This window comes from Sciurus vulgaris (genome assembly GCF_902686455.1).
Source record: "Sciurus vulgaris genome assembly, chromosome: 10".
Lineage (NCBI taxonomy): Eukaryota > Metazoa > Chordata > Mammalia > Rodentia > Sciuridae > Sciurus > Sciurus vulgaris.
In genome coordinates, this window is record NC_136470.1 from 17,047,034 (window position 1) to 17,119,122 (window position 72,089).

The window sequence follows — 72,089 nt, forward strand, 5'->3', positions numbered from 1 at the left end:
ATAGCATACATTTATTATTATTCAGCTTAGATCACTTTCTATTCTTCTCTATTGCAGTCCCAACAATCACACACCTTCTGCTGCCTTGTGTAAATGGAGGTGGTAGTTTTCTGCTTCTTCCCACTTCCTGATAGAACACGCTGTGGTGGGCAAGTCTTGGTATATTCTGAAAATGTTCTACTTTTACAACCCCGAAGAGTGCCTGCATTTGTGCATGTGTGTGCGTGTGTTTGCATGTGTACACATGCTTGTGATTGAATATATAGTGATAAAAGTATCGGAATGAGTGTGCTTGAGTTGTTTCAGTGCTCACCAGATAGAGAAATAGAGCTTTTCTGCACCCTGAAGAGTACTTACCTTCCTGCTGAACCCATTTACCTAGATTTGAGCTAGGAAGAAGCTAAGTAGGCTAATTCAGGAGATACAAATGCACGATTGGCCCTCATTACATCTAACCAATTACCAGAGTCACTGAATCCACTCCACACTCAAAAGGCATGGACACTTGTCTCCCAGAAATAATGATCATAGTGAACTCTCTCACAAGGTGTCTACCTCATAAACCATGTAGTTACTCATGAACTCTGTGTCCACAGATTTCAACAGACTCCTTGCATGCCTCTCCTTTGCAAGATGACTCTCTCAGGAGATGGATTCAAAGCCATCTCTCCTGAAGAAGGGAAACAGTATAACTGATCTGATAGAGCGAAGGCACCCTGAATCCCCTTGCTGTGACCTTCAAAATGGACTACTGAAGAGTTTATCAGGGGAGCTTTACAGGTCAGCTAGTAGTTTCTGTATCATGTGGCTATTTAAACACAAAAAGGAAAGGAGATGTCTGGGAAGGAAAATGCTATGTCCTCACTAAACATAATTGGAAGATCAACTTGATTGACATTCACTCTACAGAGACAATGAAAGTAAGACACACCGTCTGGTGGAAGGTTCGTGGCGTGGTCTTCTTCAGTTCCTATCCTCCTGAAGTCAGTCTCCCTTCACCATTTTTGTCAAGGTAATTTATTTTCTTTGGTGCTGGTACTACATGTAGTAGGATGATTTCATGAAAATGAGATTTTAATCCATGATGTTTTGTGTTTAGGCTTCAGGATCTTTCACTGGTTTCTCAATATACTCAGCATGAATTTATGTTGCCCCAGCCCAGAGACCCTGATCTGACCCCTGGCTCCTTTTCCTATGGTTATGCATGTCATGCTTCTTGCCACAAGGCCACCTAACCATACTTCCCATCACTTTATCTGCTACTGCCTCCATGATGATTTGCTGATCTCTTTCTGTGTGGCAATATCTACTGTAAGGGAAGTTCCTTGAAAACTTTTATATATTTTGGCTTCTTGTGTCTAATACACAGTAGTATGTATTTTATAGGAGATTGTTAGTAAATACACATGTATCAAGTCACATGAATAAAGTAAATAGACTAATGAGACTTCTAATTAATCATCTTCTGGAGATATATATATATATATATATATATATATATATATATGTATGTATGTAAATGCATAATTGTATATATAATCCCGTACTTATAGAATCCAAATAGCCAAATGCAGTAAATATTGCTTGCTTAAGTGATAAATATGTCTCTAAAATTTTTTCCATGAGTGAATACTTGGTGTTAGAGTTTAGATATGAGGATGAATTCAAACTAAAAAGCTTTTTCTCAGACAAGGAAACAATCAATAATATGAAAAGAGAGCCTACAGAGTGGGAGAAAATCTTTTCCACACGCACTTCAGATAGAGCACTAATCTTCAAAATTTAGAAAGAGCTCACAAAATTTTACATCACAAATACAAAGAACCCAATCAATAAGTGGGTCAAGGAACTAGACGGATACTTTACAGAAGAAAATATATAGGCGATTAATAAATATACAACATCTCTAGTAATTAGAGAAATGCAAATTAAAACAACTATAAGATTTCATCTTCAATTAGAATGGCTATTATCAAGAACACAAACAATAATAGATGTTGGTGTGGATGTGGGGAAAAAGGCAGACTTTTACATTGCTGGTGGGGCTGCAAATTGTTGCATCCACTCTGGAACGCAGTGTAGAGACTCCTCAGAAAACTTGGAATGGATCCACCTTTCGACCTAGTTATCCCACTCCTCCATTTATACCCAAAGGACTTAACATTAGCATACTACAGAAATGCAGCCACATCAATGTTTATAGCAGTTCAATTCACGACAGTTAGATTGTGAAACCAACCTAGATGCCCTTCAACAAATGAATGGATAAAGAAACTGTGGTGTCTATACACAATGGAATATTATTCAGTCATAAAGAAGAATAATATTATGGCATTTGCAGAATGGATGGCATTGGAGAATATCATGCTAAGTGAAATAAACCAATCCCCCAAAACCAAAGACTGAATGTTTTCCCTGATAAGTGAATGATAATATATAATGGGGGAGGGAGGAGGGGGTGAGAGAAGAACAGAATTTTAGATTACGTAGAGGAAAATGAGAGGGGGGAGGATGCAGGGATATGAAAGATGGTGGAATGAGACAGACATCATTATCCTATGTACATGTATGATCACACAAATGGTATGACTCTACATTGTGCACAACCATAGAAACAAAAAGATGTACTCCATTTGTGTATGATGAATCAAAATGTAGTCTGTAAAAATAAAAAAGTAATTTAAAAAATCGCAATAAAAAAAGCTCAAATGTGAAACAATGCAAGAAAGTTCAGCAGTGAAATAACTGGGTTATAAGTATTTCAACCTAGTCAGTGCATTTCTCCCCTGGTATGAATTAACTGGGTGGTAACTATGGGCAGGTAGGGTGTGGCTGGAGAAGGTGTGTCACTGTAAGCATGTCTTTGGAATTTATGCTTTGTCACTGGTTAGGGGAGCTCTCTACTTCCTGATTGCCATGTTCTGAGCTGCTTTCCTCCAACATGACATTCCACCATGATGTCTATCTCACCCAGGGTCCAGAGCTTTAGAGTTGGCCTGCTGTGAGACAAATAAACTTTTCTTCCTCTAAATTGTTCATGTCAGATATTTTGGTCAAGGTAACAAAAAACTAACTAAAATATTTGACTTTTGACTAGTATATTTTGAATATAAGCAAAACTAACAGTATTTTCCATCTTAAGTAACCCTTATGCTGTAATTTATCTTAGAGGATTCATATCTGTTACAGATAGAAATAGAACATAACAAATAGAACCAGTGTATTAAATTCTCTAGTTGATGGCTTCTTGAGTCATTTAAAATAATTTTAAGAGACTTTTCATTTTATTGTTTTGTTATGTTTGGCTTTCACACATTAAAAATAATTTTGAAAAACATGCTGGCTAAAAATAAAACAAACTATTGTATTAACACTTTAGAACAAATATAAATTAATAGGATAAGCAATTTTATTTCATATGTTTTAACTCTATTAAAATAAAATGTGTTATTTTTCTTAAAGAGAATATTTGCCAATGAGTTCAGTGCTACATACTGTTAATTAATAAAAGCTGTTAAAAGTGCTTAATAATTCAATAAAATACCACTGCCAACTTTTCTAAAACCTCTCCAGTTCACAGAGATATTTGTCCAAAAGTAGAATAAACTGTGCATGATTTTACTTCTATATGTGTATGAAAGTAGCAGCATTACAATTTAAAAACTGCCTTTTTAAACAATTCTCGAATTTTCTGCTTTCAAATACATACTCAGAGTTTTTGTTGTTGTTTGTTTGTTTTTTCTGCCTGGACAACAAGAACATTTGCCATGGGAATAGACCTTGAATTTAAACTTAAATGGTTGAGGTAAAAAGTACACAATGGATTATCTACAGCTACAAAGCCTTTTCCTTTTTCTGAAAAATAGCTAAGTCTCAAGTTTGCTTCACTTTCCACATGTGATTTCTTCTGTACCTTCCCATTTCTAAATGTCCTTTTTAATACCCCAAGTCTCAGTCTCTTTGTCTTCAAAAAATGAGTACATTTCCAACAACCACTAGTAAAAGTTTCACCTTTTATTAAATAGAGATATTCAAAAGGAATTTAAGAATTCCAATTTGTTATTCTATAGGTAAATTAGAAACATCAGTTATAGTAATGAATTATACAATAAATTAAAACGTTGGACCATACTATTTTTTAGTCTTTTATTAGTTTCTTGAGGTTACTAGAGCAAATTACCAGAAACCAGGTGTTGTAAAACAACAGAAATTTATTCCCTCACAGTTCTGCAATCCAAAAGTCTAAAAATAATGTTTTGACAGGGACTGATCAGTTTGGAAGCTCCAGGGCAGTTGCTTTCAGTTTCTTGTGCTGGAGGACACGGCTGGACTTGTAGAACACCCTAAGCCTCTACTTCTGTCATCACGTCACCTTCCTCCCTGCTGTGTGTCTTCTTTATATGCCTCTTAAATGGTCCATTCTGTTAAGCCAGGATGATCTCATATCAAAATCCTTAACTCCATTGCATCTGCATGACCCTTTTTTTTTGGAGGTACCATTATTTGATTCTTGGGATTAGTATGTGGACATGCCTATTCTCAGGACCACCATCCAATCCCCGATGGCCTAGATGGGATTATAAGGGTGATAGCTGTAATTACAACATGCATATATATCTTGCCAGCGCTGCCATCCTCAACTTGCTTATATCCTCTCATTTTATAACTTATTACAACCCCTTTTTACAATGAGACAACCTATGCTAAAAAAAATTCCTGTAGAGTCCCAAGCTAATTAATGGCAAAACAGCTTTATGACACAGGTACTCCAAACATTTTTTTTTCAAAATGTCTGTTAAGCTATAACAAAATAAACTTATTTTCACATCTGCACATCAATAGTAATATCCTAAAAGAGTTTTCTCTTAGCATTTTGGGAAGAGCTATTTGCCCAACTCTTGACCTTTGTTCGGAAATAAGAGTCATGCCATTTATTCAGAGGCGTGATCATGGCCAGTGGGCTAATAAGCTGTGACCATGTGCCAGTCATGATATTTTGCATGAATTACTTCATTAAGTGCAGAATAGTTAGTGCTTTAAAAACTGGCTCAGCGATCCAATAGCCCTGAGTTTGAATTCAGCTACAGCATTCACTCTTAGGAAAAGTCAATTAAACTTCACTCTAGTCAAGTCAATTAAACTCTCTAATCTCCTTTTTGCTAATCTGAATTAGGAGATTAGAACTAGGAATGATCTTGCTGATAAGTGGATGATGACACATAAAGGGGGGGCTAGAATGGAGGAAGAAATGACTGTATAGAGGGATAAGAGGGGTGGGAGGGAAGAAAAAAAATAACAGAATGAATCAAAAAATATTACCCTAGGTAAATGTATGATTACAGAAACGGCATGCCTCTACATGCAGAGAAACAAGATGTATCCCATTTGTTTACAATAAAAATGAATTAAAAAAAAAACCCAACCCAAAACCTTGAAGAAAATACCCATTGAGATCTGATGCTTTATGATTAAAGAAAGAATACATTTAAGTGTTTTTGTGCACAGTGGGGAAAAAAAAAAAAAAAGAATTAGGAGTGATTCTCGACCTGCTCTCACTGAGTTGTCCCAAGAAATGAGAAAATGGATCCACGTAGCCTTTAGAAGTGTGTGGGTCTTCAATATGCTTTCCACTAATTGTATATGGACTACATCTTTGGGTCAGGAGACACTCTATTTAATACAATTGCTGATACATTAGGTTGTTATTTCCCTAGAAGGAATTCTTCTTCAAAATCAAAAGTAGCCAGACATATACAACAAACTTCCTCCGAAATCTCCAGCTTCATCTCTAACACAATACCCCGAGCCCTGGGGAAAGTTGAATCTCTGGTAACATTTCTCCACCATTAACAAAAGCTTCCAGGACTCAGTCTTGATAGTTCTGCTGAGCCTGCAATTGTCATGAAGTTTTTGTCTCTTTTGGAAAGATCTTTGGGGATTATAAATCATGAATACAAGACTCTGTAATGTCCACATAAAAAGCAGTTTGACTGGTATGTTTTTTATTGAATACTGTACTTCACAAGCACACATTGGATATTTTTTCAGTAGATTTGCATGTTTTGCTGTTAGTATATTTTGAAAACTGGAAGAAAGGGAAAAAGTAACTCATGATAATGACAGAGTGCATAGCTGAAAGGAATTGTCCCAGAGGACCCAGTAAAGATCAGCAGGGGGAAAGCTGTACTTTACAGAACATCTTTATTCATGGCTGTGAAAGAGGAACAAAGAGCTCACTAATTACCCTCATCAGGGATGTGATGCAAACATCACTGGGGAAGGCAATAATAAAAATGAGGATATAAATGTTTAGGGGCCAGATGAAAAATAGATTGAAATGGATCTAAAGTATGTGAGCTAATAAATCTGAATGGGGGGAGCAAAAAGCAACCTCAGTCTCAATGCATGTAAAAAAATCAAAGTCTGGAAAGTGAAAGGGATGGAAAAGACAAAAACTGATCTTACCATTAAGTGATTGTGTGACCATTCAACAGGAAAAAAGACTGTTCAAGTAATTTTAAATCAGAACTAAAAGTAATAGGATAAAATTATGGAAAGAAAATTTGGTAAGACTATCAGAAAAACGTTTCCTAGCAGCAAAATCTATTAAAGAAGGGAATAATTTCCCTAAGGACTTGAAGTTTTTTCATTTGATTATTTTAAAATTAGACTAGACAAACCACTGGGAAATGGCTGGTCTAGAGTTTAATCCATCTTGAATTGGCAGGGAAAGACATGCAAGATGATCTAATGAGTTGATAAACCGCGTATTCCTAAACTTGTACTAAACATGACTAACCACTTGTTTTGTTCATATCCCCATTTGCCTCCCAAAAATTGAAACTGGCACATATAAATCTGTAATGCATTCAATGTGTTAAGTGGTATTCACATCTAATGCATTAAATATGTGCTCAAAGAAAAAGATACCACACAGATACCTTCATCCCTTGATTTGAATATGATTTGTCCCTCAAAGGTTCCTATGTTGGAAACTTGGTCCTCAGTGTGGCAGTGTTGAGAGGGTGGAAACTTTAAGAAACAGGGCCCGGTGGAAGGTAATTAGGACACAGGGGCTCCACCTTCTTGAATAGATTAATGCTGTCTTGCAAGAGTGTGTTAGGTTCCGGCAGAACTGGGTTAATTCTCTTGACAGTGGCTTGATATTAAAGAGAAAGCAGACTCCTCCCCAGCCTCTTGATTCCCTGTTCCCACAGCACCCCATCTATACGCAGCTGATTCCCTTCCTGCTTCTCCACCATGTTGTGATGCAGCCAGGCGCCCTCCCCAGAGCCAGCACCATGCTGTTTGAATTTCCCAGCAACTAGAATCAGGAGACCAATAAATCTCTATTTTGCACCATTGCCAAATGTCAGGTATTCTGTTATAGCAACACAATACAGACTAAGATACTCACCTTCCTATGGAAAAAACAAAAACAAAAACCTAAATAACATGAACTGCTGTAAAGGAAGACTACCCTTCCTTCCCACACCACCTTTGCTGTATCTCTTTGAGTCAAGTCCAAACACCTTGACACAGTTTAAAATGTGCAACATTTTAAACTCACATGCATCATAAGTCTAGCCCACAGTTTCTCTAATGTTCACCATAGTCTCTGTCATCTTCATCTAGCTCATTAAGAATTTAATATCCTCTGATCATTTATAGTGTTAACTCTGCTTGAAGTGACTTCTAGTCAGCCACGAATGGGTGAGCAGAGAAAGATAAACAAAGGGTGACTGGAAACCACAGGGAGTCTTATCTGATGGCCAAACACCTGTAAGAGGGGAGCCTGATTTTTCAAAACCACCCCCAGAAATAATTACAGCTCTTTAAGAAAAACTATCCCTTCAAAATTAGTTCACACCCTACTAAGTGACTTATCACCCTTATCACTGAAACTATCACAAGCCCCAATCACCCAGCAACCAAAACATTAAGACCTTCACACAGAAAACTTGCTGAGGACTGTTCAAAGGGTAATAAACTGATTAAGGAGGCAGGAAATTTACGCAAAAACAGGGGCTCAATTTCCTTCATCTACTCCTCTGTGACTGTCTCACCATCCTCTCTTTGATCAGTCTGTGCAGTTCCTCTGCTGTCAGTCAGAAGTCAAAAAGTGGACCTGGGTGAGACTCTCTGGAAACTTTCCCGGGACCTTCAATAAAAGTGGAGGGAAAGAAGGGTGTATCATCCTTCTCCTCTCTGACAGGACTTACTCTCTCCCTTGAAAGCATTCCCCTTTCCCTTTTCCTACCCCTTCAAATGCTTACCTGCTATACTGATACGTCAGAAGTCTTTCTGGTGCGATCACAAGAATCGGGGAGAAGAGGGGACCTCTGCAGCTACCTCAGTTTCAGTAGACCTTGCGTCCATAACAGTTTCAATATATACTTTGTACAGGAGAAACCTGTGCTGTGAGCATAGTTATTATTCCCATGGAGATTTTACATGAGACAACAGTCTCTTAAGCTCTCATAGTACCCTTCTCTGATCTAAACACTCTCCATACTATACTGTAATTACCCCAAAACCTATTGTTCTCTCAACTGCAGTTTATAAGAATATATATATCTCTGTTCTTTTCTCTGACATTTTATTACCAACTACAGTGTCTGACACATAGAATTTCTAAAGGCATATTTGAATATGGGTAGATAATCCATCTATTTCTGTAGTAATGCAATGTGGAAAACCACCCTAAATGAAAGGCTTAGTCTAATATTTTATATATACTCTTGTGTGGGCAGGTCATCTGGAAGCTGGCTGATGAAGCAGATGGACTTGCGGAAGCTTGGAACCAAGCTGCACATTGATACTTTGTTCCATGTGTCTCTGATCCTTCTTGGATCAATGGGTTTACCAAGACATGTTCTTCTAATTACAGTGGGAGAAATGCAAGAGGGGTAAGTATGAATGGACATGCTGCTACAATTCTAAATTTGGAACTTCCAGAGTCATTTTCCAGAGATCAAAGGGAGTCACGTCACCGTCAATGGGGCCGAGGAATGTACTTCACTACTAGAGAGAGAAAGTATAAAATCACATGGCAAAGATAGTGATATGAGGTAGAATGAAGGATGGGAAATGACGATCCAATCCCCACAATACCAATAAACAATTGTGGTACAATTAAAGCACATGGAAGCCAGAGGAAAGAGAAATGTTTCTCATTAAATCATGCTGTTACTCAAATGGGATAAGGTGAATGCCTCAGAAAACTGTAGATTACCAGTTTGAGCCCTGATGTCAGTCTGATTATAAATTTGGTTGAATATTAATTATTTCTGTGTGACTAATAAATGAGAGAGTTTGTTATAGATACTCAATATGTTTAGTATCTGTATGAAACAGAAAAGAGTGAAGAACTACATGTAGTGTAAGATACTTTTATGTGGTCAACAAAATGCTAAAATCTATTATTAGTTTGCTTTAGTTTTGTGTCACAAAACTTACTTTTTACTTAATTTATACCTCCCTAAAAGTCAGGGCACATTTCAGGATCTGTACTTACATCATCCAAAGAATAGAAAAAGAAACCAATTCAAATAATTGGTTCACACTTTTAGTAAAGTGAACCCTACTCACAAAATTAAATATCCTTTATGTGGATACATAATAGAGTGACATCTTTATTGTGGTTGTCAATGAAACAACTCTAAGAGTTTCAATTAAAAACTGCAATCCTTATAAAACTCTATTTTCAAAATTTCTCTGTAGAAGAGATGAGAGGAGAATATGACTGGTTCTCACTGGTTCCATTCTAGAATAAACTTACCTCTAGATTCAGTTGCTAGAAAAACATGGATATTAATTGTGCAGCATTTGGAGATAAACACTTGAAATCATCTACTTATTAATTTTGTAGCTAAGTCAAGTTGTTCAGCTTTTCTAAACCTCAAAAGATCAGTGCCTTTCTACTTTACATTCACAAAGATTCAATGATAATAGTGAAATAGGAAACTTCACATCTTTTTCATTAGTCTCCTAGTATATGACACAGTTATCTGGCTACTATTACACCCTAAGACATTTTCACTGGATTTCTGAATAACTGGCCATGGAATTAGCAATTTTTCAGACAGAGTTTGTGCTTATTTTCCTCAGATTTATGGTAAAGATCCACTAGTTGCAATTAGGTTGACCATATAATAAACATATTATAAATAGTAATATTTCTGAGAGCAAGAACAGGCACTATTAATGATAATAAGAGAACATTAGTCATAAACAGACTGTTCTAGGTTTTCAAGGTATTTTAGAAACCCTCATTTTAGGATACAGAGTATTGCCTATAAACTGTTGTTGTATCATGCTCCTGTGTCTACTAAAATTAAATACACCTCAAAGTTTGCTACCTCTGCTTCTCATAATGTTTTCTAATCACTTACAAATTATCTTTTCTCATGTCAGTTGTGTTTTCCTGAGATTGAAATATTACAAACTTATCTGGAAATCTACAGATGTGTTTTAATTTTTTGTATACCATGGTTATTAATGGCCTGAATGTGTTCTCCCAAAAGTCATATATTAAAATCTTCACTCCTGGTTCCTCATAATGAGACTGCCTTTTGGAAATAAGACTTTTAAAGAGGTAATTAAGGGTGAGGCCATAGAAGCAGGTCCTGATCCACCATGACTAGAACTCTCCTTAGAAGAACTTAAAGCAAATGCACAGAGGAAAGACAATATGAAGACATGTGGTGTGTGTGGTGATAATATGGCCACATACGGGTCAAGAAGAGGACTCTGAAGAAACCAACCCTTGATCCTAGGCTTCCATCATCCAGAACTCTGATTTTGGCAATCAACCCAAATTGTACCTGCCTTTGTTATGATGCCTATGATCAATGATGCCATTTAGCACAAGCTCTCCCACATGCTCCATGCATGTTCTCTGTCCTGTTCGTATCTTTCACTTTTTCTGCTATATCCACTTAGTGTTTCCCATTTATTCATTTTCTTAAAATATTTTGGTATTCTGTAATACATACTGAGGGAAAATTGCTTGATTGCTTAATACTCAAATTTCATTGCTTTGAGAAGACGCAGGTATATTATGTGTAGTTATCTACAGTAGTTAACAAAGTTTTTAGTGAAAAAAAATATTATATTAGAACCAAAATTTAAGATATGGTAGTTTTAGAAATGCTTGCTGAATGGTGTCCAGTAAACCATTAGTGTCGCTGTACAATTTCCTCTGGAAACCCAAAGTAGATTAAATTACATATAAAACAGTAAGAGATTCTTCATAGCATCAAATCATTATTGAGATAAATATAGGTTGGACTCTAATTTTCTATTTTGTTTTGAGCAGAATTGAATAGTCTGTGATAAAAATGTAAAACATTAGCTGATATTATTGTGTCTTTTTGTGGACTTGTATGTTCAGTTTATTTGCTACCTGGTAGAGTGATTAACATGTTACATTGCATGTTTTCTGAAAAGCTATTAAATTATCCATTTTAAATGCAAGCATTTTTATAAATTTCTTATAATTTTGTATTTTACTTGATGATTCTTTGGATTTATTGTTGATTTAATTAACTACTTGCAATATTTTCGTTGTTTTCAACGTTTCCTCCTTAGAAGTTATCTAAAGTATTTTTTCACAGTGATAGAAAGGTGAAAATATAGTATGAATAAGATGCTTATAATCTGTATTTTTTTAATTTTTAATTTGTTCTAATGAGCTATAAAAGACAGTAGAAAGCATTTATGCATTCTGATAAATCATATAAAAATAGTTCTCATTTTTCTGATTGTACATGTTGTAGGATCATATTGGTCAGGCAGTCATACATGTACATGAGGTAATAATGTCTGTTTCACTCTACTATCCTTCCTACCCCCATACCCCTTCACCTCCCCTCACTCGCCTTTACCTAATATAAAGTAACTCTATTTTTCCCCAGTAATCCCAATATTGTGAATTACCATCCACATATCAGAAAAAACATTTGGACTTTGGTTTCTTAGGATTGGTTTATTTCACTTAGCGTTACAGTGTCCAATTTCATCCATTTACCAGCAAATGCCATAATTTCATTCTTCTTTAAAGTTGAGTAATATTCCACTGTATATATATACACCACATTTTCTTCATGCATTCATCTGTTGCAGGACATGTAAATTGGTTCCAAAGTTTAGCTATTGTGAGTTGAGGTGCTATAAACATTAATGTGGCTGTGTCACTATACTATGCTGATTTTAAGTTTTTTGGGTATAAACGGTGGAGTGGGATAACTGGGTCAAATGGTAATTCCATTACAAATTTTCAAGGAATCTCCATACTGTTTTCCAGGATGATTGCCCCAATTTGCATTCCCACCAGCAATGTATAAGTGTACCTTTTTTTCTCACATCCTTGTCAACTTTTATTGTTGCTTATATTCTTGATAATTGCCATTCTGATTGGAATGAGATGAAATCTTACAGTAGTTTTGATTTGCATTTCTCTAATTGCTAGAGATATTGAACATTTTTCCATATATTTGTTGATGGATTGTATTTCTTTTTTTTCTTTTTTTTATTGCAAACAAATGGGATACATGTTGCTTCTCTGTTTGTACATGGCGTAAAGGCATACCATTTGTGTAATCATAAATTTACATAGAGTAATGTTGTTTGATTCATTCTGTTATTTTTTCCCTTCCCCCCACCCCTCCCACCCCTCTTTACCCTCTATACAGTACTTCCTTCCTCCATACTTGCCCCCCTCCCTAACCCTAACTCTAACCCTAACACTATCCCTTCCCTCCCCCCCATTATGTGTCATCCTCCACTTATTAGCCATATCATTTGTCCTTTGGCTTTTTGAGATTGGCTTATCTCACTTAGCATGATATTCTCCAATTTCATCCATTTGCCTGCAAATGCCATAATTTTATCATTCTTTATGGCTGAGTAATATTCCATTGTATATATATACCACAGTTTCTTTATCCACTCATCAATTGAAGGGCATCTAGGTTGGTTCCACAGTCTGGCTATTGTGAATTGAGCAGCTATGAACATTGATGTGGCTGTATCTCTGTAGTATGCTGATTTTAAGTCCTTTGGGTATAGGCCAAGGAGTGGGATAGCTGGGTCAAATGGAGGGTCCATTCCAAGTTTTCTAAGGAATCTCCACACTGCTTTCCAGAGTGACTGCACTAATTTGCAGCCCCACCAGCAATGTATGAGTGTACCTTTCTCCCCACATCCTCACCAACACCTGTTGTTGCTCGTATTCTTGATAATCGCCATTCTAATTGGGGTGAGATGGAACCTTAGGGTGGTTTTGATTTGCATTTCTCTTATTACTAGAGATGTTGAACATTTTTCCATATGTTTGTTGATTGCTTGTAGATCTTCTTCTGTGAAGTGTCTATTCATTTCCTTAGCCCATTTGTCGACTGGATTATTTGAATTCTTGGAGTAGAGTTTTTTGAGTTCTTTACAGATTCTGGAGATTAGTGCTCTATCTGAAGTATGATTGGCAAAGATATTCTCCCACTCTGTAGGCTCTTTCTTCGCATTGATGATAGTTTCCTTTGCTGAGAGAAAGCTTTTCACTTTGAATCTATCCCAGTGGTTGATTCTAGCTTTTATTTCTTGTGCTATGGGAGTCCTGTTAAGGAAGTCTGATCCTAGACCAACAAGGTGAAGATTTGGACCTACTTTTTCTTCTATAATCTGCAGGGTCTCTGGTCTGATTCTGAGGTCCTTAATCCATTTTGAGTTTAGTTTCGTGCATGGTGAGAGAAATGGGTTTAATTTCATTCTGTTGCATATAGATTTCCAATTCTCCCAGCACCATTTATTGAAGAGGCTATCTTTTCTCCATTGCATATTTTTGGCACCTTTGTCTAGTATGAGAAAATTGTATTTATTTGGGTTTGTGTCCGTGTCCTCTATTCTGTACCATTGATCTACCTTTCTATTTTGGTACCAATACCATGCCATTTTTGTTACTATTGCTTTGTAGTAGAGTTGAAGATCTGGTATTGCAATACCCCCTGTTTCACTCTTCCTGCTAAGGATTGCTTTAGCTATTCTGGGTTTCTTATTCTTCCAGATGAATTTCATAATTGCTTGCTCTATTTCTGTAAGGTACGTCATTGGGATTTTAATTGGAATTGCATTGAATTTGTATAGCACTTTAGGTAGTTTGGCCATTTTGACAATATTAATTCTTCCTATCCAAGAACATGGAAGATCTTTCCATCTTCTAAGGTGTTCTTTAATTTCTTTCTTTAGTGTTGTATAGTTCTCATTGTAGAGGTCTTTCACCTCTTTTGTGAGATTGATTCCCAAGTATTTTATTTTTTTCAAGGCTATTTTGAATGGGGTAGTTTTCCTAATTTCTCTTTCTGAAGATTCATCACTTATGTATAAAAATGCGTTGGATTTATGGGCATTGATCTTGTAACCTGCTACTTTACTGAATTCACTTATGAGTTCTAAGAGTTTTCTGGTGGAATTTCCAGGTTCCTCTAAATATATAATCATGTCATCAGCGAACAGGGATAGTTTGAGTTCTTCTTTTCCAATTCGTATCCCTTTAATTTCTTTGGTTTGTCTAATTGCTCTGGCCAGAGTCTCAAGAACAATGTTGAATAGAAGTGGTGAAAGATATCAGTGTGATATTGGCTTCATAGAATGAGTTTGGGAGGGTTCCCTCCTCTTCTATTTTATGGAATACTTTGAGAAGTATTGGAATGAGCTCTTCCTTAAAGGTTTTGTAGAACTCGGCTGAGAACCCATCTGGTCCCGGACTTTTCTTTGTTGGTAGGCTTTTGATGACTTCTTCTATTTCAGTACTTGAAATTGGTCTATTTAAATTGTTTATGTCCTCCTCATTCAGTTTAGGCAATTCATATGTCTCTAGAAACCTGTTGATGTCTTCGAAATTTTCTATTTTGTTGGAGTATAGATTTTCAAAATAGCTTCTAATTATGTTTTGTATTTCCATCCTGTCTGTAGTGATATTTCCTTGTTCATTCCGAATTTTAGTGATTTGGGTTTTCTCTCGTCTTCTCTTTGTTAGTGTGGCTAAAGGTTTATCAATTTTGTTTATTTTTTCGAAGAACCAACTATTTATTTTGTCAATTTTTTGTATTGTTTCTTTTGTTTCAATTTCATTGATTTCAGCTCTGAGTTTAACAATTTCCTGTCTTCTACTACTTTTGGTGCTGTTCTGTTCTTCTTTTTCTAAGGCTTTGAGCTGTAGTGTTAGGTTGTTTATTTGTTGAGTTTTACTTCTTTTATTAAATGCGCTCCATGAAATAAATTTCCCTCTAAGTACTGCTTTCATAGTGTCCCAGAGGTTTTGATATGATGTGTCATTGTTCTCATTTACCTCTAAGAATTTTTTAATTTCCTTCCTAATATCTTCTGTTATCCATTCATCATATAATAGCATATTGTTTAATCTCCAGATGTTGGAATAGTTTCTGTGTTTTACTCTTTCATTTATTTCTAACTTCAATCCATTATGATCTGATAGAATACATGCTAGTGTCTCTATCTTCTTGTATTTGCTAACATTAAGCCAATATCACACTGATACCTAAACCAGACAGAGACTCATCAAGGAAAGAAAATTTCAGACCAATATCCTTAATGAACATCGACGCAAAAATTCTCAACAAAATTTTAGCAAATCGCATACAAAAACATATTAAAAAGATAGTGCACCATGATCAAGTGGGTTTCATCCCAGGGATGCAAGGTTGGTTCAACATCAGGAAATCAATAAACGTAATTCACCATATTAATAGACTTAAAGTCAAGAATCACATGATTATTTCAATAGATGCAGAAAAAGCATTTGATAAAATACAGCACCCCTTCATGCTCAAAACACTAGAAAAAATAGGGATAGTGGGAACATTCCTTAATATTGTAAAGGCCATTTATGCTAAGCCCATGGCTAATATCATTCTAAATGGTGAAAAACTGAAAGCATTCCCCCTAAAAACTGGAACAAGGCAGGGATGCCCTCTTTCACCACTTCTATTCAACATCGTTCTTGAGACTCTGGCCAGAGCAATTAGACAAACCAAAGAAATTAAAGGGATACGAATTGGAAAAGAAGAACTCAAACTATCCCTGTTCGCTGATGACATGATTATATATTTAGAGGAACCTGGAAATTCCAACAGAAAACTCTTAGAACTCATAAGTGATTTCAGTAAAGTAGCAGGTTACAAGATCAATGCCCATAAATCCAACGCATTTTTATACATAAGTGATGAATCTTCAGAAAGAGAAATTAGGAAAACTACCCCATTCACAATAGCCTCGAAAAAAATAAAATACTTGGGAATCAATCTCACAAAAGAGGTGAAAGACCTCTACAATGAGAACTATACAACACTAAAGAAAGAAATTAAAGAACACCTTAGAAGATGGAAAGATCTTCCATGTTCTTGGATAGGAAGAATTAATATTGTCAAAATGGCCATACTACCTAAAGTGCTATACAAATTCAATGCAATTCCAATTAAAATCCCAATGACGTACCTTACAGAAATAGAGCAGGCAATTATGAAATTCATCTGGAAGAATAAGAAACCCAGAATAGCTAAAGCAATCCTTAGCAGGAAGAGTGAAACAGGGGGTATTGCAATACCAGATCTTCAACTCTACTACAAAGCAATAGTAACAAAAACGGCATGGTATTGGTACCAAAATAGAAAGGTAGATCAATGGTACAGAATAGAGGACACGGACACAAACCCAAATAAATACAAGTTTCTCATACTAGACAAAGGGGCCAAAAATATGCAATGGAGAAAAGATAGCCTCTTCAACAAATGGTGCTGGGAGAATTGGAAATCCATATGCAACAGAATGAAACTAAACCCATATCTCTCACCATGCACGAAACTAAACTCAAAATGGATTAAGGACCTCGGAATCAGACCAGAGACCCTGCAGATTATAGAAGAAAAAGTAGGTCCAAATCTTCATCTTGTTGGTCTAGGACCAGACTTCCTTAACAGGACTCCCATAGCACAAGAAATAAAAGCTAGAATCAACCACTGGGATAGATTCAAACTAAAAAGCTTTCTCTCAGCAAAGGAAACTATCAGCAATGCGAAGAAAGAGCCTACAGAGTGGGAGAATATCTTTGCCAATCATACTTCAGATAGAGCACTAATCTCCAGAATCTATAAAGAACTCAAAAAACTCTACTCCAAGAATTCAAACAGTCCAGTCAACAAATGGGCTAAGGAAATGAATAGACACTTCACAGAAGAAGATCTACAAGCAATCAACAAACATATGGAAAAATGTTCAACATCTCTAGTAATAAGAGAAATGCAAATCAAAACCACCCTAAGGTTCCATCTCACCCCAATTAGAATGGCGATTATCAAGAATACGAGCAACAACAGGTGTTGGCGAGGATGTGGGGAGAAAGGTACACTCATACACTGCTGGTGGGGCTGCAAATTAGTGCAGCCACTATGGAAAGCAGTGTGGAGATTCCTTAGAAAACTTGGAATGGAACCACCATTTGACCCAGCTATCCCACTCCTTGGCCTATACCCAAAGGACTTAAAATCTGCATACTACAGAAATACAGCCACATCAATGTTCATAGCTGCTCAATTCACAATAGCCAGACTGTGGAACCAACCTAGATGCCCTTCAATTGATGAGTGGATAAAGAAACTGTGGTATATATATACTATGGAATATTACTCAGCCATAAAGAATGATAAAATTATGACATTTGCAGGCAAATGGATGAAATTGGAGAATATCATGCTAAGTGAGATAAGCCAATCTCAAAAAGCCAAAGGACGAATGATATCGCTAATAAGTGGAGGTTGACACATAATGGGGGGGAGGGAAGGGTTAGAGTTAGGGTTAGGGAGGGGGGCAAGTATGGAGGAAGGAACTACTGTATAGTGGGTAAAGAGGGGTGGGAGGGGTGGGGGGAAGGGGGAAAAAATAACAGAATGAATCAAACAACATTGCTCTATGTAAATTTATGATTACACAAATGGTATGCCTTTACGCCATGTACAAACAGAGAAACAACATGTATCCCATTTGTTTACAATAAAAAAAAAAAAAAAAAAAAAAAGTGGTGAAAGAGGGCATCCCTGCCTTGTTCCAGTTTTTATGGGGAATGCTTTCAGTTTTTCACCATTTAGAATGATATTAGCCATGGGCTTAGCACAAATGGCCTTTACAATGTTAAGGAATGTTCCCACTGCTTCAGCGGGGGGAGGGGCGTCTCCCCGGCAGCTCTACTTCACAAAGTTCCCTGCGTTCCGGGACCACCGTCCCATCCAGGACGCCTTCCCAATGGGTGAGAGTCACCCGGCTGCTTTGAGTTGGTCCCAAGTGTCTCAATATCTCCTCTTTTGAATCCTGAGTCCTGGAGCAACATGAAATGCAGCCACCCTCTAGGCCGCCATCTTGAAACCTCCTGTATTTCTTTTTCTGTGAGGTGTCTGTTCAGTTCATTTATTGATTCGGTTGTTTGGTTTTTTTTGGTGTTAAGTTTTTGAGTTCTTTATATATCCTAGAAATTAATGCTTTATCTAAGGTACATGTGGTAAAGATTTTCTCACACTCTGTAGGCTTTCTCTTCACATTATTGTTTCTCTTAGTGAGAAGAAGAGTTTTAGTTTGAATCTATCCCATTTATTGATTCTTGATTTTACTTCTAGGGCTTTTGGTGTCTTGTTAAGAAGTCAGATCCTAGGCCAACAAGGTGATGATTTGGGCATACTTTTTTCTTCTAGTAGGTGCAGGATCTTTGTTCTAGTGCCTAAGTCTTTAATCCACTTTGAATTGAGTTTTGTGCAGGGTGAAAGATAGAGGTTTAATTTCATTTTGTTACATATGGATTTCCATTTTCCCCAGCACCATTTGTTAAGGCTATCTTTTCTCCAGTGAATGTTTTTGGTGCCTTTGTCTAGCAATCTTTAACAAGAAAAATGAAGTAGGAGGCATCACAATGCCAGACCTCATACTATACTATAGAGCTATAGTAAGAAAAACATCATGGTGTTGGCACCAAAACAGAAATGCAGACCAATGGTACTAAATAGACAACAGAGTCGAACCCACATAAATACAGTTATCTCATACTAGACAAAGGTGCCATGTTTGTTTTTTTAAGGAAAACACATTTCCACACCATGAATACTCTCTTTTCCCTCTTTTTTCCTTTTCTTTCTTTTTTGTTTTTAAGTTTCACATTTATATCATGTTAATTAAGAAATGTCTCTATTTTTCTAACTTTAGGTTTCACTCACCATTAAATAATTCATGTTCCCATTTAATACATATAGAATCAGTTGTGACAGATGCAAGGTTACATAAGTCATGCCTTATGGTTTGGATTTTAAACATCACCCAAGGGCCCATATGCTAAAGATGAGGTCACCAACTTGTGACATTGTTGAGAAGTGGTAGAAAGTTTAGGAGGCCTAGTGGAAGGAAGTTAGGTCAGCAGAGGTGTGCCCTTGAGGCGGGTATTGAGAACCCACGGTTTTTGATTCCCAGATGCCATGAGGTGAGCAGCTGTGCTTGCATCACAGCTCTCCTTCATGATGTTCTGCTTCACCGTAAGTCCCAAAGCAGTGGGGTTATCTACCCGTGGAAAGAGAACTCTGAAACCATGAAGCAAAATACACTTTTCCTCCTTAAAATTTGCTTATTTGAAGTATTTTTCTCACAAGGAAAGAAAGCTGACCAATACCAGTATGATAAAGGATGCTTGTAACCCATATTTTAGTTTTTAGAAGAAGCAAATTTCCACGCCATGAGTAAATACCCTCTTTTTTCCCCTTTTATTTAACTTGTTTTAAAATCACTTTCAGATTTATATGAGGTTAATTAAAATTTGGTTCTAGTCTTCTGATCTCGGAGATTTTTTTTCCCTCTCACACACATGTACGTGCACACACACACACACACACACACACACACACATTATAAGTGCTTTCATATAATAGTTCAAAATTATATTTATTTAAAAAGAAAAATGTCAAACCACATACTGTCAAATGCACTTTTACTAATACCTAGCAGTAGTGTAAATTTTAAAATTGGGTTTTAAAGCTTCCTTGGAAATTCCCAAAGAGACATCTTTAATGAAGAAATATAACAAATTTTTATAACTATGGTTTGAATTATAAGTTGATATTAAAATATTGGAAATATATATAATAGAAAAATGTTAACCAAAGTTTAGTTTTATTAATATAAAAGGAATGAGCTTTAAAGTCAAATTAATAATAAAGAAATGTTATTATGTAACAATAAACATTTAATTAGGATGAAGTAGCAATTCTAAATGGTTATGCACAGTGCATATTAGGTTATGACCTAATAACACCCAAACGAGTTCAAACCAATTAAATTACGAAAAAAATAGACATATCCACAAAATCTTAATAAAAAATTTAACCCAGCTCTCAGATAATTGGGAAGTAAAGCAAAACAAATCTTAAATATAGAAGACTTAAGCAATACAAATGAAATGCTCGACAGATTTGGTTTACTTATAACTCTGCCTAAATACCATTAAAATATATATGTATATTGTGCTCAGGTACACATAAAATATTACAAAACTACACTAAATAAGAGATAAAATAAGTGCCACAAAATAAGAGATAAAAATGGAAAAGGAAAAGATAATCTGCTATTCTTCCTAGTTAATATTTCTTCATATGCAGAAAATCCACTGAAACAATAGGAAATTGTTAGAATCAATGAGATTATCAAATTTTCAAGATACAGTGTTAATATAACTGTCACAAAGGCCATCCCTACGCTTCAGCAATAGTGTCTAAATGGTACAGTTTTAAAATTTTTGGTTTTATTTCAGTTAGATAGAATTCGCTTCTTTTGGCAATTGCTTTTGTCTATTTTGCATTGCTATGAACAAAAGACCCAACAAGAACAATTAGAGGAGGAACGAGTTTATCTGAATTCACAAATCCCCAAAGTTTCCATCCATGGCCAGCCAACTCCATAGCTCTGGGCACAGATGAGGCAGCACATCGTGGTGTAAGAACATGCAGAGGAAAGCAGCTTAGATCATGCCGGTCAAGAAGCATACAGAACTCTGCTCACCAGGGACAAAATATAAATCTCACAGGCATTTCTTCAGTGACCTAGGTCTTCTAGTCACACACTATCTGACTTAAGTTACCACCCAGTTGCTCTGTATCAGTGGATTAATTCACAGATCGGGTCATACCTTTCATAATCAAATCATCTTACCTGCTAATACTCTTGCATCATCTCATAAGCTTTTAGGGGACACTTCATATCTAAACCATAACAACAACTGAAGTCTATCTTCTGAAACACCCTTATCAAACTGATTTGTGCAGTAGAGAACAACATTAAAGTATAAAACATAATTACATTTATTCTAAATTGTGCAGTCACCATTTTATAATAGTGGTAGGGGCAGTGGGACATTTTATCTTCCTCCTTGTCTCGACCACATTTCTTATGCGCCACATGGAAGCACATAGCACCAGATTGTGGCATATTATTAAAATATAAGTCTATCCATTATTACATTTTAATATTTTTATTATCAACTTTATAAACAACCCTGCCACACTCTATAGTCACATATAGTAGTCACAGATTGATATATTAACAAAAGAACTGCTTTGATGTACAAACTCGTCAGTTATTTGTATTCTGAAGACAACTGCTTTCCACAACTAAACTTTATTTTACCAGCAGTTCTACATATTTTGGGTGTGCAGATCCCCAAAATGGCACTGTTTCCAACCGTTTGCATGCTGAGCGCTATTATGAACATGACGTCTTTTCATGGGATTAGTGTCTGGGTTTGTAAAATATACAGGTGACTTTTTGTTTGTTAGTTTTAGTGGTAGGATAACAACACGAGTACTTCTTATCCCTTCTACATTTATTGGGAAAACGAAAAATAAATCCAGTGAAAATAATGAATTGTCAGTGACTGAATAATAGTTTTGATTCTAGAGAACTGAATAAGTTAACTGTAAAATTATAGTTGATAACACAAATGTTTATATGTAGACAGGCATTTATAATAAGAACATAGTATTTATCCTTTCATAGTGGTTGTTGATTGCCCATTAAAAGCTTTTGTAGAATTTTTTTAAATTTATTTTTATTGTAAACAAATGGGATTCATCTTGTTTCTCTGTTTATATATGAAGTAGAGACATAGCATTTGTGTAATCATATATTTACCTAGGGTAATAGTTTTTGATTTATTCTTTTTTTCCTACCACCCCACCCCTCCCACACCTCCCACCGCTCTTTTCCCTCTATACAGTCCCTCCTTCCTCCATTCTTGCTCCCCTCCCAGCCCCCATTATGTGTCATCATCCGCTTATCAGCCAGATCATTCGTCCTTTGGTTTTTTGAGATTAGCTTATCTCACTTAGCATGATATTCTCCAATTTCATCCGTTTGCCTGCAAATGCCATAATTTTATTATTCTTTATGGCTGAGTAATATTCCATTGTATATATATACCATAGTTTCTTTATCCATTCATCAATTGAAGGGTATCAAGCTATTGTGAATTGAGCAGCTATGAACATTGATGTGGTTGCATCACTGTACTATGCTAATTTTAAGTCCTTTAGGTATAATAGGCTGAGGAGTGTGATAGCTGGTTCAAATGGTGGTTCCATTCCAGGATTTCTAAGGAAACTCCACGCTGCTTTCCAGAGTGGCTGCACTAATTTGCAACTCCACCAGCAATGTATGAGTGTACCTTTTTCCCCACATCCTTGCCAACACCTATTGTTGCTTGTATTCTTGATAATTGCCATTCTAAATGAGTGAGATGGAATCTTAGGGTGGTTTTGATTTGCATTTCTCTTATTACTAGAGATGTGGAACAGTTTTTCATATGTTTGTTGATTGCTTGTAGATCTTCTTCTGTGAAGTGTCTCTTCATTTCCTTAGCCCATTTGTTGATTGGGTTATTTGTATTCTTGGTATAGAGATTTTGAGTTCTTTATAGATTCTGGAAATTAGTGCTGTATCTGAAGTATGAGTGGCAAAGATTTTCTCCCACTCTGTAGGTTCTCTCTTCCCATTGCTGATAGTTTCCTTTGCTGAGAGAAAGCTTTTTAGTTTGAGTCTATTCCAGTTATTGATTTTTGCTTTTATTCCTTGTGCTATGGGAGTCCTGTTAAGGAAGTCTGATCCTACACTAACATTTTGAAGATTTGGACCTACTTTTTTTTCTGTAAGGTGCAGGGTCTCTGGTCTGATTTCAAGGTCCTTGAGTAATTTTGAGTTGATTTTTGTGCAAGGTGAGAGATAGGGATTTAGTTTCATTCTGTTGCATATGGATTTCCAGTTTTCCCAGCACCATTTGTTGAAGAGGCTATCTTTTCTCCACTGCATATTTTTGGCACCTTTGTCTAGTATGAGAAAACTGTATTTATTTGGGTTTGTGTCTGTGCCCTCTATTCTGTACCATTTATCTACCTGTCTATTTTGGTGCCAATATCATGCTGTTTTGTTACTATTGCTTTATAGTATAGTTGAAGTTCTGGTATTGCGATACCCCTGCTTCACTCTTCCTGCTGAGGATTGCTTTAGCTATACTGAGTTTCTTATTCTTCCAGATGAATTTAATGATTGCTTGCTCTATTTCTGTGAGGTATGTCATTGGGATTTGAATTGGAATTGCATTGAATCTCTATAGCATTTTTGGTAGTATGGCCATTTTCACAATATTAATTCTGCCTATCCAAGAACATGGGAGATCTTTCCATTTTCTAGGGTTTTCTTTAAATTCTTTCCTTAGTGTTCGGTAGTTCTCATTGTAGAGGTCTTTCACCTCTTTTGTTAGATTGATTCCCAAGTATTTTATTTTTTTTGACGCTATTGTGAATAAGAAACTTAGTTTTCCTAAGTTCTCTTTCTGAAAATTCATCACTTATGTATAAAAATGCACTAGATTTATGAGCATTGATCTTATATCCTGCTACTTTACTGAATTCACTTATGAGTTCTAAAAGTTTTTTGGTGGAATTATCCGGTTCCTCTAAATATATAATCATGTCATCAGCAAATAGGAATATTTTGAGTTCTTCTTTTCCTATTCCTATCCCTTTAATTTCCTTGGTCTAATTGCTTTGGCTAGAGTTTCAAGGAAAATGTTTAATAGAAGTGATGAAAGAGGGCATCCCTGTCTTGTTCCAGTTTTCAGGGGAAATGCTTCAGTTTTTCACCATTTAGAATGATATTGGCCATGGGCTTAGCATAGATGGCCTTTACAATGTTAAGGAATGTTCCCACTGTCCCTATTTTTCTAGTGTTCGGAGCATGAAGGCGTGCTGTATTTTATCAAATGTCTTTTCTGCATCTATCGCAATAGTCATGTGATTCTTGACGTTAAGTCTGTTGATATGGTGAATTACATTTATTGATTTCTTGATGTTGAATCAACCTTGCATCCCTGGGATGAAACCCACTTGATCATGGTGCACTATCTTTTTAATATATTTTCGTATGCAATTTGCTAAAATTTTGTTGAGAATTTTTGCATCAATGTTCATTAAGGATATTGGTCTGAAATTTTCTTTCCTCGATGTGTCTCTGTCTGGTTTAGGTATCAGGGTGCTATTGGCTTCATAGAATGAGTTTGGGAGGGTTCCCTCCTCTTCTATTTCACGAAATATTTTGAGGAGTATTGGAATGAGCTCTTCTTTAAAGGTTTTGTAGAACTTGGCTGAGAACCCATCTGGTTCCGTACTTTTCCTTGTTGGTAGGCTTTTGATGACTTCTTCTATTTCATTACTTGAAATTGATCTCTTCAAATTGTGTATGTCCTCCTAGTTCAGTTTAGGTAATTCATATGTTTCTAGAAACCTGTTGATGTCTTCAAGATTTTCTATTCTGTTGGAGCATAGATTTTCAAAATAGTTTCTAATTATGTTTTGTATTTCACTCGTGTCAGTTGTGATATTCCTGTGTTCGTTCTGAATTTTAGTAATTTGTGTTTTCTGTCTCCTCTTTGTTAGTGTGGTAAGGGTTTATCAATTTTGTTTATTTTTTCAAAGAACCAACTATTTATTTTGTCAATTTTTCAAATTGTTTCTTTTGTTTCAATTTCATTGATTTTAGCTCTGATTTTAACTATTTCCTGTCTTCTACTACTTTTGATGTTGGTCTGTTCTCCTTTTTCTAGGGCTTTGAGCTGTAGTGTTATATTGTTTATTTGTTGATTTTTTCTCTTTTATTGAATGCGCTCCATGAAATAAATTTTCCTCTAAGTACTGTTTTCATAGTGTCCCAGAGATTTTGATATGATGTATCTTTGTTCTCATTTACCTCTAAGAATTTTTTAATTTCCTTCCTAATATCTTCTGTTATCCATTCATCATATCATAGCATATTATTTAATCTCCAGGTGTTGGAAAAGTTTCTGTTTTTTACTCTGTTATTTATTTCTAATTTCATTCCATTATGATCTGATAGAATACAAGGTAGTATCTCTATCTTCTTGTATTTGCTAACATTACCTTTGTGGCATAAAATTTGGTCTATTTTAGAGAAGGATCTGTGTGCTGCTGAGTAGAAAGTATATTCTCTCTTCGTTGGATGGTATATTCTATATATGTCAGTTAAGTCTAAATTATTGTGTTATCGAGATCTATGGTTTCTTTGTTCAATTTTTGTGTGGAGGATCTGTCCAGTGGTGAGATAGGTGTATTAACATCACCTAGTATTATTGTGTTGTGGTCTATTTGATTTCTGGAATTGAGAAGGATTTGTTTGACTTATATGGATGAGCCACTGTTCGGGACATAGATATCTATGATTGTTATGTCTTGCTGATTTATGCTTTCCTTAAGCAGTATGAAATGACCTTCTTTATCCCTTCTGAGTAACTTTGGCTTGAAGTCCACATTATCTCATATGAGGATAGATACTCCAGCTTTTTGCTGTGTCCATGCACATGGTATGCTTTTTCCCATCCTTTTACCTTTAGTCTGTGGGTATTCTCTTTGTATGAGATGAGTCTCTTGCTGGCAGCAAATTGTTGGATCTTTCTTTTTAATCCAATCTGCCAGTCTATGTCTTTTGATTGATGAGTTCAGGCCATTAACATTCAGGGTTATTATTGTGATATGATTTGTATTCCCAGTCATTTGGCTCATTCTTGTTTTTTGACATGATTTGGTTTCTCCTTTATTTGGCTATTCCTTTAGGCTAGTTCCTCCTGTTGCTGATTTGCATTGTTGTTTTTCATCTCTTCCTCATGGAATATTTTGCTGAGAATGTTCTGTAATGCCAGTTTTCTTTTTATAAATTCCTTTATCTTTTCTTTATCATGGAAGGATCTTATTTCATCGTCAAATCTAAAAGTAAGTTTTGCTGTATATAAGATTCTTGGTTGGCATCCGTTTTCTTTCAGGGCTTGGTAAATGTTGTTCCAGGCCCTTCTAGCTTTTAGGGTCTGGATTGAAAAATCTGCTGATAACCATATTGGTTTCCCCCTGAATGTAATTTGGTTCTTTTCTCTCACAGCCTTTAAAATTCTGTCTTTTTTTGTATGTTAGGTATTTTCATTATAATGTGAATTGGTGTGGGTCTATTGTAATTTTTTTTATATTTGGAGTCCTATAAGACTCTTGTATTTGATTTTCCATTTCATTCTTCAGATTTGGGAAATTTTCTGATGTAATTTCATTGAATAGATTGTTAATTCCTTTGATTTCTTACTCTGTACCTTCCTCTATCCCAATAATTCTTAAATTTTGCCTTTTCATGATATCCCATAATTCTTGTAGATTCTGTTCATGATTTCTTACCATCTTCTTTGGTCAACTTTATTTTCAAGGTTAAGTATTTTGTCTTCAATGTCTGAGTTTCTGTCTTCCAGGTGTTCTATCCTATTGGTTATGCTTTCTATGGAGTTCTTAATTTATTTTATTGTTTTCTTAATTTCAAAGATTTCTGTCTGTTTTTTTTTTTTTTTCTGTATCTCTAACTCTTTATTGAAATGATCTTTTTCTTCCCACATTTGCTCTTTTAACTGTTGAGTGGTGCAATCATTCAAAGCCTGCATTTGCTCTTTCATCTCATCATTTGCTTCTTTGATCATTTAAATTATGTACATTCTGAACTCCCTTCCTGACATTTCTTCTGCCATGCTGTCATTGGATTTTATTGCTGTAGCAGCTAGGTTTGTTTGGGACATTTTCTTCCCTTGTTTTCTCATATTGTTCAGGTATCTACCCCACTAGTAGTGAAACTCTGAGATAGTGCAGATTTCCTCTATTGACTAATATTGTCTCTGTAGATTTCCAATAACTCACCTCTTAGCCTTCAGTAGCCTGAAGTCCTGGAGGAACTTGATAATGCAGTGCTCCACAAAGAAGCTGCCCCTCTAAGGGTGGTGGCCTTCAGGTGGGGTATATTCCCTGTTACTAGGCAGATGTGCCTCCACTTGTTGACTGATGAACAGTCAAAGGGGGACTAGACTGCAGACTGGGGCACGTGTGATCTGGGCCTGTGTCTCTGGTTCTACTGCCCTGGTGGGAAAGCTGGACAGTTCTCCTCCGAGAAGTTCCCTTCGCTCCAGAACTACCAGTGGCCTGGGCAGCCCTCCTCTGCGACATTCCCAAGGGTCCCGACCTACCACCTGGGCTGGGGAGCCTGGCCCTGGGAGGGACTCCCTGACTGAGCAGCCCTCCTCTGCTATGTTCCCTGTGGACCGGAGATACCGCCTAGGCCTTGTCCCTCACTCTGCGTTGAATCTTCTTGCTGTGTGACCCTCCTCTGCAATGCTCCTGGTTGACTGGGTTCATGGCTCCAGTGGGGGAGTCTCACTGGGCCACTCTACTCCACGAATTTCCCTGAGTTTCGGGACTATTGCCCCATCCAGGGAGCTCAACCAGTGGGAGAGACTCACCCGGTGGCTCTGAGTTGGTCCCAAGTCTCTTGATACCTCCTCTTCACGATTCCTGAGTCTTGTCAAAGGTCCTCTAGCCTCCTGTAGGAGTCTCAGAAAGGGAGCTGCCCTTCCAATGATGATGGCCACACCCTCAGGAATAATTCAAAATGCCTACGCCAGCCTATAAAGAAGCTGGGGAGCCCCAGAGAGGGTGCGCTGAGTCAGCACAGAGGCAATTGCAGTGTCCCTCAGCAGTAGGAGTGACAGGAAGGCAGTCTCAGCAATGGTGCCCAACCTTGCAGATGGCAACTGACCCTGGCATGGTGGTCCGGCTGGGTCGCTCAGTGATGGTGTCTGACTTTAGCCTGGTGGTTAGGCGGGTTGGCTGCCCACTGGGTAGCTTTGCAATGTGGGTGGGTTGGGCGGCCACAGGCTAGCTCCAAGATGCAGGCAGCCTGACTCGCTCGCCAGCTCACTCCGCGACTGCAACCGACCAGTGATGGTGCCTGATCTCGGTGCAGGGGTCAGGCGGGGTCCTGTAGAACGTTTTAAGCAATGTGTTTGGAAGTGAAGAAACTACCAGTTAAACAATTTTTCTGAGAAATGTTGCAAAGCTTAGAAGAAACAAAAACTTTGCAAAGCTATTTGTGGAAGTAGGTCTATATAGATGGGAAGTATGAGAAAAAGTGAATATGATTAATTAAATGAAGTTTCAATATTATTTCATGAATGTGCTTTTTCCATGTCCATAAAAATATTTCAGCCTCTTGTTATACAATGATCTTTTATCTTTATAGATAGGTTATGAATTATTCTTCAGTGAGTTCCTCTGATCACCAGGCAGCTCTTCTTCTGTACCCCTTATACAGCTAATATCAGCAGGAGTGACTTAGTTCCTGTTTTAGAAAGAAATTCCATATTGCTTCACTTTTCAAAGCACAGTGTTACAGTAGACAATGATTTACAGTACTATACCACTTTTAATATTTAAAAAAAATCAACAGATACTAATAAAATAATGAATGATGCTTAGTCCTGGGATGAAACAATCCTTTCCTAATTTTAGAGGTGTTGTCAATATATCATGTTTAGCTAAGATGAAAGCATTTGTGGAACATTACTCTGCACAGGATTTCTTTACTACATACAATAATTAAATAAAATTGATAAAATTGACATTTCAGGGGTGGGTATGGAGGAAACAACGTAGGAGAAAAAAGAGAAAGACAAAGGGGGTATGGAATACGTTTTTATGACAGGAAAAGATGAAGAAGCAGAGGATGCCCTGAGATTGGGTGTGTTAGGGGAAGCAAGGGGGAGCAGACCTGGTAGGTAGAGTAGTTGAAAGATATCTTTCCTTATAAGGAAAGGAAAGAGTGATAGGAGTTCTGGATGAGAAAATCGGATAATGAGGAGTCTGTGGAGAGATCTCAGTCATTCTGGGGCATATGGTTTGATATGAATCCTAACCTTTTTTGAAATGTTAGGCTCAGTCCACTGTTTGCTTGCTCCACTCCAAATCAACCTATGGAACTAAAACTGTTCTCTGACTGGGCATGATGGCACATGCCTGTAATCCCAGGGGCTTAGGAGGCTGAAACAGGAGAATGAAGGGTTCAAGGCCAGCCTCAGGAAGCTAGTGAGTCTCTGTTTCTAAATAAAATGTAAAGAAGGGACTGGGGATGTGGCCCATGGTTAAGCACTCCTGGGTTCATTCCCTAGTACCAAAAGAGAAACAAAAAACAGACACAAAAAAAAAAAAAAAAAAAAAAAAAAAAAACCAAAACTACTTTCTGGTCTTTCAAGAATAAATAATAAATTTTCTAGGCTGCAGGTGCATCTCAGTGATAGAGTGCATCTCTAGCATGTGTGAGACCCCAGGTTTGATTTTCAGCAATAACACACACACACACACACACACACACACACACACACACACACACAGATCTCTTAGATTTATTCTGGAGAGTTCCCCCTAATCCACATCTTCTAATACCGATCAAGCCACACATTTGTTTCTTTATATTTCTGTTGGATTTTACTACTTCAATATTCTAATTTTAAAGAAAATTGTTTTCCTGTGTTATCTTTCTCATCTTGTCTTTCTTCTGAAGATGACTTAGATAATCTGGGATGAAACCATTTGGTTTTAAGATCTCTTCATTTGGGGCCTCTACTTTATTAAATCTGGGATCTGCATTACCAGTTATAGATCTTCTTCCACCATGTTTCTCCTGTTGCTCATTTGTTGTTCATAAACATTTAGTAGTTTCTATTTCTGCAGGGTGGAGTCAAGGTTTACCTCTGACCTCACTTCCCTTTTCATCTTACTTGTAAGCATTTTTCTATACAACATTTTTTTTTTTTTTAAATTTCAGTCATTCTAATCACAAACCCTCTTTTCACAGTCTAGGATCTATACCTTCAGGCCTCAAAAGCCCTGAAATGTAGTCCTCCTTCCTCTCCAATTACTGAAATTTATCCAGCTATTCAATGCCAAACAAGATTCATCCTCCCTGGTGAAATCATTCACAGACCATCAGGGACCACTGTAATTCCTCTATCTTTTCCACAAACTCTCAGTGCCCCTATTTAATTTACTGATTTGTTAGTTCCAATACAATATGATGAATTATTTTCTTTTACTTTTTTCAAGTGTCTCACTTGTCTAATCAGAGGATATCAGAACATGCTGATGTACTTCTCGAAATTCCTTCTATAATACTTTGCATGCAATACATTTCTTCTAAGTGCTTATCTAACTCTATGTTCTAGTTCTGCATATAGAACAATTGGTGTCCCACAAAACTAGAAGTAAAAGAGCTGCCCAGCTGGCCTAGGTATGAGAAAATTCACTTTTCTCTCTAAGTTCTTATTCAGTTCTTACTAACTTTCACCCACAAATCTCTGGGAATTCATTTCTGCCATTAAAAATAGCAATATTCCCCCAGTAAGGGCTTAGTTTGCTCATGCTTCCTAATTTGATTCTCAACCTCTTTTCATTCCCATGACTCTTGATTTTTCACCTTTAATGAGTGCCCAGGTCCTGTTTCCTTCTTGTTTCTTTAGGGTTATGTCCTTCTCACCCCAGATGCCACTGCAGTTTGGACTAATGGCTTAGAACCACCAATTCCAAAGGTGTGTTTTATAGAAAGCTAACTTCTTATGAGGACTAGAGTTGACTTGGAGTAGGAAGAGATTCTACATTGAAAAAAATATGGAAAACCCTGGCATAAGCAAACCAAAAGACTACCCTTTAACGCAATGCCTTTAAGGTGTACATTGTAAATCTTGTAGAAGAGAATAAAGATGGTAGTATTTCTCAAAATTTTGCAGAAAGCCTTGCAATCCTTTGCTAATTATGTTAAAAAGCTCCATGCCTGTGCAGCAGAGTGACTTTGATGATTGCAAAAATTCATAATGTCTGTGCTGAGCTACAATCAAATGTGGTTCTATAATAAAATACTCAGGTTCCCTACCTACATACAAAAAAAAAAAGCAGATGGAGATTTTCTTATATCTAAACAGTTCACTGAATATTATAATGGATTTAATGACTCACTACGAAATACCAGAACATCACATTTAGATTTATTTTGTGAAAAACCTGATAATGTGCCAGGAATACAAGAATAAATACAACTCAATCCTTAGTCTTGAGCTATTCACAAATTGCATGGGGTGACAGTCTGATAAACAGATGAAGCACAGAACATTATGTTTAGTGCTATGACAAAAGTTTAACCATAAACACTATGGGAACCCAAAAGTCAGAACCTGACCCAGTAAGTCAGGATGGTTTATAGCAAAATGAAATGATATACCATATCATGAGGTAACAAAGGGAGAAGAATGTTAAGTGACTTTTATTTTCTTTTTTTCTTTTCCCTGTTTGTTTGTGTGTGGTCCTGGAGATTGAACCAGAAACAAGCAAATGCTGGACAAGTGCACTACCCTTGAGCTTCATCCACAGACCTTTTCATTTTATTCAGAGACAAGGTCTTGCTAAGTTGCCCAGGCTGACCTCAAATTTGAGATCCTCCTGCCTCAGCCTCCCAAGTAGCTGGGATTACAGGTATGTGATGCCATGCCTGACTTGATTAAATGACTTTCCAAAGGGCCACATAGTTAGGAGATGGCCAAATCAGAACTCAAATCTAGATTTTGGAACATTTGGGCGTGTTTTATCCATTATATTGTGCTATCTTCTATTTCAATTGTTCTTCCTACTCTGGTATGTTTCAAAGACATTTCTTTGCTAAATTAAGGAATCCTGAGATAACAGAGGATTATAGGTTGTAGAAGTAGAAGATGAGTACTCAGTTGTGTTCCAACTCTGTGTGTGTGTGTGTGTGTGTGTGTGTGTGTGTGTGTGTGTGTGTGTGTGTGCAGGACAGAAAGAATGAGAGAGAGAGAGGCAGGGTGTTTTCCTCTAATCATTAACAAAAACATGACAGCTCTCTAAAGATGCTCTGGTTTCTTTCATCATAAGATCGTCATTTTGATTTGTTCACAAACAAATGTACTTTAGTGCAATTAGACATGTACTTTAGTGTAATTTCTTACCTAGCTGAAATTCTACTCTTAAAATCTGTTTTCTAAATTTCTAAAGTAATGCTTTTTATGCTGACATAAATACATAAAAGTGGATTGACAAATTCTTGTACCAACTTTGTAAACAAAATGTAGTTTTGAAGCAGAATGTCCGACACCTGGGTTTTACAAATTGGTATGTATTGTGTGCTGGAACGAGCCTGTCGAAGATCTCCTGATGGTGTAATTCTACATGCGCCTGTGTCTATACATTGCTCTACATTTTTTCAAAGGACCATCAGCTATAGGAAATTTAAGAAATCTCTAGTTCCAAAAGGTTATGTTCCCTAACTTGTTTTGAACAGTATCATATATAGATATACACACTGAGTGAATATTATTGGATTATAATGTTGGTTTAAATATTTATGTGAATTGTCAGAAATGAAATTCAGATGTAGAAGAGACTTAAAAAAAGACGGTGGGAAATGGGGAATTGCTACTCAATAGGTATAAAATTTCAGTTATGCAAGATGAAAATGTTCTAGAGATCCAGTGCACTGCATGATGCTTATAGTTAACAATACTATAGCACACATACAAAGTTGTTGAGGGGGTAGAACTCATTATCTTTTTCACCACAATACAAAAACATTGAACTGTTTTATCCTTACATTTTGTTAAATTTGGGAAATAAATCTCTTCCCAAATTTAGTATTTTACAGTATTACATACATCGTGGATATTCAATGCACACAAGCTATAACCAGCTTCTCTTCATAGAGATCCTGGAGCATAGTAGGAAAGCAGTATATTATAAGTGTATTGTTATTTCCATATCCACTAAGTTTCTTTTTGCATCTCTTTATCAACCACAAACTAACTCGATATTTCAAAACAATCCAAGAAACTGACTTCTGCCTAAATCAAAACTGGCTGAAATTCATGTCAGTAACAGATGTGCAGAAAGTGATAAGAAAGCAAATTTGATGTGCTTAACACATGATGTCTACTACGACATGCAGCTGGATGAAAACAGAATCAACAGAAAAAAAAACAATTAACTCAAGTTTCCAGATGTTTGACTCACATGTCCAAATGATTCAGTGAAAGCATAGTTCACATTCTAATGTTTACATAACCAAGATTATTGAAAAACAGTTTTTCAAATTGTAATTAATTTTGACATTTAAAGAAAATGCTAATACACAAAATGATAATTCTTTGACATTTTCTTTTAATATGCTTTACATAACCTTATATATAAATTTACTTTATTGAAAAAAGTATGACTTAGAAGAACTGAATGTCCCAGGGTCCCAATTTTGAAATATGTTGTTTTATTTAAAGGGGGGGAACAAGTCATTGAGAACCACCATTTCACATAATTGTGACTAGTAATCACCAGGAGAAAATTAGTCATTACCCCAGAGATGTGACCTTTGAAAACAAAATTATTTGAGTGTAGAGTCATTTTTAGAAGACTTAAATTTTTACTGTGTACCAGATACTTTTACATAGAATATTTCTCAAAATATCTTAATGAAGGGATTTCTCTAATGAATAGGGATTTTCTTCAATCCTTACCAAAAATAAGTGTGTCAAAATGATATTGGTAAAATTTTATTACTAACTTCCAGGAATCAAAATCATTTAGTCTTTTAGCCAGCCAAAATTGATTATAGTATCTTTTTCTTTAATAGAATGCTCTGGTCATGAGGTGCATGCAGCATTAGCTTCAATTCTTATTGGTAAATATGAAGGGCAGTCTCATATATAGCCAGTTAAAGCCTGTTCAGGGAAACTTTGCTTGAAACAGCCTTAAATCCAATCTTAGACACAAAAAAGTGTCACCAGTTAAGTCACTAGACTGCAAACTACATCCTTACTTTACTGTCCATGTTTTCTTACTCTCTGAGATAATTAAATGCTTTTACATTGGTAAAAAAAAAGAAAATAGGATGCTAAAAATTTTGCTGAACTGTAAAGAAGCATCAACTGTTATGTTAATAAAATACACTCAAACAAATAAACGGCATTTATGACCCTATATATATCTATGGATTCATACCAGGGCAAAGATGTAGCTAAAATATTGGGCTTGGATATTAGAACTAATTGTACATAATGATGAACTTGCATTTAGATTTTTTAAATCAATAGCAAAACTGTTTTCAACAGATATATTTTATTTCTTAAGAAATAAAACCTTCTAGTTGTATCAACATGATCCTTCAATATATACTGATTGGGAAAAGCAGAGTTTTGTGATCACATAGATTGAAATAGAAATGATTACATTATGAGTTTTTACCCAATTTTTTTATCCTTGTGTTCCTGAATGGCTTCAAACAAATTCATTCTTTTAGTATTGATCAGACATTCTGGAAGCATCATAGTGTTCTGGAGATTTATCCTGTTTCCACATCTTAGTTCAGAGGGTTACCAGCTATTATGGTTTAGATATGAGGTGTACCCTAAAAGCTGGAGGTGAAATGGTTAATCATGAGAGTTGTTACCTAATCAGCCCACCCTAGTTTGAAGGACTAACTGGGTGGAATAGTAGGCAGAAGGGGTACTGCCAGAGGCGGTAGGTCACTGGGGATGTACCCAATAAGGACTTATCTTCATTGTGGCCACTTCCCTCTCTCTGATTTCTGGCCACCATGAACAACCCAAGAGCGCTTCTCTTCCACACCCATCCACCATAATGCTCTGCTTCACCTTGGGTCCAGAGCAATGGATTTGGACCATCATGTAGGAAAGTTCTGAAACCATGAGCTGAAATAAAACTTCCCTTCTTCAAGTTGTTCTTGTCAGGTATTTTAGTCACAGTGACAAAAACCTAACTAACATAACGAGCCCACATCTGAATACTGGTAATAAGGCTAAGTTTCAATCCCGGTTTTGTTTTTAGAACTTCACAGCATGTTTAAGGCTAACTTTTTTCTGGGAACATTTATGTATCTATGCCTTTAGCATGCTTTTCTTGAACTATGAGGCTATGGGATGAGAATGGAAAATATTTTAAAAATGTAGGAGCAATTTAAACCTCATTGGCTTAAGTTACTTCCTTCACATGTGAAAACTAATGGTTGAAAGAAATATCTGATCACATTTTCTGTTTTCCTGGAGCTTCTTTCATACAAATACTGCCAGATACGTCACTTTAGATTTGAATCCAGAATGTATTACCTGCATTATTTGAACAAATTGTTTTACAATGCAGATTAGAAGAACCTAAGAGAAAAGACTTGAAGACTGGTGATTTTTATCATTAATGAAGATTTGGAAAATATCTCCAGGGTTGGACACTACTTAAAGAAAATAGTTTCCAATACAAGGAAATGGATTATGCCAAGCATCCGGTTAAGACTTATTACTTTGGAAAGACAGGATATAGTCTAGATGCTTCCTGCACTTCAAAGAGAAGTCCATCCCACCAGTAAATATTTATTTATTAAATACACACTCACACCTAATATACGTACACAAACAACTCTTTACTTTTTTAAAACCTAGATAAAATAAATAAAAGCCACTTAAACCCTATTTTCTAAGAGTTCAACATTTTGCATCTGAGAAAGATAGGTAAACAATACGCAAGACAATCTGTGACAGAGATTAAAACAATTGAAACACAGACACAAATGCTAACAAATTTTGACTTGTGGAAAATAGAAACATTTCATAGACAAAACAGCCTTTGAATTATATGTTGGAGACTTTCAGAGTATAATCATGTTTGGAAGAAAATAAAGACAGACCACATCAGCAAAATTACAAGAATTAATGAAACTGAACGATCCAGAGACCATGTAAATGTGTAGGGGAAATGGGAAGAGATGCAGCCATAAAATTGAACTTGAATTTTAGAACTGATTGTACACGGTAATTAACTTTGACTTCATTGAAGAGGATAGCAGGAAAAAACTCACAGACTTTTGATCTAACGGGGTTATTATATAAAATAAGGAGATGCTGTCTAAATAATAGTTCTATGGGCTATGGATATATATGCACAGGAAGGATGGGGACCAAAGTTACCAAACATATGAAGACAATTGAGAACCTTTCTAAAATAGTTAGATGAGAAAACACAGCACTTGATTTGGGCAGAGACTAAAAAGAAAGAGGAAAAATAAATTAAAAATTCCAATGAAGAGTAATCTCTTAGAGGTGTGGGACTGTAATTGAACACTATTACTTACTCTAAGGAACTAATTTAGGTTAAACATTTTGTTTTCAATACGCAGTATTCCTTTCACTCATGAAAAGCCACATGTTTTTTTCCTTGTGAGTTTGAGAAAGTATCCACATCAACTATAAACACAGAAAACTGTCTATGGAAATGAATACTTCTGTTTTTCAATTTACCAACAGTATGCTGTAATTATATTCAACAGACTCAATTTTAGATTAACTGTGTAATTTGGAGAAATTGATATTTTAAATAAATTTTCATTGGTAGATCATGTTATACATAATAGTGGGATTCACTGTTACATATTCATACACGTACACAATACAATTTCGTTCCCAGTTCCTTCCCTTTCCTTCCCATTTTCCCTACCTGGGTCTGCTTCCTCTTCTCTTCTGGATTCCCTTCTATTAAGGTATCCTCCCCCCGCCACTGAAAGTAGAATTTCAAAAATAAGCTTTAATTTTCCTTTTAATGGTACTCCTGCTTTCAAATTCTCTTAAAATGCTCATTAAACTTAAGTTGGTTTTACTAGTTTGTTCAGTCATTAATTCATTTATGGAGTGCCTACTGTATGCCAGATTCATTCTGATGAGGTAGTATTAAAATTTGGATGTGAGCTGTCCCCAAAATTCAAGTGTGAGATAATGCAAGAAATTTCAGCGGTGAAACAATTGGATAATAAAAGCCTTAACCTCATCAGCACATTAATCTGCTAATAGGGATTAACTGGGTGGTAGGCAGGTATGGTGTGGCTGGACAAGGGGGACATGGAAACTTGACTTTGGGGTTTACATTTTATCCCTGGCGGGTGAGAGCACTCTCTCTCCCTGCTTCCTGACGGCCATACCTGAGCTGCTTTCCTCAGTCTTGCGCTTCTGTACTGATGTTCTGCCTCATCTTGGGCCTAGAGTTATGGCCATCTATGGACTGAGACCTCTGAAACCCTGAGACCACAATAAATATTTCCTCTGTTAAAACATTTCTTGTCAGGTCTTTTGGCAACAGCAGTGAAAACACTGATAAAACAGGTAGTAGATAACATGGGCGGATTATGGCAATGTTCAGGGAGATGTGCAGTTAATAATAAAATACTCAACAGCAGAGATGAGTAGGAGAGAGAGGCATTCAGGGCTGGTGGCAAAGGGTAACAATTTTTTGGAAAAGAGCATTCGTTCTTGAGTTGCCTTTACTAGCACTTGGAGAAATACAAAAAGAAGAGAGCTGACAGGGTTATTTTCAGAAGTAGAGAAAAGTAAGAGGGTGTAAAGTGTTCAAAGGAAAAGGAGAGAGTTCTCTAGAAATGGAATTAAAAGAATTCAGGACTAAGTGGAGAAATAGATTGATTATAGACTCTAATGTCCTAGATTCAAATCCCTGCTCAATTTACTGCTCTGTAACTTTCAGAAAATTCTTTAGTTATTTTTTATTTATTTATTTTTTATTTTTACAGACTGCATTTTGATTCATCGTACACAGATCAAATACAACTTTTCATTTCTATGGTCGTGCACGATGTAGATTCATGCCATTCGTGTAATCATACATGTACACAGGGTAATGATGTCTGTCTCATTCCACCATCTTTCATAACCCTGGTCCCTCATCTCTCTCATTTCCCTATACGTAACCCAAATTTCCTCCATTCTTCTCTCACCCCCCACGCTCCAACCCCTGTTATGTATAATCATCCGCTTATCAGATAAAACATTCAGTCTTTGGTTTAGGGGGATTGATTTATTTCACTTAGCATAATATTCTCCAATTCCATTCATTTCTCTGCAAATCCATAATATTCTTCATCTTCTTTATGGCTGAATAATATTCCATTGTGTATATATACCACAGTTTCTTTATCCATCCATCTGTTAAAGGGCATCTAGGTTTGTTCCACAATCTAGCTATTGTGAATTGAGCTGCTATAAACATTGATGTGGCTGCGTTACTGTAGTATGCTGATTTTAAATCCTTTGGGTATAAACTGAGGAGTGGGATAACTGGGTCAATAAAGGTGGGTCCATTCCAAGTTTTCTGAGGAAATCTCCATACTGCTTTCCAGAATAGCTGCACCAATTTGCAATTCCACCAGCATTGTACAAGTGTGCCTTTTTCCCCACATTCATGCCAACATCTATTATTGTTTGTGTTCTTAACAGCCATTCTAATTTTATGTGTAAGTGTATTTGTGGGAGAGTATCATGTGGAGGACAACATACTACAATCTACTTCATGAAGTTATTAAGGTGATCAGCAGCTTTAATACATATCAAATACTTAGAATATAAATGGGAACTTATTAAATTATCAGTAAATACTAGAGGAGCTTTCATCTATTTTTTCCCAATGAAGTTATTTTTCCATTGAATCAAAGGAGTTTTTCACATACCATAAATTAAAGTTTGTGCCAGCAATCTGTGGAAGTATTGTTTTCTTTTTATTTTGCTTTTTAATGTTATTTGAAGTATCTGATACCTTAAATTTGAGGTCATCACTGTTATTAATACAAATTTATTTTAATCTCATTTCTTTTCTGGATCACTAATCATCTTTGCAGATTTTTCTAAACTGTTATAAAATCATATCCCATGTTTGCAAAATATCGAGCTTTCGTAATACATGTAAGAAAAATGTATGTCTGTAAAATCTGCAATTCATTGAATTCAGTGAAGCTTTTCTTAATTTAATATCAAAGATTTGGGACCTCTTATAATCTATATATATGCATTGCTGTTTTACAAAGTGGACATTATTATAAAATAAGCAAGGGAGTGTGATTTATTTTAGATAAGACAATGATAAATAATAACATGACATACTAACCATGTCGGAGTCCTCTTGGACCTTAGACCCACTCAGTCTGCTCTGTATTTTAACCACTTGTTCTCCCTTGACCTTGTCAGTAGAGACCACCTCTGAGGGTGATGGCCCACCTCTTGCAAGAGTAACTTTTAGTTACCTTATTGTTATGGTTTGGATGGGAGGTGTCCCCCAGAAGCTCACATGTGAGACAGTGCAAGAAGGTTCAGAGGAGAAATGAGTGGTTTTTGAGAGTCTTAATCCATCAGTGATTTAATCCCCTGATAGGGATTAACTAGGTGGTAACTGCAGTGGTAGGGTGTGGCTGGAGGAGGTGGGAATTGGGGTGTGGCTTTGGATATATATTTGTATTTGTTGAGTGGAGACCCTCTCTGTTTTCTGATGATATGAGCTGCTTCCTTCTGCATGCTCTTCCACCATGATGTTCTGCCTCACCTCGAGCCCCAAAATATGGAGCCAGGTTTCTATGGATTAAGATCTCTGAATCCACGAGCCCTCAAATAAACCTTTACCCCGCTATAATTGTGCTGGTCAGATCATTTTAGTCACAGAAGTGGAAATGCTGACTGAAACACCTTACAAGAACAATCGTAGAGGAGAAAAGGTGTATTCAGAACTCAGAATTTCAAAGGTCTCAGTCCATACACATCCAACTCCAAAGCTCTGGGACCTAGGTGAGGCAGAACACCATAGCAACAGAAGGAAGTGGAGTAAGAAGGCAGCTCAGGACATGGCAATCCAGAAGCAGAGTGAGAATTCCACTCAACAGGGACAAAATGCATATCCCAAAGGCATGCCCCCAGTGATTCACCTCTTCCATCCACACCTCCCTTGCCTAAAGTTACCATCCAGTTAATCTATATCAGTGGATTAATTCACAGATTAGATTGCACTTCTTATAATCAAATCATTTCAGGTATGACTATACTTGCATTTTCTCACACATGAGCTTTTGGGGGACATTCATATCTAAACATAACAATAACCCACCAGCAACTTGGCACCTTGCCCCAGGGGAACTATACACATCTCCCTTCCTTCTTCCAGAAGGGCTTTCAAAATCACACATCAAAACTGAGTGTGACCAAATGTATGTGGAATCCAAACCCATGGATGGGATGGATTTCCCCATCCCTTGTCCCACCAGACTATCCTGGGAGGTGGGACTTCATATGATTTATTGGTAACTCCAAGAGACTGAAATGTCAGTTGTCCCTATTCTGGTCAGAGGCAAGTTTGGTGGCACATTCTCTAAATATGTTTTTTCTCTTCCCTGGTCTCCCTCATCTCTCTCCTTTCCTCACTTCCCTAGAGTAGTGCTCCTAATAAATATTAGCATATAAGTCTACTTCTCAGGCTCTTATATTGAGGAAACTAGCTTAAGAATGAGAAAACATTTTGCACTGAGAAAGAGCATTCTCAGAGTAATCTCATTTCTGTTCAATTATATGAAAATGACTTTGGTGTTGAAAACAGTCATGCTTCTTTGGTCTTTTGTCATAATACTGCACCTGGGAATGGAATCAAAGCAAGCTGAGAATATTTCCTTAATCCTCATCACAGAGCACACATTGAGAATAAAACATTAAACACTTTCCATGGGTTGGTTTCCAGGTATGTACTCTTGCAGACTATTATGTTTTGAGGCTCACTAATGCTTTTAGGTTTTGTTTTGTCTTGCTTTGCTTTTCTATTTTGTCTAAAGTACTAATGTATCATTTTGCATATTTCTTAGGTAACTTAATAGCCAAAAAAAAGAAAAAAATGGAGTCATGAAAACAAGGAAACATAAATAATTAAGCAATTTTAAATCTAAACGGTCATTTCACCTTAACAAAATAAGGTAAAGAATCATTTCTGCAATGATCTAAAGTATGTATTATTTTTAATATAGTATTGAAGTAAAATATTCAACAAGAAAAATTATAGGGCATCTGATAAATGTATATCAAAAAGGAAACAGTTGACTGAAAAGTTATTTCATGTATTTCATTTTGAGACTTTGATAGGATTACAAAAAGGTCTCCCCTGAAATGTTGACAGTGCATTGCATTCTATGTATTGCGCATTTTAGAAAGCTTACTTCAGTACCTAATTATATTAGGTAAAAATATAATTTAAGAGACTAGGCATTTAAGTGAATTGGAATAAATTTATGATGTTTAAAATTAAGACATTTGGATATTTCACCATAGAAACAAATCAGTGGAAACAAAGTTCATGGGAAACTGCTGTCCAGGACAAAAGGAATAAAAACTCAGGGATCAACTCATGAGTATACAATACTTTCATTATAATCTGTGGCATTTTTCTTCTGTGGGAGGTATTGCAACATAACCTTCTCCATCTAAACCATTGTGGTGTAGGAGGTGGTTTGGTGTGAATATAGCAGAAAAAGAAAGAAATACAAATTGCAGAAAAAAGAAAGAAATACTTAAGGGCTACATCACAGAGGACTTAGAGAGTTATTTAAATTCATTTAGTCTTAGTTTGGATTTTTAAAGGAAAGGTAAAGAGCAACTCTCTCTGAAGTATTTCTGTATGATTTTCTAAAACGTGTGAAACAATGTTTCTGAAGCGCTTAGGAGAGATTGAGAGGCCATCAATATGACCTTCCACTCGGGTACAGAGGCACTGGCAAAACAACACGGCAGGCATTTCACTCATTGTGTTTAGGAAGCAGGTTTGTTCACAAGACTGACGTGAGGTGACGAGAGGACGAAGCCACCTGCTCACCCTGCTTCCCCTGTGTTGGGTCCCATGAGACACCTCTCTTCCCTCTGCATGTCCTCATGGGTGGCCCTTTCCTCCAGTCTGCAGCAGCCACCAATTTCGCAGAGATGTAACATGACAGCACTGCTCAGCACAGCACATAGCTGTCACATTTTGCCCGGGTGCAGTTTGGGCTTATAGGAAACAACCTTTGATAAATGGAGACCAGGACCCCATGGGTTAAACGCTGTCTTTTCCCAGCAGACAACTGAATGGACAGTTTCTGGAGTGCAGAATTCTGAGGTACGTTCTGAAGAGCTCCTCCAACATGCCCAGCAGGATCCAGGCCCAGCGAAGGGCTCATGTGGCATGGACTGAGCTTGTCTCAAGACTGCCTCCTGGCTGGGCTTCACTTCCTCTTTTATTGTCCATCACAGGCCAAAATAAACTACCCTCATTCAAGCCCTAGTTTCAGATTCTGCTTTTTGGGCAACGGGATGGAGGAACCCTAAGATAAAGAGAGAACACTAATAGCTGAATTAAAACATGTTAGTAGGAATGGGAACTTACAGAAGAAGAAAGACGATGAAAAGGTGATCACTTTCATATTGACTAATTTGCATAATTTAAACCGAAATGTAAGAGGAACATTTTAACTCATTAAAGCTATTGCCAGCCAACTGATTACTAGGCGGTCCAAAATACTGTCTTCTGAGAGTAAAGGCTATCTGCTGTTTTTTCAGTATATTCAAATGGAATGATGCCAAAACATTAAGGAGGTATGGAATTTCCTTGCTGCTTTGCTTGGCAGAAATTCTTAGTGCAATTCAAATCCACCTACCTCCTCTTTATTCTTTATCTTTTACATAAATCATGTACAGAGAGACAAAAGCTATTGAAAAACGCTGATATATTTACCTTTAAAACTTTCAACATTATACCTGCTTTCTGATTTTTTTCCTAATTCTTACAAGACAAGGTGATTTTTAACAACTTACAATATGGATTAAATGTATTTTTGGGAATTTCCACAGCAAGAGAACTAGTCTGTTTTAATAGTTTGTTGCAAGTAATCTCATTTTAAATCTTTCTCTTTTGGGTTCTCATAAGCAAACACAAGCAATGACCCAAAACACCCTTTTAAAATCAGCTTTAAACCCACGTACTGCAAGACTCAGAAGTCATGTGTGCTCAGCTTCCTCTTCACAATTCACCTTAGCTGACTCCTAGTCACACCTTCCCACAGGTGTGTGATGAACCACCTTCACAGCCATGCACATAACTGACGCACTCCCTGACCTCTCAGGTGGCTTTTCCACCTGTTGCATTTCGTACTTACCAAGATTGTACAAGCCCAAGAGCTGTTTGAGATTCACACCCTGAATCTTGAGATCCTGAATCTGTGTTCTTAACCACTATGATTTGTTTCACTTCAAATGTTTGCCTGAGTAAGAAGAAACATAAATGCAGAGACAATAATCAAAATAGCAAATAGAAGATACCCAGAGTTTTAAAAGGACATTTCCAGTAATGCAATGGCCTTCAGTCACGATCTTTTCGCACTTTGAATTACACATGATGTCCATACATGCAGAAAGTAAGAGACAGCTAAAAAGATAGCTAAGATGCCAAATAGATGATTGACCTACACATCTATGTCTACATGATTCATATTTAGCACTTGGTCATACTATGAAATGAAGACCACCCAAATTTTATTGGATCCTTATAAACTTTGGAAGGAATTTGAGACAACTTTATAACTTATATGGTAGGGATTTCTAACATATCTTCTCCCTCATCTTACAGTAAATTTCTATTTAATATAGACATATAAAACACAATAGCAGTTGGAATATTAGGAAATACCACTGTTAGACTCTGCTATTTTACAAAAGGATAATATGCTTGTGATTTGAACTTGCCACTACTGTTGAACTTTAATAAGACCACCCAATGTAAGTTCCAGCTTTGCACAAAAGGGTAAGTAAATAGAATTTCACTCTGCCAGACTCCTGGGTGGATAGATAGGGAAGAACTAGTTAGAAATATAGAATAAATTCAGCATCTCCCCTCAAATGAAGCATGTTTTAATAAAAACTAAGGCATGCAAGAACAGCTTCAAATATGAAATATAATCTTTGTTGGAAAAAAACAACTCTTTCTAAAGCAGAAAGTTTGGACTGGTAAGGTCTGCCAAATGAAAGTCAATCTTGTTAAATCAAAGATGGATTGTGACAACACTGTTTTTTAGCATATATATATTTAGACATATTTGTTAAATTAAGCATTTGTCTTGAAAAGAATAAGTATCTAAATCAGTCACATGAGGATTTTGCTAGAAGTACCAAAAATTCCATCAAGGATTTTGGAAAAAAGGTTTACCTTCTGTGGTTTTATTTGTGACTGTAGCTACAGATGAAGATAAAAGCTAAGAAATAATACTTGTGTCAATATAAGTGTATATGCCTATATAATTTTCATGTCAATTGAAATCACAAATTCATAAAAATTTCAGTTGTGGCAAGTATGTTTTCCATTTTTATTATATTTTGTATACCTTAAATTATAGAGTACTTTAAGTTATATTTTGTATACTAATTTAATTTTAAATTCATAAAAGAATTCATTGTTCAAATAATTGATTGGAAGCATTCTAAGAGATGACAAAATGTAGTCTTCAGTCATGCCCGTAGGGGTATGCACTTGAGAGCAGAAGTTAAGAAGTTTTGAAGAGGAAATAATGGATTTTGGAGTCTCTCAATCTGATAGCAGAATGAGCCACTGGGTGAGAGATGGAGAACTGATGCTAATATCATCACTCAAAAGACCCAGAAGTCAGACTGGGGAGATAGCTCAGTTGGTAGAGCACTTGCCTTGCAAGCACAAGGCCCTGGGTTTGATCCCCAGCACCACAAAAAAAAAAAAAAATCCAGAAGTCAAGTTTGTGGCCTTAGCTGTAATGAAATTTTCTGTCTTTCTCACCAACACCACCAACAGTTATTAATGTATGTAAGCATTTAGGAACTGACAATCGATAAAATCTGCTTCTATTAACCTAAAACACCTGGACTCTTGTCCATCCCTCCTATGTTAAATAACACAACTAGTTTTCTGAGTAAATAATGAGGTTCTGACCAGCAATATTACATACAAGGACTCAGATTATCTATTTCACAAGAGTGTCACATCTAAGGGCTTGCCATTCATACTGGAGATATTCTAACTCAAAATATGCAGTCAAAGGGAAAGATTCTAAGTTTACTAGCTAAGCCCTAGTGAATAAGTCAGAGCCCTCCCTTATAAATTCCCACTGGTAGCTACCCAACCATATGCACTATTGAGAGACATCACGACACATAGACTTGGTCTCAGAATCCACTGAAATCTCTTTTCTAGCATCCCTGCTACCATAGCCAAAGTATAAACGCAACATGCTATCCCATGCTGTAATCTGAAGAACTCTGTTCCCTCAAAATGTCTTGGGTTGAAATCTAATCAGTAATGTGGTGTATGGGGAGGTGAGGCCCAGGGAAGTTTTGAGATGGGAATAATGCTTTTGTGAAAGAGACCCCAGATACCTGCCTTTTCTTTTCCTCCATGAGGACACAATAAGAAGGCAACATCTATGAATCAGAAAGTGACTCTAATCAGACACTAAATCTGCTGGAGTTCTGATTTTGGACTTTGTATCCTCCCAAAATACTTTTTATTGATTATATGATACTCTGTTTATCATATTTGACTAGAACAAGCTGAATGGAGGACAGGGGTACAGAAATGTGCATACTCCCTCATCCAGAGGGTATGTGATGTACCCATGCCCAGCATGCAGACCCATTGTCCATTAGCAGCTGAGAAGCCCCCCTGAGCAGAAGCAACATTTTAAAAAACTGTTGCTTTGTGCACTATTTAAAATGAATCTTATAATTTAAGATTATGTATCAGGATATTGCATTTGGGGTGAGTCCTGGGGGTTGCTTGGACTAGCAATATTATTTACTTATTTGCCTTTGGATTCAGTTAACAGTGGAGACTTTATTTGGTAGACTTTGATTCAAAATTACTAGTCATGCTTTTGATTTTCATGTTGATTAAGTGAGGTTGATACAATGATAATCTTCATGCTATTAACAAAAAGAAAATTCAATGACATGCCCAATATCAGAGTTAGTATTTGATGGGATCAGGAGTTGAACCCAGATATTGGGTATGCAGAGCCTACAAGTTTACCATGAAGCTAAGCTGACACTTTCCCTGGACTATGCTGACCACATCCCTTACTGACATGCTCATAGCACAATGCAATTGCAAGTTACTTGTCAATGCAATTAACCGTGCATTAATATGCTTAAAAAAAGTCTACGTTGAAATGGCTGACCCCATTTGGTAAGCATTAGATGAGGTGAGAGATGATGTTCCTTCCACTTCAGTGCAGACTAAATCAAGTGCAATATGCCACTTTCATTGGAAACCACAATATTTTAATTAGTAATACTAAACTTAAACCCCAAAGCTTCCTAACCTTGCAAGAAGTAATTTATAGATATATTCCCTTGCCCCTCATAAATTCATAGTTGGCTTTCAAGATAGAATGGCATACTTAAATAAATCTCCTGCCAAATTCTTGAAAAGAAGATTGTGATACACACACATAGTATTCCCTAGTTTTCATTTCAATAGACATGTGGGAATCTACCAAATATTTGCTTGAAGAAAGAAGCTTTTGATATGAAGCCCCCTCCCCTCCACATATTAGATTCTTGATTTAATGCCTAAAGTAGTAAACCATAAAGGAACATAAAAAGCAGAGAGAAAGTAAGTTCATTGTTATGCAGAGTTGAACATATATATGTAGTGCCATTTTTACAGGCATGAAAAATGTTCATAAAATACATTTTGTCATCCACACTTCTCAAAGGCCCAGAAAAATGCAATTCAGCTATATTTTTATATTTCTCAAATATAGAGTCTTATGGAATTTTAGTATCAAACAGAAGAAATTACATCATCTAATCCTTCCTCTCAGATTTTTATTTCCTTACCTCTTAAAACAAACGATGTTTCCAACTTTAAAACCTGAATTATTTTCAAGCCCAGCTGTTAAAGATTATATGTAAACTCCTATAAAACCAGCTTATGTTAGCTTTATGTTGGCAACCTGAGTTGACAGAAATAATATAACACATTTTGGGATTTACAGTGCAAAACACAAACTGGATTATAGTAGTGTGCACTAACATAGTAAATATTAATGAGTAACCTTTCATTTTCTAAGGCTTTAGGCATTTAACAATGCTATCTACCTATTTATAATTGTTTTGCAAAAAATATTAAGAAGTGAGTGCAAAAAGAAGTTTGTTTGAATTATTTGGGCTAAAAAACAAAATTTAAAACATTATTACTTGTTTTAAAAGACAAGTAATAATGTGGATCTGTTTCTCACTAGTCATTGGAAGTTCTTTCTAGGACCTGGTGGAATGACTCCCTGGGCTCAGCAGAACTGTCCTTATGGAGTAACTACTAAGCCACCATCAGGATACCACCTAGCAATACATTCATTCTATTCAATAACGCCACCCTAGTGGTGATCAGAGTAGAATAAGGAAATGTCCTACTTCCAAAACCCTTGCAGTACAGTTGTCTGAAAAGGTAAACATTATTTTTTCAGCCCCTGGAAATAGATCCTGAGTGTAAATTCATTGTGTAACTTCAACTGAATTTTAATTAGATTAATATTTTATTGTTTTAACATACATCATATGAAATCAAGTTGCAGGCTCCCACCAAATAAACAAACAACAAAACTCCTAAAACTGATGCTTTCATTTTAACTAGAACTAATCTCACTGTTTTTTTTTTTTTTTATTTTGTGATTTCATTAAATTGGCAACTTTAATTATGCTTATTAAATAAGACTTAACTAATACTTCAGCCATTTCTAGTACCCCAAACCATAGCCTTTTAAACTGATAGAGAGCATCAGGGGTCAGTTAATAGGCAAATGTAAGAAGTGTTTGGCAACCTGTCAGTAATTCCCCTAGCTAATGAGCATGGGGGCACCAGACATGAGTGACAACCTGCTTGGTGTAAGCATAAGAAACCATTCTCAACACAGACTTTGGTGATGCGAACTCATCATTCTATACCACAATTATAATAATGCCAAAAATTTGTGTAGATGGAGTAACACAGAAAAATAACAACCAAAGCCAATGAAAATGACAATTTCATTCTGGAAAACTACACCCAACCTATCAAAGAGTAATGGCTGAAATTGCATTAAGGTAGAAAACAGCACATTTTGGATGTCTCATCAGAAAAACAAAAGCAAATTAAAAAACAAAAAACCCATGTGATAAAAGGGCATTTGGAAATGACATTTGGAAAGCTATGAAATTCTGAAAGAAGAATTAATAAACATGTTCCACTATGCTAATAATCTTGTTAGGTAGGTTAGTTAACCATAAGCAGGTAGGTATGAGGAAGGATCATAAAGAGCCATAATTTACAGGGAGGAAATCAGACATACACCTCAAAAAGGCTCCATAGGTCACACGACTATGGATAACGGAGAACTTTGTCAAAGCAGGCAAGAACCAAAGTAATTATCAGCAGGTAGCTCTAATACCCACCCAGGGAGGAAGGAAGCTAAGCCTTCCTAAGCCTTAGCATTCTTTGCTCCAGAGATATCCAAAGTCAAATTGGTAAAAAGTGTGTTTTCTTTAAAGCCAGCTTTATGGGAAGTTGGGGAGTGGGGGAAGACTTGGATTATTTCAATAGTTTCATCTCCAAAAGCTCTGGGCATAAGAGGGACAAAAGACAAATTTTCCTGGTTTTGAGCAGGTTTCCACTTCCAGGAATTTCACAAGTTTTAATTCTTTCTAATTGCTGGAGCAGTTTTTGCCAAGTCAAGTGGAGAAGAACTTCCTTGAATCTGTAAGACCCATGTTGTCCTCCCTGAGGTCGCATCTGGCCTGTCCGGATCCTTGATCATCTGCAGTCTACATCTTTAGAATAAACTCCTGAGGCCAGCTGGGCTCAGCAGGCGGGTCTCACTCTGCAACGATCTCACTTAATATTTTCCTATTAGAATGTTAAGCATGGTTCTTTAAACTAGATTAGTTACAGGAATATTTAACAAAATTGTACCAGTGTTATGGCTTAGATATGAGGTATCCCCCAAAATACGGGTGAGATAATACAAAAAATTTCAGATGTGAAATGGCCAGACTAGGAGGTGTGACCTAATCAGTAGATTTATTCTCTGATATGGATTGGATGGGTGGTAACTGTAGGCAGGTAGGTGTGACTGGGGGAAGTAGGTCACTGCCAGGGGCTGCCTCTGAGGTGTATATTTTGCCCATGGTGAGTGGAGCTTTCTCTCTGCTTCCTGGTTGCCATGTCCTGAGCTACTTCCCTCTGCCACACCCTTCAGTCTTGATATGCTGCCTCACCTTGAGCCTAGAGCTATGGAGTCAGCAACCATGGACTGAACCTCTGAAACTCTGAGCCAAAATAAACTTTTCCTCCTCTACTTTGATACTGTCAGGACTTTTGGTCAGAGTGATGAAAAGCTGATTAAGACAACCAGTCATCTGGATTATGAATTTTTTTTTTTTTTTTTAGTGAATACTCACAACATCATGAAAAGAGAGGAGAGATAGGAGGTAAAATGACCAGTGCCATCTTTTCCTTTTAATATACCTTTCTCAGACATTCTCATAAATATTATAAATATACCCATCTTGGCTCTTTTGGTGCATATTTTTGTTTATTCCCTGGTCTAAAACTTCAAAATGTACTTGGGATAGAATTTCTTGCTCTATATTTTAAATCTGTATCAACAAGCAAGTCAATAGTATCAAGTAATGAGAAGGATTTTTCTGGTGTATTTATGCAGTTAACACATGTGGGCAAATAATCCAAAGCTTCTTGAGGTCCTCAGTGGTCTACTTAGCAAATCTACCTGATATCTTAAATGAAAATATATTCTTTTGCCCATATTTTGAAATCATGGATATATGCAATACGTCGATGAACAGTGAAAATTAGCAGCATTGTTGAATGCTGAAGTTTGGTTAGATATGTTGACCAAATTAGCAGTTAAAAATTAAATGTTATTAAACCACTGGCCTCTACATTGAAAAGTGAAAGAAAAAAAATAAATAAAAAGCACATATAGTATTTAAAAGAAAAATCTACAAAACAGTACTTGGTACAACTAAGATATTTATTGTCTATAAACTACAGAGTGTCTGCCACTATGGCTAAGTGGGTGTGTTTATATCATCTTGTCAAGTAATCCCATAGCAGGTGGAAAAAACATTTCCTTATCTCTGGAAAACAGAAAAATGGATTCAATGGATTTGGCCCTAAGCACACTAATAAAAATAACTTCAATTTATCTAGTGCCTACCATTAATACTGTGCTATAAATATGTTTTAGCAAGCCTTTACAACCACCTTGGAGGACTGGCCTTATGACGCACCCACAGTGGAGCCAAACTATACAATCAAAGAGAGATGCTCTAATGCATCTCATGGCCAAGACTTGACTAGCTCCTATGTGGCTTAAAAGCCTCCTGCTAATTTGTATCTTCAAGATGTCACTCAAAAATGTTGGCCTTTCCACTTACCTTTTTAGAATATTGCTAATTGGTCCTCAAAAATAACACAAATGAAAGTTGTGTTGAAAAGTCAGCAAACTTCAAGTCAGAAATAGTGTTCCCTCAGGCACCAAGGTAAAATTAAATTAAAATTTAAATCAGAAAGGTTATTAAAGTAATTACTCAGAAAAATAAAGTGGAAAACCTGTAAATTCTATAATTGGAAAGACAAAGGTTTTGAAGTTGCATAGAAAAAAAAAGAATTGTCCCTGATTCTCTTGGTGAGAATAAAATGTTTTCAAAATTGATTTGACAATTTGATATAGGAAATGATTGATCAGAATGATTCAATAATCTAAGATGTGAGTAAGGGCCTCAGGATGTAGTTCAGTGATTGTGTTAGAGACCTGGTCTCTGCCATGAAGCTGAGGCCTTCCCTCGTCTTCACTCCAATTCTTGTCATCAGACCACAGAGATTTTAAACATATTGTTCAGAGTATCAGGTATGAGTTCAGGAGAAGAGACAAGAAAAGAGAAAATTAGACACTTTTAATGGAAAAAGTAGGTCTGCTTAGAGAGGAGAAGGGTGATATGCCTCTTCTGCCCTCTAATTTTATTAAGGGTTCAGGAAAACTTTTAGAGAGTCCCATGTAGGTCTACCTCTTGACTCTTTTTTTTTTTTTTTTTTTTTTACCTCTTGACTCTTGACGGACAACAAGATGACAACAGACTTTCAAATCCCCACTGAACTTAATAACTCTAGGTCATTTTGGCCCATGCTGACCAGTTCTATTTGGAACCTGTTCCTACAGATTTTATGGGTAGAGGTATTATCCTTATCTCCCTGAGTCCTGGTGTCTGGTTTATGTAAGGGTCACAAAAGTCCCCCCTTCGGGGTAACTTGTATTCTTTTTATTGGCATTTCAGGCCTGCTTTTCTCCTGCAGAGATAACAGGTTGTTTGCTGAGGAATGTAGCATATCCTGTTGACTGAAGCCAGGCAGGGCTGCAGGTAAATTACTTTAAGAAAAAAGAAAGCATGTGGGGATCAGTTCAGTAGGCCCAGTTCATAGAAGTTTCCTTAACCTCATGTTCCCACGACTCACAGCTCATGTGAGTAGAGCATTGCCTGATATACATGAAGGCCTGGGTTCAATCCCAGCACCCTCTTCCACCCCAAAAGGCATGACTAGAGATAAAATAGCTCAATAAAGCAGAAGAAATAAAAGTATGCACCAATATACCCCTAGCAGAGATATCAGGATGGTTCCATGAGCTTAAAGCAGGATAAGTCCTTTTTCAGTTCACTTAAATAATGAGCTAAAATTATTAATAAAAGGGATTAGAAAAGATATAGGAAAAGATTAGTGCTATACCTAACTTTATGGAGCCCATAAAATAGAATATGGACAACAAGCACAGTAAATATAAGTAACATCAGTATTAGCATTAATACACCCACCTAAAATTAGTAACTTTAGGTTTGTTTATAAAAATTATCTCTCTTTTTTACTAATAATATTTCAAGATCCCTATCTCTACAATCATCCATACAACACTTAAAATCTTGTTTTCTTGGCTGAGGATAAAAGACTGATATGAGGAGACCTTTTCCTCATTTCTTTCCTTTTGACTCATTATTCAATATATTGCTTTATAAATGATTCAAAGTTATCTCCCTGATCTCTCAGGGTCTTAATCTATATCCTTTTTTTTCTAAATTCTGGCATGATCCTATGACTCAGAGAAACTTAGACATTTAGAAGTTTAATAAGGAAAATAAAAAAATTTTGTTCAGGGTCTATAATTTACATTTTTACATTAATATGAATTGCAAGATTGGCCTTATCATGCTCACTTGGCAGATGAGGAACTTTGTGGATGAACAAGAGTCTGGTGTCTGGCCATGCCTTCCTGGATGATGAAACACTTAGAGCTGTGTGTAGGGGTGGGCTTTGAGACAAACTGAGTATCATCTGACAGAAGTCTTAACTGTACCACTTGCTAGTTTAGGCGAATTTCTTAATCTCTGTGTGCCTCCTTTTATCTGTAAAATCCAAGCAGAATCTTGGCCCCTTCCATGGAATGCAGTGGCTTTTTCTAAGACACAGGAAATGAATCTCTTCTTCACTTTGCAGTTGATACAATTAAAGTTATGAGTACATTTCCCAAAACTTCAATGATAATACCTTGAATATTTTTTTCCTATGCAATCTTCTTTATTGCTTTTCTAATGTTACCAGATTTAGTACATAATATAAATAAATGATGCCTAGTGAAATTTGAACTTCAGATTAACAATAACTCTTTTAAATATGGCCTAAATATATATATTGAACATATTTCAAAAAGAAATTGCTACTTTTATTTACTCGAAATGCAAATTTAATTGGGCATTCCCTATTTAATTTAGCAAACTTCCTTCTTCCTTCCAAAGAAGATTTGTTTGCAATTTGTTATATATTATTTTTTTTAAATTGGAATTGAAACTATATATAGAGAAAATTCTACTATCATAAAGCCAAACTTTACATTAGGAAACTAAATTGGGTTGGAAAGATTCTAAATCATATGCACTGCAACTCTATTTGCTTAAGTCTACTAAGTATGGCAGTCCATCCTTCCCTCTAACGAAAAGGAAATCGTTCAAAATATTAATAAAAACAGAACAGATTTTTTTAAAGTGACCTTTAAAATAATTGATTGTGGAACCTGATTTTATTTTCAGAGACTACATTAGCTGACTCTGCCAAATCATCTTATTTGATGTCTGACTGGTTTTTCTAGCATGGGAGAATGATAGGATTTGATAGCACAATGCACGTGCCAAGCATTCAACAACAGGGAGTCTTTCTGCCAAAGCTGGAACACTTCTCACAGTCCTTCAGAACTTGAATTAGTTGTCCATAGTTGTCTAAAAACAAACAAACAAAAGAAAACCTTCCATTTTGAAACTTTATGTATCTTTAGCAACAGAAATTATCTTCATAGATTTGAAGGTACACGGTGAAATTCTTTGAAGAGCACTGTTAGCATTCCATGTTAGAAACAGAAAATGTTTTTTTTTGTTTCCCCCTGACAACTAACTTGGAAGAGAGAGGTGGGAGTTAAAAAATCTTGGAAGGCATTGCCTTCCTAAAACAAGGAGGAAATCACATAAATGCTATATTTTTGAGGTGTGCTCCCATAACAACACTCAATCAAATGCTTTACTCAAGTTGTTTTGGCAACACTTGCACTATAGGAAAACACATTTCTAGGCCCAGTGAATGGACAGGTTTGGAATATTGTCTTGGAGTCCAAAGACATACCACGTGGGAACCACAGAAATGGAAAGAAAACAGAAGAGGCATTAAAGCACTCTCTGTAAACTTGGACTTTTTTTTTTCCCCATGAGCAATCTTCAAGAATTTTACATAACAGTTGATATCAGTTAGCTCCAGATACCAGTATGTCAGAAAGATAAATCTCAAAAGATTTGGAAAAAATTATTTTGGAAAGATTTGGTTTTGAATATAAAAGAGAGGGAATAGGGTCCTTCTTTTAATTCCATTGAGAATGGAGCCTTTGAATTCTAGATGAAATGAAAACAGTATAGATTTAGAAGCAAGCTCACAGTACATATGTGGAAATAGACTCAAACCAAACCACCATCTAAAACCAGAAACTAGGATTATGAACTGGGGAGTTGAGGACTTTATTGAATATTAGTTACCAGTGCAAAACAGAAACACAGTAGAGCAGGAGTGGGTTGGAGAATCCCAGCCAGGAAAATTCTAACTGTGGTCTCCTTTGCTCTCTTACTAATGATTGCAGATGCCATGCAAGGAAAGCCTTGCAGTCTAAGTTGAATTCTTATCTGGATTAAAGATTGCAAAGAATTCAGTGATCATCCTCTTAACCAAAGTCCTGTAAGTGGAGCAAGAGTCACTGAGTTACAATTCCAGCCCTTTTATTTTCAACTGGACTCCTGCTAAGTTTCTGAGACTGACCTTGAACTCACTATTTTCCTGCCCTCAGCCTCCCGAATTTCTGAGATGACAGGTGTGTACCGCCATGCCCAGCACAAGTTACATATTTTAAATATATTTTTTAAATAAAACAAAACAATTAAACAAAAAACACTCGATGTTGTTAACTGATAGACATAAGGTTGAAAGGAAGGGACTAGAGTAATTAGAGGTCTGAACTCTGGGAAAGAAAGAACTTCAAATTCTATTCAGGACTGCAGAGCTCTCCGGGCATTAAGAAAAACCTAGGCGTGAAAGTGGACTTGGTAAATTTAGTAAATAAAAATACAGGATGCCCAATGCAATTTGAATTTCAGAAAAACGACATGTGTGTTTATTTTTTGGTGTATTATCCCAGTGGTTTAGTATAAGTACATTCTAGTTCGAGTATAAATGTGTCCCAATATTTTCACTAGTGTTTTACAGAAAAAGAAACCCACAATATTTTGTTTTTCTGAATTTCAAATGGAAATTGACATCTTGTTGGTTATATGGAAATCCAGTTGGAAATAAAGAGGGGCCTCAGTTGCAAAGGGGAGGGTATTCCTACCTGGGATCATAGACTCAGCAGCATGTTTATAAAACAATTTCAGTTTCTCTTTGTTGCAATGGTCTTATTCAATTCTTCAGCCTCATCTATGCTTTTTTTTTTTTTTTTTTTTGAGAGATTGAAAGGTATTATCCATACTTTGGACAAAAGTGGTAACACAGAAGGGAAGGAAGGAATGCAGGTAGAAGAAACAAATCTAGCCAGGAACACTGGTCTCCTGACCAAATATTGTAAATTCGAGAAGAGAAAAGGGTCATTCAGAACCAAACAGCCAACAGAGAGCAGAGAGACAGGAGGCCTATGGAAGCCTTTCTTGGGATTTCCACAGCCACCTTTGGGAGAGAAGGACCTATTAAAAGACTGAACTCTTCAAAGCAAAGTAGAAAATAGCTCTGAATTATTGATCTTTGAGGAATAAAGGAATATAGAATTCATGAATGAATGAAACTTCCCTTGAAGATTAACTTAGGAAGTCCTTTTTGAGCAATGTATCATAGTAACAGCATTGGGTCACTATAATGATGATAATATCAAGGTAGGTGGATCCAATGCAAGTAATTAATTCTTTGTGCTAATGTTTATTGTCTGTCTTCCCATAGATTCTTAAGCTTCTTACACATAATACATTTCACATCAGTGAAACAATACACATTTTTCATAGTCATTTTACTTATATACAAGATCCAGTTTCCTTAAATGTAAAGTGGGAAGAATCTATCTTAAAGGAGTATTCGGAGACATAAAGAGGTACTATTTTGATAGCCCTAAGATGGGACCAACACATGGAGGACATTCCACTTTGAATGCTGTTATTCCTTCTATTTCTATCAATCTTTTGCTCCATAAATTCAATCAAGTCACTTTAGCTTTGTAGCTCTTAGTGTTAGCATAAGTAGTGGCCATTAATGATCCCTTAGAACATTGCCTTTATGATTAAGGCATAGGAAGTCTTTTAAAAAATCCACATTTTACTGTAAAATCAATACCCAAGTAACATTCCATCAGGAATTAGAATTTTCTCTGACCTAGGGAATAACAAACACACACAATGAACACCACGTAAAGTTGAGTGGGTTTTACTAAAATAGCATTAAAATTAAAATATACGAAAAGTTTGTATTTAGAGACACACAACCAAAAAAGGAGTATTTAGCTCATATATCCCACTAATATAAACAAAAGAAAAACTCCTGTAATTACCTAATTTTCCCTCTGATTGAAGATTTAAATGGCTTTCAAAGAAAGATATTTCAGTGAAAAGAACATATAAGGGGGAAAATTGTCAGATTACTCACATCATAGTTATGAGCCCTATAAACTCAAAGTTGAACTTGGAAAAGCAAGTTGCTTCATTTAATATTTTAAAGTCAAAACAACAACTCAAGTTAAAGCAAATACCTATAAATACATCAAAATCTAGCTAAATATTTCAGAACTCTGGTGACTTACAGAATCTAAAATGTTTAAGAAATTAATTCTGATATTTAATTGCATGTATTTTGCATAAGAGAAAATAAGAACAAATGAAAAAATAACATCTGATAATTTATTGTAATTAAAATGGTTGCAGTATACCAAAAGTGAATTATATCCCAAACCTTGAATTTACCTAATTTAATTTACAATGACACCACCAATTCTATTATTTTTATATCAATTTAGTTATCCATAAATATATGCATTTTCTTGACTATTTGATTCTACCATTATGTATTAGCTTGGTAAATTTGTTCTTGAAAGCTGTTCAAATGGAAAATTGTTATATAATTTCAAAAGCTGCACTTCTGAAATAGTATAATAAAACTACTACATGCTCCTTTCCACACAATTTTCAGCACAAGAGTTTTTCAAAGTCTGTTTCAGAAGTCATTAAAATAAACAAGACCTGAGCACTTTACTCCCTACGTGTTGCTATTAAACCTTATCCAAAATTTCCAAATGAAACACTAAGCACTTCATACTCTATAAAGGTTTTAATTATTTAAAATAGTGAGCTAAGCATTTGATTGTTTGTTATTTTAGTTCCTTTTATGATATACTATTTTTGATTATTTCAAATAACATCTGAATTGACAAATATAAAATCATTCATTAAGAATAATACTTTTGTTTAAGCACATATTACTGCAAAGTCTAATCTGAGTAGTAAATTCTATGTGTCATTGAATACTTGGAACTTTGCATTAATTATTCCAAGCCATAAATACTTTGTAAACAATGTCTTTTAAGATTGTCTATAAAAATGTTGAGGCATCCTATCATGAATCTTCTAATAGTATTATATATAGAATACACTAGAATTATATAGAGAAATACATTGAAGTTTAAAATTTGTTTTTATGTCTTACAAAATAATTATGCTTACCAAGAGAAGTCAAAGGAAATTTGTGTTACTACCTCATAGAAGCATACCATAGAGTAGCATGAGACCTCAAAAAGAAAAGGTTTATTTTGGTCCACGTTTCTGGAGATTTACTGTCCAGGGACTTCATCTATTGATGGTCCATTCTATACAGACAAAATAAAAAATGACACAGAGAAATAAGTATGTTGGAGGTCCACCATTTTAAGACATTTGCCAATGTGTTCGGTTTCAGAAAATAAGAAATTATGCAGCTAAACCACAGAAATGCAAAATGAATATTTATTAATCTTAAGGTACTCAGAAGTCAAAATTGCTGTTCAGTTCTGACCATGGAAAAGGTTTCAATGAACACTCTAAGACCTCAGTTAGGACCCTGGAGATGTCAGCTCTTAGAGCAGGGTTGAAACAATTGGAATTAGGTTTACCATACTGCAAACAGGACTCAGCTTACTCCCTTATTGGATTAAAGAGGTGTACTCCCAGTTAAGTTGCCTGATAGAATTTAGGGTAAACCTTTTTGTGAAAGAAGACAAAATTATTCAGATTCCACAATTATCTTGCATGATATTAGTATCACTAGGTGAAGTAAAATACATAAACATGACTACAAATGTTACAGACTATAGAAATAGAAGACAGTTATTGGAATAATGAAACAGATTTTGCTTAATGACCATGAAAACAATGGAGGCAATAACTGAAACTAATATGGAAAAGAAAGAGGAGGATGAATAGATGAAAGGATGGATAATTTTGACCAAAACTTGGAATCAATTAAAAAAAAAAAAGATTCCAATGAACATAAGAACTAAAAATGGAATATCTAAAATTAAAAATGCAATGGATGGTTTTAATAGAAGGCTGGATACATTGCTTTGGAACTAAAAGACATCTCAATATAAAAATAGCTAAATAGAAGTATATGCAGAAAGCGAAACACTGAAAAGAAATGAAACAAATCAGAGCATAAATGATATATGGTAATGTGCTGGAAGTGTTCAACATACATAGGATTGGAGTGTCAGAATTAGAAGTGGCAGAGTATATGACACATGCAATATTTAAATAAATGATAGGTGTTTCCTGAATTCCAGATGCCAGAAATCTGGGGACCTGAAGCAAGGTAAATAGGGGATGGAGGGTGGTGGAGAAGATAGAAAAAAAATACACATTATCTACAAAAAGCAACAATGAAAGATGTGGAACATTGAAGAGAAGTGGATACTTACGTTTGAAACTAATGATGAATTTTAAATCTCTTGGTAGACCTGAATGTAAGTTTCACCAACTTACTATAATTCAGAGGAAAGTTTTATAAATGAATTGCAACACTGGGTCAAGTAGGTAAGTGTATGGGACCTTTATTATTACTTATGGGTCATCATGTAGAGGAGATGGTAGTAGAATTACTCTACAGAATTACCCAAATGTGTACAAACAAATATTGTCTCGTTTATCCCACCATCTCTTTCCTCATCTTTAAATGTGACCTGACTCTCTACCTGATTTTTTTTTTTTTTTTAATTTGGAAAACTTGTTTAAAAAAACAAAAATGTGGAACACTTTTAGACTGAAACTTGCTTTTGCTTTCTAAAATACCATTGCCTATCACTTCCCATGAAAACTAAAAATACCCTAACTCATTAAAAAACATGGAGGGGGTTCCTAAATTGGTATGCATTAATTATTTAGTCTGGATTATAAATGAAAAATGATAAACGGGTTTAACAGCACAGTTACATAAATTCTGAAGGTGCACTCAGTGCTTTTAATGGGAAGGAAGAATTTCAGCCAAGTTATTATTTAAGCATAATGGATAGTTTAACGCTTCACTACTTCTTTTCCAGCTGTTAACTGCATGTTATTTTAAAAAGACCATTTCCTTTATCTGAAATACTTGATCCAAACCATTCAAGTACACTCTGCTGCTTAAGAGAGAAGGATTCTCTGAGTGACCCACTTTTTAAACATTTCAGCTTGTCGTCCAAAAAAGGAAAACTTTTGTGGGATTGAACACAAACAGTCAAGTCTAGATTGCTATCTTTTTTCCTAAAATTTTAAACATAAAAAATATGCAAAAAAATAAGATGGGCATTGTTTTACATTTTCATGAAATCAACTCTTGGAAATCCAGTGCTTCTCTAATAGAAAAATGTTTTGTTTTCAGTCATATCATCAATATGATGAACTCTGAAGAACATCTTCAAGTTGTTCTTAACAGAATTCAGCAAAATATTATATTGTGAACGTTACTGCCGAGAAGTCTACCACTGAGTCATTTAAAGTCTGGTTTATAAATGAGTAGCTGTTGCATCTTTAAAACTACTAAATATAGATAGAGGAACTTAATTGAATATGGATCATGTTTTACAGGAACCAAGTCCTGATTTTTAAGAGATGGACAAAGAATTCTGAAATCAACAGGAAGCATTATCATAAGATATGCAGAAGCAACTTGGCCTCCAAAGAAAGTCACAAAGGTCTCCTCTGTCTCTTGGGAAAAACCTATGGTGAGTCAAGTCCTATATGGGCCTATATGGGAAGTGTAGGCAATGTCAAGATGATGGGGATCTGTCTTTGCCTCCTGGAGCTGATGATTAGGGAGGTGTACAAGGCACCTGTATGAATAATCTTGATACAAGTGAACTGATACGTGTAAATTTGTAAACATCATATAAACTAGCTTTATTTCAGTGGACTGGAAAGACTCCTGGGGAAATCCAGAAAGATATCTTGGACAAGGTAAAGTTTAAGCTGAAATTTTAAAAGGGCTCATTGAACTCCAGTGTGTTTAGAAATCCTCCGAGGAGCATGTTAACATACAGATTCTGATTGACTAAATCCGAATTTGTTAGGTCTGAGATTATCCGGTTCCAACAAGCTCTCAGGTAGGACCTTTGCTTCTGGTTTGGAAACCACACAAATAAAGTTCTGTTTATCACTCTTCTTGGGTTAGATAAATGCAGTCCAGGTGTTGAAAATAACTTGAGGAACGACACAGAGGCAACAAGAGCAATGTTTATTGAAGAATATCAAATAACTATGGGCTGATGGGCCAAGGGGGTATCACGTGGTATTGTCACATTCTACTCCCAATTAATCTCAACTCCACCTCTGCCTACTCCATGCTATTTTTTGAAATTATGCCTTTATCTTTTTTCCACCTGAGTTACTGTAACAGTTTCTTAACTGGCTTTCCTTTCCCAGCTCCTTTCTCCTAGTACTTATTGTTCACAATGTTGCTAGAGTAATTTTTCTAAAACACAAATCCTTGGCTGGCTAACTCATCAGGTAAAGTTCACAAATGGAGTGTGATGGACTCCAAGATCCTGTCCTTCACTGGAGCTCTCTGGAATCCTCCTGTGTCTATTTGTATCTACCACGCTTGGCCATACCATATCATAACAGGACCAAGAATTCTCCTCACGGGTCACATAGCTTCACACAACTGTGTATTTGTACATAACATTTTCCCTTTGCTTCCCCTCAGTGTGCAATTGAGGTAATCCTACTCATTCTTCAAAATTCAGCTGGTCCTCGATGTTTTGGTCTGTACCTGTTTTTCTTCCCCTTTCCCCCCAGTAGGCAGAATGGTTCACTATCTTCTCTGTTCTCTGGTTTTGAGACACACATTGATTTATCCAAAGCTAGTATGTGCCAGGTGGTGAAAAAGATGGGCCCTTACTTTCCTGGTGCTGTGAATCTAATGGGGAATTCAGGTTTTAAATTATCACTTCTGTATTATTTTCAGAAAAGGGAAAAGAAATACGGTTTCTTTTGGAAAAAAAAAATCTGGATGACCAGGTCATGACCTGTATTCCCATGTGGAACTCACAAACAAAGCTGAGTGGTGATCACCCCTTTAGGAAGGGAGCATTTGTTCTTCATTCTGGGTTTTGGTGCAATTGGGTTCATGACTTCTCTTTGAAGCAAGAGAATGACACAAATAAATTGTGTGTTTAAAGGATCATGGGCCAAAAGAAGAAAGAATAAGTTGAAAGGGGACAAGAATGGATATGAGGTAAATTGATAGTTATGTAAACATTACTATAATGGTCTTGGCAACAGATGAAGTTGGACTACAGGGGGATGGTAGGAGTAGAGACTGAGATAGAAGATATTTATTTTGTATTTATCACTTGCATGTAAGGCAATGTAAGAACAGAGAAGTAACGATGCTCCCCAGAATTCTGGCCTGAAAATCTAGTATCTTCTGATCATATAATGAGAAATAAAATATTAACAATTTAAAGGAAGGAAGGGAGTGATACTGAGTCTAGTTTTGTACGTATCAAGCATGGAATGCCTATAAGATCATTTTTAGGAACAGCAGGTAGACATTTAGATACATATTTAGGTAAAGATCTAAGAAAAGAGTCAAACTCATGGATGTACATTTGAAACTCATTGCAAAAACACCATGGCCATATTTATGCAAAGAATAAGACCACATAAAAACAGGGATTAAAGGGAAGAAATGAGAAAGCTGAAGAGGATAATCTGCATTGAATAATTGTGTAACACAAAGACAAATTGGTCTAAAAGATCCAGAAAGAATGGAAAACTCTCCTCCTACAACAGAGAGTAGCAAAATCAAACTTTGTGTGGATTCCAAGGAAGCCAAGGGGAACAGAATTTCAAGAAAAGACTGCAAATGCAAGTGTATTTAAAGAGCAAGTTCAGACAACTTCCCTCTGATGGCTCCAGTTTTCTCTATGAGTAGGAGGGAGGTCATCTCCCAAGAAGAAGAAAGAATAGCAAGAGGCAGTTAGGTTTTTCAAAATGTAGCTCATCAATTCTTGTAACCGAATCACTTGGGAAGCAGCTGCCTCACTTAATGAAATATCAGCATCTGCATTTTAATAAGCTATGCTAAATGATGTTTGAACACATTGAGGTTTGACAATCACATAGACGAGGGAAGGAAATAAATGAGCCATTTGATTCAGAGTTTTGCTTAGTTTTCCTTAGAAACTACCCCAAAGATATTGCTTTGAACTTTAGGCCTTACATCATGCATCCCTTTTTGTCTCCATGTAAGTTGGAACCTTTGTTTCCTTTCCAGATCGTGACAAAAGTGGTAAATCCTCACTTGTTCCTCAGCTGTCCCTGAGGGCGGCATGTCCAAAAGGGAGCTGGTAATTGACCAGGATCGTTTTCTCCACCCAGGGAGGCACCCTTCCTTAGCTCCACCATGACTGACAGCTGAAAGAAAACCTGGCTGCCCTTTCCTTTCTTTCCTTTCCTCAGTTACTTCAGGGTTTATCATTATTATTTCTACAGAGTTGACCAGAAGCAATATACTATGTTCTGACCGTTCACCATGAAGAAAGATGGTTTTACTCTGCAAATCTCCCAGCAATAAAACAACATTTTGTAAATTTTCTTCAACTCTGGGTATGTCTTCCTTTAAGAAATTTTTAGAAAACTTTTTATAGCTCTGCTCAGAATCTTTTGCAAAATAATCCAGTGTATTGTTATCCGCATATACCCATATATAAACCATACCCACTGAATTATGAATTATTAGGTTATCATCTTCCTAAGGCTATTTTCAAAGTATGAATAGCAATGGGAACAAAAAGCCATCTCAATGAATGAGAAATCCTTCCTTAAATTCTTGTTAAAGTATTGATAGCTCAATAGGCTTTGGGTTGTAATATATGACTAAAGATTTCAATGGTCATTATTAAACTTAACACATTATCAAAAGTTATTAAATATTTATTTTTGTCTACTATAATTTCTGAGTGTCACACAATTAGAATGTAGAAAAAATAGTTGAAATCATTCTATTCTAGAAAGATCATGTGCTATCAGTACAACCTCAGTCTTGTTTTAGGTCGATTGTGATTATCCATTGCAACTATTTTTGCTTTTACATTATGAATCATGTTGATTTTATTTGCAATATTATCAATTTTACTTGTGGGTTTTTTAGTTATACTACAACCTATAGTGCATAATACTATACATTTACTTCCATATATATATATATTTTTACTGGTACATTTTGAACATGTAGACTTAAAATTTGTAGGTGCTGTGGATTAAATGAATCAGTCTTGTTAATATGTTTAAAGGTGATATATTGCTAATGTTCCTAAATTCTTATGTGATGCTATTTTGACAGGGATGAGTTACAGAGATGAATTATTTAGACAACTTGCAGTATTTTATATGGTAAACTATATTTTACTTTAAAGTATATAAGGCATTGTTTTAAGATTAAATTCAAGTACTTTATCCTTTCTTATAAAGAAAACAAGTTATTCGTACATCACATTAGGAAATGGTTTGTTTCTTAAATTGTTTCCCTCTATTTACTAGTTATATTCCCCCCCAAGCCCGCCCCCTCCACCCCCTGCCGCCAAGATCCTTTACCACCCCACTGAGGACTGAAAGAACTATACTAGGCCACAGCATTTTAAAGTCATAGTCCCCAGAGATAGTCAATGTTTGTTCTATTTAATTTGCATACTCCACAAGCCTTCTAATAATTCTAAACAAACTGGGTCTTACTGTAAGATGTTAGTATGTGAGTGAATTATTCATACAACGCTTGCCTATTAAATATCTAACAATTATCTGTGCTGATCACAGAAGAAGCATTTACACCCAATATTTTTCTGGTGAAGAATTGAGACAGCTGAATCAAAACCACAATTTGGTTGCCCCACCTTTACGTCCCATGTATAATGGGGAATTTGAACATACATTATCACATGACACAGGAGGAGGAGGAGATGTGCCAAGGCAAGAATGGTGAGTGAAGAAGTGGCCACATCCAGTGGGGCTCCCAGTGGTCAGGCAGAAAGAAATTAAAGCTTGTTCACTAATTGTGGAAATTTTAATGTCCATCCCTTCACCCAACCCAGCCGTGATGCTAGAATCCAGATCAATTTTCCCATTTCTTGTTCGTCTTCACTCTCCCTTAAAATTGCAGGAGAAGGAAGAGGTACAAAGTTGTGACAGGTGATCAACTGCCTGAAAGGGGTATGAATGAAAAAGGAGATTTTTTAGATCGGTACTTATATTTGCATTTCTACCATCTCCATCTGGGGACACAAGGAATCCAGGTTTCTAGATGTATATTGAAAACTTTCCAACCATCCACACTGAAATTAATCACAGAAACTTGAAAGAGACACTGGCTCATGGGACTTGAATCTGTGTTCATGAACTTCCCAAATCCATGAAATATCTGACAGAAGACACTGATCTAGCTCAGACTTGCCTAATTTTTATCTGTCACTTGTATCTCATGGTTCAAAGGAGGAAGTACTTGATTAAACTCTGAATCAAAAATACAACATGGATGTATGTGCTTGTGGCATTGTGGATAAGAAACTCCCTCAGAAGAGCTTCCATCACTTTAATTTCAGAGAATGAACTCATCAGTGTCAAACTAGGTCCCTACCTCCCATCAAACTATCTGAGTTACAGAGGAATAGCAATTGACAAGAAAATTTAGTATACTGCAGTATAAATAAGAACATCTTGAGTAGGGCAAGAAAGCAACTTCAAATAAATCTGCACATTGTAATTAAAATATTTATCCATTCCTATGGATTAGAAGCCAGGAAATTAAGTTAATAGATACTCAAGCATGGTACAGGATCAAGCAGAGCACTGTGGCACACACCAGTAATCCCAGTGGCTGGGGAGGCTGATGCAGGAAGATCACAAATTCAAAGTTATCCTCAGCAAAAGCAAGGTGCTAAGCAACTCAGTGAGATCCTGTCTCTAAATAAAATACAAAATAGGGTTGGAGATGTGGCTCAGTGGTCAAGTGCCCCAGAGCTCAATTCCTGGTACCACTCCCACCAAAAAAGAATGGTGCAGGATCCAGTTATCATTCTATGAAAGCAGTTCTCCTCTGTAGTGAATGTAGTGAATATTCCTTGTACTATTTTTAATTGTATGAGTATTTGAATAAACGTGGTTTTAATTTTTATTAGTTTTTGAATGTGTTAAGTAATGATCTAAGGTGAGTTTTGGTAATATGTAAGGAACTCATTTGCATCTTAATCTATAAAGATGAACATAAATTCCTGCACACACATACATTCACATATTTATATCTCTATAAAATAGTAAGTATTTATTTTCCTTGAAATTCTTCTCTTTAATTTGGTGGAAGTGAAATCATTATATCACACTTTAAAGTTTAATTTTAATAATCCTGGTTCAAAAAAAAAAAAAGGAGAGCTATGCCTTGCTTTAAATAGGGAGGAAAAAAACCCAACCAATAGAATGTTCTCATTATGGAAGAATAAATGGATCCAAATACATTTGACAGGTGGGAGTTACTCTTAGATATGACTGAATTAGCGACAGCTGCTTTCCATAGAATAAAGACCATATGCTCAGTAAAATGGAAGATTAGTTTTTATCATATAGTCATGTTGAGTAATAATATTTAAGGGGTCATGTTAATGCAAGCTAACTCCATTTGTATCTGCTGCCCTAAAAATTCAACATAGGAAAAAAAATGCACCATATGTGAAAGGAATTATGTGCCTAACCTCCCAGAGCTGTTCGAGGGTGTGACAGTTCATGGAACATTGATACTTTCTATAAATCCTAATATTTCTCTTAATTTTTCATACTTTTAGATCATTGTATCTGAGGGAACTGATCTTTTACTACTAGTAATAACTCAGTTGCAAGAAGTGACTTAGAGATTTACCTTTTTTGTTGTTGTTGTTTTTTTGAATTAACAATTCAATACAAACCCATGGAATTCAGAGTGACAGATATATATTTTTGGGGAGACGTGACTTTGCTTTTTCCTGCATTTTTTCCAAACATTCATAATGGTTTCAACTGTTCATCCTGCTTACTCAGTAGGTGTTTAGAAGTATTGTCACTTGCAGGTATGCAATGAAAAGGTGAATTATTACAAAAGAAGGTAAGATATATTCAATTAAACCATGTTTGGGTAGCCTTACATGGTATAATTGTGGAATGAAAATAATAACATATCGGGTTGAACGTTATTTGATTTGAATCACTATGAAGGAAAATAGAATGTTTTCTCAAAGACTTTTGGTATTAAAAGACTTTTTCTGTGATCCCTTGAACATTCAAGTGTGCCCACATACTGGGAACAGCAGAGGATGGGAGAATGCCTCCAATCAGTGAAGACAAGTACTTTTTAAAAATATGCAATAGACTTATGTTGATAAATAAATAATAGTGGAAGGTAAGTGTAAAAATGAACATATCTTACTTTATTAAAAACAAAAAACTGTCTTCCTCTCCATTTAAGAAGCTTTCAGGCAGATGATGATCATTACAGTTTTTCCTTGGCATTCATAGTTCTCTCTAGTACGTCTAGGAGCCCATGGGAAGGAATCAAGCTCCAAGGGTCCCAAGAAACACTAAAATAAAGAAGCCATGCAGAAGCTTTCCTGGAGACCTGAAATGCTAGAATCAATATTGTTCATTGTTATGAGATAAATCTAGTAATAACAAACACTAGGTAGTTTGGTAGTTTAATTTCATTAATAAGTATTATCTGCTTTTTGTGGACACATGAGGATAAACTAAATATAACATTATCTTTGGTGGATCACAGTAGTTCTATACTTTCTCACGAAAATATGCTTATTATGTCAACAATGAAGGAAATGTTATCCAAATCCTTACAATAATTTCCAAGTCTATATTTTAACTTTGGTACTATTTATTCATTCAGGAAATATGAAGAAAATTTTACTATTCTAATTAGTGAAACATGAATCCAAACCAGAGTATTTTGAATTCTGTTATTTTTAACCATGTAAAGGCATATATAAAGAAGAAAATTAAATATATATATATATGCATATTTTTTGCACTAATTCCATGAGTTCTGTTCTATTTGAAGATATTTCCCAAGGATTTTTCTAAGCCTTTTAGGTAAAAATAATTTAGCAATTTTAAAGGAATGAAATGGCTGCTAAAATTTTTGTGCTTATGAAGAAGTTTGTATAGATCCCCAAACCCATTACTTCATTAAAACTGCTTCAATCAAAAGATAATTTTACAATAAAATCTACATGTTTACACACAAACACTCATATTCACATAAGAAGTTAATAACCATTTCAATCCATTAGAAGGAGAGTATCCAGGAGGAAACAAAACTTAACATTGGGATTCCAAGTTTTGTTTCAAATAAAAAAAAAAAAAAAATTAGAGCCAACACACAGATAGGAAAACCTATTAGCAATTTCTGCTCCAAAACTGTATCAGTGTTCCCCACCACACCCGTGGAAATGCTATTTCATTCACATTTGACATAAAAAGGCCCATTCATGCTTGCTGACTTAATGGAACTGCTGGAGTTCTTATTTATAAGCCTGATAGAAGATGCCTAATCCAGGAAACAGATGAACTACTCTTCAGTATCTTCATTGACATCCAAATAGTTGTACAAAGAGGTCTTCTCTCTCTTCTTCAGGGAGAAAAAGAACCAAGAGGAAGTTCAAGACTTTATGAATAATAAAACACAGCAAGGACACTTTATGTAATTTTATTTAAAAAATCCCTTCGTCTATTCTTCAAACTACTGATTTTGAAGAGAGAACTCAGAGCTACAAACTGTTTTAACCTTCCTGTGTCTGTTACCTGCCTCCCCGCAAAAGTGTGTTAAAATAACATTAGGAAACTATCGGTGACTTTCGTTTTGAAAACTGGTAAGCCAAAATAAAAGTGAAAAAGCAAATCTACTCCATATAAAACAGAAAAAAACAAGGCAAGAATTCAGTGAACAGCTGAAAATCAGAGAGACAGCATTAGTTAGCCTAAATGTTTATTTGATCTGTTTATAAAACACATTAAATATGAGAAAATCACTCCACTTACAGACCACCATCGCATGTTTAAGTGAAATGAGTGTGTGATAAATGGTAGATACAGGCAGAGGTTCTGCTGTCACTGGCAAAGTGACAAAACCCGTGGCATTATGACACCATGGTTCTATAAGGAAGAAGCATCTCTGTGTGGGAGACGACGTGATGGATACCCTGAGTGAGGCAGGATGCCAGGCAGCCCTTGGCTCTGGGGTCAGGCAGTGGAGTTTGGGTTCTAGTTCCACCAACTGTTGACTGTGGTCCCTGACCATGTTGTTGAAGGTTGCTTAGTCGTGATTTTCTCAACTTTGAAAGCAATATTAACCATATCTATCTCACAAAGGTGTTGGGCATATTACACAGGAGAAGGCAGGTAGAGCACTTAGTTCCCTATCGTGTGTATCACAGGGAGCACACAGAACTTCTATCTTTGTTGTATTTTGTATCTATCTACATATCTAGCTATATATCTCAGAGTTACTTTAGTTGTGAAACATTTTTTTAATAAATATTTGACTTTTGAATGGCTTTAGATTTACAGAAAACTAAATAGTATAGAGTTTCCATACAACTGCCATCTAGGTTTCATTATGGACATCTCACATTAGCTATGGCACGCTTAAGATTAAGGAACCAATACTGACACATTATTATTAACTGAAGCGCACGCTTTGTTCAGATTGCCTTGGGTTTTTTTTTTTTTTTTTTTTTTTTTTTTGTCCTGGGATCCCATCTAGGAAATGCATTGCATTTAGTTTGGGTCTTACTACTAAGGCCTTTCTTGGCCATGACATTTGGTTGTCAGGCACTTTTTATTTATTTTATGTGGTGCTGAGGATCAAACCAATGCCTCATATTTTCTAGGCAAGTGCTCTACCACTGAGCTACAAGCCCAGTCCTGGAATTTAGTAGACTTTAAGAGATTCATAATAAGTACACTCAAGCCAAGTCCATATTAGACTGTATTTCTGAACTGCTCATATGACTAAAAATAAAGCTGCATACAGTTCAAAAGTAAAAGCTGATTTTCTCAGTATATCTTACTCCTTTAATGCTACCCCAAAACACAGGCGCTTACATCTGGGAGAAATTTGTATTATACATGCCTGTTAGATAGAAAAATTGACAGCTGAACCAAAGACCTTGAACCAAGGGCCTTGATGGAATATTTAAAGCAAAGATGATAATCCAGGGAGCTTTAAAACTCTTCAGAATGCTCTCCAAAGCCTTGCCTAATCTGCTGCATTAATAGAACTCTTGAGTGTGTGTTTAGCATCATCCCTGGGTTGCTCTACAGCTTATTTTAAATCACACCATGAAATCTAAAATTGAATTCAGTGAAAGGATGCAACTAAGCAGAAGAAACTGTCATTAGCATGGCTAACACATAATGCAGGTTTTATATATATATATATATATATATATATATCTCAGAGTGTGTATATGTACATATAAATGTATACTTATACTTACATATATATGTATATCTTTAAGACTTACAGTGCTTTATAGTTTTGGAACATTAGTAATTAGCCAAGAGTATTGTTTGAACACAAAGGGAAAAATTAGTCTCTCTCAATCGGGATTTGGTTTGTCTCCCATACATCTCTCGCATCTATACAGCTGTTTCATAACAGGAAAAAACTAATTAATGCAAGACCCTTTACTTAGCAGGGTGGTCTGTTCCACTGATCTTGCTGGTGTCCAAGTGGTAAGTCTCTATGAACCCTACAAAATGACATAATTCAAGGATTTGGAAAATGCTAGAAAATCTATTCTATACAAAATTATTCTAAAGATTCAATCTTCATTGTGTTATGGAGATAAAATTTAAAAGATCTTTATAATCTCAAATAAATAGTTTGAAGAGAGTCTTTCAAGGAGAGTATTGACACACCTTTGAGCTAACACTTTCCCCTTATAAATTTCCTGAACAGTTGCTCTGGTCACAGGGTATCAAGTGAGATTCCCCAAAACTTGGATGTCAGTTGCCCCCAGGACAGCTCGAGGGCATCGGTTCAAAGTTTTAGCAAGGAAACAACTCTAAGAAATGAAGACATTGTCTTTGAGATATGTAATCACTTAAACAATTATGGTGCTTTGTCTTAAAGGATCAAATGAACATCTTATTTATGATACTATTCAATGTACCAGAATTTTTGTAGAAAACTCATGACCTTGCATATATATTATCAAAAGGTGCTTGAGAGAGAATTAAGAGAGAAAGCCTTTCCTAAACTGAAGAACACTAGTGCATTCTCTTAACAGAGCTGTTATTAATGTTACTTTTATAATTAAAGTAAGAACATGGAGGAAGGCAATAAGATGAAATGAGACTGATCTGGTCAATATTCCACTACATATTTTACACCCACTAATGCAGGTAACAGGACAATCCAAGAGTAAATACACATTAAATATTCAAAATATCTTATACTTTCTACTTGGTATCATCCTTTGAAAGAAAAATGTTCAACTACAAACCTCTGAACTGAAACAAATAACATATTTATTTAGTACTATGAACATTTGATTACACTTGCATGGTTTTTAAAGAAATGTCTTCCTCCTGCTCATTTTAGAGACCTTAAATAATCTATACCTAAATATATTTAGTTTCTATCATAAGACAGAAATTCCATAATGCATCTATGCCAAAATATTTGATCTAATAATGAACAAACCAACAATTTCAAGGTAACCAATATTTATTTTTAAATTATTTCTCAAAATATATTTTTTGCATGTGAAATGTATAGCAATAGACACTCTTATTTTAGTACCCGCTTCTTGTTTGAGATTTCCAGAAATGATTCTATTAACATACAAACTGAGGGTGGGTGAAATACAATTTTTAAATCAAAGAGAAAATACACATAATCTTGGGGATTAACTTCAGAAAGTGGACTCAAGACACTTAATGATCAAATTGCCCTGGAACAAAATGAACCCTTATAGTTTAAGAAGTATGCTTTAAACTGGTCAGTGTCAAAAAACATGTAGCTTTCTCTTTGGGGATTAATTCCTGTGTTAGACACCATTGGTGTTATTTTGGGGTACATTTCGCAGTCTGTGTGCTTTGCTTCTAATGCTTGCATCTGTGACTTTCTTCAGAGGACTTCTCTGAGCTACGGAATCTCTTAGGGACAAATAAAGCAGAAATTTCTGCCTTCGCTCCATTCCTTCTGGATAGCCCCTATTAAGGCTGAATGGCCCTGAAAGGAAAATAATCTCCCTTGTCCTGGGAAGAGACACAATGCTGTGTGATTTATACTTAGAGAGCTCTTGGCTGTTGAACAGAGAATGAGACTTAGAAAGCTTCACCATTCCTTGACTTCTTTCTCTTCCTTGATTTCTATTATTAATTCTCCTGGGAGCACTAACATGAATCCATATCTCCTTGTTGGCTTCTGGAACCCCCAATCTAACACTCCCATCGATTTAACAACTCTTCCAAAGAGGGAAGATCAATTTCACATATGGTTGGAAAGTCTTAGATAGGTTATTAACCTCTGAATCTAACAGTATAATTTTAAAAGGAGAATTGG